General features: G+C 39.1%; 1 protein-coding gene across 5 annotated transcripts; it reads right to left on the bottom strand.

The window, feature by feature from the left end:
- Window positions 1-14,735: 14,735 nt before the first annotated feature.
- Window positions 14,736-50,806, bottom strand: DSC2 (desmocollin 2). Of its 5 annotated transcripts, none has more exons than XM_081561167.1 (17): window positions 50,231-50,806; window positions 40,660-40,744; window positions 39,298-39,497; window positions 38,090-38,200; window positions 36,541-36,696; window positions 35,144-35,288; window positions 33,780-33,946; window positions 29,593-29,727; window positions 28,819-29,004; window positions 26,831-27,081; window positions 26,338-26,471; window positions 22,110-22,337; window positions 19,119-19,355; window positions 18,615-18,742; window positions 16,712-17,002; window positions 16,129-16,174; window positions 14,736-16,041 (listed from the first exon to the last, which is right to left on the bottom strand). In XM_081561167.1, the coding sequence occupies exons 1-16, from the start codon at window positions 50,297-50,299 to the stop codon at window positions 16,139-16,141; spliced, it is 2,559 nt and encodes an 852-aa protein (XP_081417293.1). In that variant the 5' UTR covers window positions 50,300-50,806; the 3' UTR covers window positions 14,736-16,041; window positions 16,129-16,138. The 5 variants fall into 5 exon arrangements, with proteins under 5 accessions (XP_081417293.1, XP_081417292.1, XP_081417290.1 ...); XM_081561166.1 differs by having other exon boundaries at window positions 38,090-38,209; window positions 50,231-50,795; XM_081561164.1 differs by lacking the exon at window positions 16,129-16,174 and adding an exon at window positions 38,612-38,646 and having other exon boundaries at window positions 38,090-38,213; window positions 50,231-50,783.
- Window positions 50,807-69,408: the final 18,602 nt, after the last annotated feature.

Here is a 69,408-nt window from a genome sequence, read left to right as displayed (position 1 = left end):
CATAAGATAGCTATTGTATACTGTATAATTAAGCCGATTGTTAAACCTACTGATTATATGACAGCTACTCTGAGCTTTCATGCCTAGCTTCTACAAAATAAAAGTTATAGGGATTTATTCTAGAAATGCTGAAAGAAAGCATATGGGTGATATTATATGCCTGTATTATAAAATTCAGGTGCAATATGAATACTGAATAATTTCTATATGGAGTATTAGTAACTATCTTGGAATTTCCTGTTTTTCTAAGGCATATATCTGTCCATCATGTGTATATTAGCCTAGTCCCAATAAAAAGCAATGCATTTTTATAATTTAGAAATGAATCTTCATGGGCAGTTATGATTATAACATAACTATGACTTGAAGATAAACTGAAACTGCTTTTATTTTTCCTATGAAAATTATAATCGTAAATGAGATTATTGAAAATATATTTAAAATATGAGCTTTGGTTTGAGTATGGTTAGACCCATATGCCTTCTATAACAGCATTAATTTAAAATCATCACGAGACATTGTAAACCGTAAAGAGTTATTCTGAAATATCTTTATTTCAACACCCTACCCCAAATTGCAAAGTCAGTTGGAAGTCACTACTATAAAAGAATAATGTGCAAAAAATGGAAAAGAAATGTTAGTTTTCCTTGTTATCTTCTTAGTTTGAAGAGTGAGAGCAATAATTAAATAGATCAAAAATGGAAGGTGAGCTTACACTAACATAAAACGTCAGAGATCCAGGTGAACTGTCGAATTTTCAGTAGAAAGCAAATTTAAGATCATTAGGAAGAGTCCTCCATAGCTAGGATAACTCTCTAGCCACAGAAAGGATAATGACCCTAGGATCTGGGAGCTGACACCTGGCCCACTGAGAAGGCTGCCTTGCACAACTCCACATCCACAGGTGCTGGTTTCACACACCCACTCATCTCAGTGGTTTAAATAGGCAGTGACACCCCAAATGTGGGTCTCCTCACATATCCCTGTAAAACACAGCCAGAACAACTGTGTGATGGTTGGCACAAATTTGTAAGGGAAGAAATATTTCTGAAAAGCAGACATTAAAACTGAGTGAAAGTTTCACATTGAATAGCCCTGCTAGTGACACAAATGAGCTCTGCCTGAAACATTAGCTCTGAGGCATTTGTAGAATATTGTTTAGGATAAATAGTCACCGTGATAAACAGAATCCAAACAAATTGCTTATTGGAGCAACAGTGAGGAATACTGTACAAATATGTATTCAAGTGCCAAGAGCCTTCCCAGACTTAATTTTTAGAAATTAACTCCCCAGGATTAGCTCCCCTTAACGTGGGCTTCCCAAGTGGTTCAGTGGTAAAGAACCCATCTGCCAGTATAGGACACATAGGAGACGTGGGTTTGATCCCTGTGTCAGGAAGATCCTCTGGAGGAGGGCGTGGCAACCCACTCCAGTATTCTTGCCTGGAGAATCCCATGGACGGAGGAACCTGGAAGGCTATAGTCCATGGGGTCACAAAGAGTCGGACATGATTGAGCATGCAGGAATGCACCCCTTAATGTGTACACTTGCTGTTTTGGAGAAGGCTCCTCCCTGGTGCTTGGGAGCTGGAGAGTTGGATTGTCTCATCCTTGCTGCCCCTTGCCTCCAAGGGTAATAAGCTCTGCCACTGCCATGCCAGCTTCGAGGAGAGGACTCTGCTTTCTTGTTACCACATTTCCCAAAGTGTGACTGAAGTCTTCCACTAAATTCCCAGAGCATCACTAAGAAGAGCTTGATTTTGGCGGTCTTTTAAAAAGACTACTGGAGACAGTTGAAGTCGAGAGTAAGCTATAATATTTCACTGCTGCTCAGGTCAAGAGCCATCCCAGGGTCTCTGTCTGCCTCCCTCCCTTCCTGTCTTCCCCATGGCAAGCCACTCCTCCAAGCTCTCCTTTCACCCCTATGAAAATGCTCCAGGAAGCAAAGAGAACCTCAAAACAAGACCACAATGAGCCCTGGCCTTCCAGGGAATAGCAGTTTACCCTTTCTCATCTTTCATGCTCTGTTCTTAATCCTGAGGACTAATCTCTACAGAGAGTGATTGACAGTAGGACTATCCATTTCTTCTCAGAGAAAACATTCCCCTCCACAGAGGTATGTATGGACTTTTGCTCTAACTTTGCATCAAACAAACATAGTTTGAACACTGGTACATCTTTCAAATTCAGAAATATTCCATTTAAGTAGCAACTTTGTCAATAGTTCAATCCAGATAAGGTGTGCCAGGTTCAGAAATGCTCCCTTTCAGAGTCTCTCCTTACTTAAGAAATGGTTCAAGCCACCGTGACAATGGTCTTACTCTTCCTCCATGGAAATCTTCAGAGGCCTTGACCAACAGCCTGTCTTCTGCGAACAGGCCTTTCAAGGAGAGAGGAGGAGTGGTCTCCTGATGACTTCACACCAGGCTGGAAGGAGTAGGAATTTCCACACAGACACAACTCCATTGTGTGAGTGATGACTTCTTACAGTAACTGGAGGAACCCAGTGTAACAAAGCCCTGTTACAGGGTGAACTAGGTTCCTCTCATCTTAGAACCTTCTCATAATCCTTTGCTTCATTCAGCGTGAAGATCTCCTCCCATTGGGTGAGGCTGTAGTTTCTCCTGTATGTTCTCATGATGCCAGGAGCTCATTGTGTGCTTCCGTTGTTCAGAGGGCGTTACTTGAGCTCGAAGGCTACAGGTGTGAACAGGCCACTTTCCAGATCCCATGTGTCATTCATCTGATTCATTGCCCCGTCAGCCTTCTTTCTTCCCAGAAGTTTAGGAGGACCATCCCTCAAAATCAGCTGGGGGAAGGGGCAGACCCCCAGCTCAGGAAGCTCACTCAGGGAGGGAGGAGCAGCTTTTCCCACCAATTCTCTATGGGCAGTCGATGATTTACTTCAGCAATTATTATTTATTGCTATTAATCATCTATTTTATTGATTATCCATTTTCTACTCTTTAATGTCATCTACTCAGGATTTATTCTTCTTGATTTTTTCTTTCTCTTTTCAGCCTGCTCAGTTTCCCAAGCCCTTCTGTGTCTAAATGAGCAGTAGCTTTCCACCAGTTAGCTACTTAGTGTTCACTGAACAGGCCAAAGCCAAGGTTCTTTTCTTGCATTGCTTTCAAGGATCATACTTGCATTTGCCTTTCAGTGTTATAATAAGCTACATATTTTCCTAATTGACAAGTACTAGCTTTAACTTGCAGGGCTTCCCAGATGGCTTAGTGGTAAAGAATTTGACTGCCAAGCAGCACACACAGGTTTGATTCTTGGCCCAGGAAGATCCCCTGGAGAAGAAAATGGCTGCCCACTCCCGTATTCTTGCCTGAGAAATCCCATGGACAGAGGAGCCTGGCAGGCTACAGTCCGTGGGGTCACAAAAGAGCTGAACACTGCTTATTGACTAAACGACAATATTCCCAAGATATCTGACACTAATGTCACCCGACACCAACTTTTCCTTTTCATTTGGCACACTGGCAATAAGGTTTTCTCTCTCCAGAGAGATACTGGAAAGTGATAAGCACACACATGCTCTTATGATATAATGTAAGATAAAGACATCTTATCTTCAGCCACATTCCTTTATCATAATATACAAAGTGTTCCCTGAGAACAGATGGTATGAGCCTCGCTCTACTAGTCTCTCTCAGCAATAGTTTTCCAAACTTTTTTATTCAAAGAAGCAGGAGATACTGTGTAATGGCAATTGGCCAGGAATATGACAGGCATTTTTTTTCCCCCAAGTTTGTCCATGGCCCTCTAGCTTATTCTTCCCCTAATCCTTTCTTTTAATTTTGAACAAGTGGAAGCAATGTTCTTTAGTTCACAGTAAACCTTTGTACTTGGCCATTGTTGAGGCAAAATCAAAGAGACCTTTTTGGCAACAACATAGTGTTAGTAAAATAAAGAAATTCCCTCTAAAAATAACAGGGATCCAAGTCAGCCTGATCTGGGTACTCTAATCCCATCTATTTAGAGATTGTAACTGAAGTTTTAAATTGCCTGGTAACTTGTTTGACCTAATTGTCCTGAGGTAGGTAGTTTTTAAGTCTCTGGCTTCCCCATCTTGTGAATGTGTAAATTTTTAGAAAAGATTTTTCCTTTTACATCTGAGTTACATAGGATAAAATTCATAGATCTTAAGCGTTCACTTCAGTAAGTTTTGACAAATATAAGTGCACAACTTTTGACCAGGTATCCTGTGCCTAGTCACTCAGTCGTGTCGACTCTGCGACCCCATGGACTGTAGCCTGCCAGGCTCCTCTGTCTATGGGGATTCTCCAAGGCAAGAAACTGGAGTGGGTTGCCATGCCCTCCTCTAGAGGATCTTCCCAAACCAGGAATAGAAACTTGACCGTGTAAATATGTGTGTGAATGCGTTATTAATACCATCATTTATGAATAAAGCTGCTGTGAACATGTGCAAGTCTTTTGGTAGGTATAGAGTTTCATTTCTTTCCTGTATGTTCCCAGTAGTAGATTACCTAGGGCAAAAGGCATCATGATGTTGCTAAATTTGTACATGCCAAAAGTCATGTACATGAACTTACAAACAAATCCAGCAGAGCCTCAAGTAGACTACCTACAAATTTAGGAACATCATCACCAGGATCAGTAGTTCTTGCAGTGGCTTCTCTTGTTTCTGAGCACGGGCTCACAAGCACAAGGACTCAGCAGTGGCAGCACATGGGCTCAGTAGTTGTGGCATGTGGGATCTTCTCTGACCAGGGATCAAACCTGTGTCCCCTGCAATGGCAGGCAGATTCTTTACTACTGGACCACAGGGGAAGTCGGAAATGTAGAGGCTCTTGACTCACTCTGAAATATGATGACAGATACAAAATCTAGGAAATAATGAGGCTGGTGTTGTAAGAATTCAGGTCTTTGGGTTTTCTTAAGATGCAAATTCCTAACCTCTTTTCATCTACAAGTAAATCATGTCCCCATTTTTTAGCCCTCTTTTTAGCACTTATATACTCTATTTAATCAGTACTTTACAAGAAAGACTTGGGTCTGCTTTTGTATACTTCATCAAGTTTTTTCATGGTGAGCATGGTGAAATATATTGTGGTTTCTGGTTCATTTATTACCTGGACTATTATTACCTATGTTTTTTAATTCTTATTTTCAAAGTCTCTCTCTGGATTGCAGTCACTTATGGAAGAAATCTATATCAAGGAAGTATTTCCTACACAGACTCTTTTAGGTCTAGGTGTTTCCCGTCTTTGGTGAAATATTCATGGCTAGAAAGGTTCTAATGGCTCCATTTTCCTATTTCAAGGCAAGAATATTTATTCTAACTCTTGGGGCTTGGTGATTTAAATGATTTCCAGTTTATTCAGTTTATTAAGACTTTGCTTGCAATTGACACAATTCTCACCATTTACTTTGATGCACGCAGCCATTGGGAAAAAGAAGAAAAAAGATCAGGTATTGTTTTGGTATTCATTCCATTTAGATAACCAAAGCTATCATGTAAGACTTTTTAACATCATAACACAGTAAACACAGGACAAAGATCGATGTTTCCATTGCACACTTCACACTAAGTACTGCAAGGCAGTATCAGGATATAACTTTCAAACCTGTGGTTTGAAAAATACCACAGGTCCCTTTGAAATACGTCTGCTCATTTCTACCTGGATGTTAGGGTTTTGTTTTTTTGTTTTAATATTTATATGTGCATTTGTTTATATTTGGCTACATCGAGTCTCAGTTGTGGCATGTGGGTTTAGTTGCCCTGTGGCATGTGGAATCTTAACCCCCTGACCAGGGATCAAACTGGCATCCCATGCATTGGAAGGCTGATTCAGAACCACTGAACCACACCAGGAAAGTCCTTTTTTTTTTTTCACATTTTGGGATTATTTTTCTTTTTTATTAATTATATTTATTTTTAATTGATTGATAATTGTTTTATGATATTGGTTTGATTTCTGTCATACATTGACATGAATTAGCCATAGCCAAAGCCAAAGATGTACAAAACTCTCTCCTTGGGTTTTGTATTTTAAAAAAATCTCTTAAAAAAATTAATAAATAAAAAAATCTCTTACTTTGGCTCATGGCTTGCCTACTTTTTTGCTTTTCCATTCCACAGTTTCAAGTGGGACAATAAAAATAAAAATGTTCTCAAGGCACAGGTAACTGACAGTGGTGAAGGCATGCTTCCTAAAACCATAAGCTTTCTGCCACTCCTCTTTTAGGAAGACCAAACAGCCCTGATACCCAAGCTAGTTTAAATATCCTGGGAAATGGGTGTTTTATACAGGTCATCTAGAGAGATTTACCGAGATGTGAGCTTGGAGATCTGAATGATAGAGGGGACCAGTAATCTGGAAGAAAATCATCCCAGTCTGAAAGAAAAGAGAGGGCAAAAGCCCTGGATATCAAGAACAAGCTTGTCTGTTCCAAGAACACAGAGACGCCAACAGGTGCTAGAGTGGAAAGAAGGCTGCTGGCACATAACATGGTAAAAAAGAAGCAACAAAGGAAAAAAAACCCAAACAACTCATAGGTCCTTTTAAAGAGTTTAGGTTTCATTTTAAATTTCATCTGCTCATAAAAATGTATAGAAACCTCTTGAAAAAAAAAGTATAGAAAGATTTTTGGGTAGTGGTGAGGGAGGGAGAGGGGCATGGTGTGATTTAGATATTTTATAAATCAATTACGGCTGCTGTAAAAAACTAGTGATGAAATTTAGATTTGTTATATAACTTGAAATTAGACCTCATAGGAGTCATCAATAGATTGAAGATGGGATGTGAGGGAAAGGGAAAATTCAAGAGTGTCAGACAAGGGCTTGGGACTAAGCAGCAGTATGAACACAATGAATAAATAAATGAAGGAATTGGGACAGAATTTGGCTTAAGATACAAAGGGTTTTATTTGGATGTGTAAAGTTTGAGGCAGGTGTGTGGAGCTGTCAGCCTAAGCAATTTGAAATTGGGTTCTAAAATGTTCTATGGGACTCAAAGTCTTCTGCAACAACATCATTCAGGTCTCTGTTACGTAGGTTTTTCTATGAAGGGGAACAGAAAAAATGAGGCAATAGCTAAAGAACAACTTGAGGTAAATAAGTTGTATTCACATGAAGAAGCAAATTGCAGAGTGGTTAAGAACATAGATTCTGGAGTCAGACTGCTTAGTCTGGTTCTATGGCATCCTAGTACCACTACCCTGAGTAGTCATTTAACATTTCTGTCTCACTTTTCTCATTCATAAAATGGAACTAATAATAGTTCCTAATTTGAATGAGCATAAAAATTATTAACATATGTAAAGTCTTTACAGTATAGCACATAAAAACTACTATATCCATGTTAACTATTACTTCCTTTAAGCATTTTTATTTACGATCCAGGAAAGAATATGACCCAGGAAATGATCCAGGCCAGAACAGATTATAGATAATGTAGGAGAGGTTTGGGCTTCCCCAGTGACTCAATAAGTAAAAAATCCGCTTGCAATGCAGGAGACACAGGAGACTAGGGTTCTATCCTTGGGTCAGGAAGATCCCCTGGAGGAGGAAATGGCAAGCCACTCCAGTATTCTTGCTGAGAAATCTCATGGATAAAGGAGCCTGGCAGGCTATAGTCTGTGGGGTCCCAAAGAGTCAGAAATGACTTAGCGACTAAGCACACACACACACTGGAGAGGTTTAATTTCTTGAACAAAGATCTTGAGGAAGCAAAAAGGCATGGGAGCCAGTGTATTATTGGAGAGGTTGCCTTAAAGGGAAGGAGAGAAATTCAACCATTATAAAGGATGGAGGTCAAATTACATGGTATAGTTGGAGTCTGATAGCGTTGGTGATGGAAAGATAAGGGAGTTCTCTTCTGTTTTTGTTTTGCCATTACAAGCAGATGTAAAGTTATTTGCCAAGTGAGGAAGGTCAATTGAGATTTATGCAGAGAGCGGGTGTAAAATAGCAAATTGACCAGACCAGTCTTTTGAATTATTGACTCTACTAGACAAGAAGTATTTTTAATGTTGTGAAAATGGTACACAGTTCATGCATGTAATCTGGAACTTAAATTTCATGAACAATACCTACCATGTGTGTAACACACACTGACCATTTCTGTTCATCGCCTTCTAATTCATGAATAATGCAGGTGATCATTCCTCAAGTTAACTGGCCGTGTTTCAATCAGTTGTCTGTGTCGCACTGTTTGAAAAACCCTGAACTTGGGTAACAGGGCAGAATTGTGAGAGTCAGCATGGTTAACTGTTTTTTTTTCTTGAGCCGTGTTCAAGTAAAATTCATGAAATAGTTGGCAAATGGGGTTTATTCAGTGATAGGGTTTTACTGAGTAATTACAAAGACGGAAAGGGAAAGTTGAGGTTATAATGGAATATAGTAATGAATAAGTAAACTGAAGTCGAGAAAGGTAAGAAATGGTGAGAACAAAAGAAGAATGAAAAAGTAGAAGGGTTTTGCAAGAGACTGAAAATTGCCAAAATGTTATTGGAAGAATTCCTAAAGGAATTCAGGCCCAAAAAAAGGCAAAAGAGAACTTCCTAAGTAATTGAGTTTCAGGCACATATCCAGACAACTATATAAATCAAGGCATCAGTCGAGTTCTTGGATGAACTTGTGCATTTTGTCTGTTAAAGACATTTTATCAGGGACACTTACCAGCTTCATGTTATCCTGGAACCAACACCAGACTAATCCAACTACCCTTCCTAGTCCTTGACGTACATTCCCCCACACCACAGATACTGCAATGCAATCTCTTTGACTTGGAGGACATTTGGAAATCAGTGATAAACCAAGACTGAATTACCACTTCACTCATATTTAGTTAACAGAATCATAGAAAATTATAACAAAGTGACTAGATATTTAATCTGGTCTAGTGTGTTAAGTCACTCAGTCGTGTTCAACTCTCTGCAACCACATGGACTGTAGCCTGCCAGTCTCCTATGTCCATGGGATTTCCCAGGCAAGAATATTGGAGTGAGTAAGCCATTCCCTTCTCCAGGGGATGTTCCTGACTCAGGGATAGAACCCAGGTCTCCTGCATTGCAGGCAGATTCTTAACCATCTGAGCTACCAAGGAAGTTAATCTAGTCTAACTTCTAATTTTACTTTAGAAATATACACTCAAAGAAGAAATTATGTGACTTAGCCAAAGATGCAGATGAGTTCCAAAAAGGTTGAGATAAAAATTCAGAGTTTGGACTCTTATTCCTTTTACTTAAAAATAAAATAAAATTTATGGAGATAATCTGTTAAAACGAAAAATGGTTGAAACTCATGGTGTTGCTTTTTCTCTTTCCAGCTTAAATGTAAAGATGCACTGGCAGGTTTTAAATTATTATTATTCTTGTAAGAAACAGCACCCAATTATAACCATAAAAAAATTGAACTGTATCTGCAAGTTAAATCCTGTTCTAGGAAACTATCCAAATTCTTTTATTGTGAACAGCTAATGAACCATATAAAGAGTTTTGGAAATAATTTTATTAATTAGAAGTTTTAAAATGATAGTTATACTCTAAAACATTTCTATATGCATCATGCAAAAAGAAGGAATTTAAATTACTGATGCTTATATGAAAATGTTGTGTACAGGAAATATTAGAAAATGACTTTTTCAGCAGTCTTCTGAAAGTCTTAACTTTGTGTCCATGGTAGGAGGAAGTGGTAAACCTTGGCTTAGTACAAATGAACGACTTGGTTCACAGTTGCACTCATGCAAATATTTGAAATAGTTCATTTGGCATGTCTAGAAAATTGATTACTTTTTCTTGGTCTAGCCAGCATATGAAAATTTAATAATAAAATTTGTGTGTTAAAGGATTTCACATGTGGCACAGTGGTAAAGAATCAGCCTGCAATGCAAGAGACTCGGGAGACAATGGTTGGATCCTTGGGTTGAGACGCTCCTCTGGAGGAGGAAATGGCAATACACTCCAGTATTCTTGCCTGGATAATCTCATGGACAGAGGAGCCTGGTGGGCTACAGTTCATGGGGTTGCAAATAATTGGACATAACTGAGTATACACACACACACACACACACACACACACTGTAAAAATTTTAGACCAAAAACATGAGTACACTCTATTATGAAATGATAAATTTTTTTTGCTTCAACTTAATCATTTACTGTGAATGTAGTATGTTCATTGTAGCCTTGATGTTGTAAGGCTAAGATTTAAAGTGTTTTTTTTTTTCTTTTTCTCAGAGGTCTATAAATCTCCAAAAGCCTAAAGTCCATGAACTGTTGTTATTTATTAATTTCCCCCGATTTTACAATAAAGACTCATTGTAAAATGGAAACACAGAAACATAATGAAGAAATATTTCATCTGCGATTACCACTCAATATTTTAGTATATTACATAGTTTTACATTTATGAATTTGGAATTATACTAATCTAGAGAATTGTTCTATTTTTTTATGAATACTATGTTTTATACCTTTTCTTATTTAAATAGCCTTCAAAACAAAATTTTGCTGTTGCCGTTTAGCTGCCGAGTCATTTCCAACTCTTTGGCGACCCCATGGACTATTGCCTACTATTCCATTATCATCATCACAACTACATTTATTAATACATTGATGAGTCAAGCGCTAAGAAAGAATCTTTACATGTATTGCATCATTTCTTCCTATTTTGTCCCCATGTTATACATAAGAATTCTTAGGCTCCCGTGACTTACCAAGGTTCCTCAGTTAGTGAAAACAAAGTCGGTATCTGGATTCATGTCTTTCAGACTAGAGTTAGGGTCCATGGTCACCACATTCATTATCCTCAATTATAGTACCTTGTATCACAATAAAGTATTACAAATCATTTATTTTCCCATTACGGGACACTGAGCTTATTTCCAATTATCCACGTATCTCACGCCACTGAGCTAAACATCCTTGCATGTGTGTAGAGTCTTTGCACCATCATCTCACTTTGCCAGGATAAATTCCTTTTACCTGATTTGACTGGTAATTTTGCACCCAAGTTCTGTAGGTTGACCCCATCACTCTTTCAACTCTAGCTTTCACAACATCTCATTCCCCATAGCTTCACCTCATGTCCTTGGTTCTTAGAAATTTTCCAGTTGGCCCACTTCCCACAGGAAACATTCTTTAAGCCAAAGTCTTAACTCTTCCTCAAGTTCCTGTCCTATTTCATAAGGCCCTCTGAAGCTCCTAGCCATCATGGTTATCCAGTGATCAGTGCCTGTCACCCTCCCCGTCACAGCTTCCACGTGACAGCATAACACTGCCAAGTATCTGCCACTTCACAGACAGAGTCACCTGTTGCACCTGGTGCTGACCTCCTTGTCCAATTTGTCTCTGGAGATTTGACAACCCTGGTTTGTTCTCGGAATATATACAACATAATTTGCATGTATTTTATTGGCTAGCAGCATTTATGTAGCAGACTTAGTTCATCGTTACTAAGTGTTTACTGAATACCTTCATCCCATGATCCTACCTTAAGACTTTGCCTCCCATTCCCCTCCATGTGGTTGGCAAGAATCACAGAGCACAAAATTCATTCAGAAATGGCTAATTAACTGAAATTATGGGATTTTACAAACTCACGTGTGTCAACTCTTTGGTACATTTCCAGCATTTTGCACAAAGCAGCTGATATGAAGAAGCAAACTTAAAATCATAAGCTTCCAAAGAATTACCTAAACCCAGTTACCCATCCCTCTCCATGGTTCTCAGACTTCAAAAGCTGTAAAAGTGACCTGGGAAATTTATTAAAAAGTGCAGCCTTCTATACTTCTCAAGAGCCTGTCAACCCTGTGATTCTGATTCAATACAGGATCTTTATTTTAACACCAAGGGTGATTCTGAAGCAAATGATCTATGAACCCACACTCTTTAAAAGATAGTGCAAGCAAATATTTCAGCAATTTGCTGAAATTTGCTACTCTTTGTCAACTGTGACAGAATCAGCAGTTTGCTCCGTCCTCATTCCTACATTCTAACATAACTAAGAGTAAGCAGGCAACCAGCAGAAACTCGACAGCTCTAACCTCTTAGCTTTGCACAGATTTTCTGCAGGAGCACAAAGGACAACTCCACCATGCCTTGTCCTGTGCCAGTGTCGACACTGAGCATAGCTGATTCAGCTTGCTCCTTCTGACATATGAGCAGTCTGTATTAGGAAGGCCTTCCGTGGCGGTACTGGGAAGACATTAAATGACTGTATGCAAAAAAATGAACAAATGAAATTGTGATTAAAATTCTCAGAAAGTTTGGCAGTTTGGGGCAACAAAAGGATGTGCCATGCAGGCAAAAAAGAGAAACAGAATTCTCGAGTTTCATGTAATTACAAGGATCAGGAAGGCCTGACTGGATGTGGTAACATACTGTTTGTCTTTACTCATAGACTAAAAAGTTACCAGAGTAACACAGGTCTCACAGAAGAATGGGAATGAGAGTTGTAGACCTACACAGATATCATGCAACCTCTTAGAGCTTTGTTATTCATGGAGGTAGAAAAAAATGATGGTTCTAGGTTGATAGAAGGAAGCGTTTTGTCCTCAGGACATTACTGCCTAAGGGGATGACCAGGGCAAAATCTGGGCTTGAGATTTCAATGAGGAGCCCAGGAAAAGGTTGGAGATGGAGATTAAAGGAAAGCTTGTTGTCAAAGTCAGATTTTCCACTAAAAAAAAAAAAACACATGGGAACCAAGATAAAGCCAGTATCAAACCGGGGGATCCCTAAAAGCAGAAAATGATTACACAGAGACCCCAAATGTAGACTGCACTGAACTAATGGCAATTCTCTGTAGAGCAGTATTTTATAAGGAAATCTCTAAGATTTTGCTTCCTTTTTTGCTTCCCACACCAGTGTATGGCTTATGAGGAATTTTATCTGCTTTTCGTTTAAGTCTGAAAATCGGATATGAGTTAGCTTCTTGACTACCAAGAATGAGCGACCTGGACACTATTACTAGCCGTGATGTTCTCAAAGACTATCACAGGTAAAACACTGATCAAGCTTCTGCGGAAAATAAATGGGAACATCGTGGCAAGATGTCAGCTAAAGAGAAAGTGGAGCCTGGATCTATGAGTATTCCCAACTATGGCGTCTTCCTCTCCTGTGATAATAGCAGCAGGTAACATACAGTGTCCAACTCTTTGCGACCCCATGGACTGTAACCTGCCAGGCTCCTCTGTCTATAGGGATTCTCCTGGCAAGAATACTGAAATGGGTTGCCATGCCCTCCTCGAGGGGATCTTCCCAACCCAGGGATCAAAACCCAGGTCTCTGGCATTGCAGGTGGATTCTTTACCATCTGAGCCACCAAGGAAGCCCAATACATATATTGAGGGCTAACTCAGTGCCAAGTCTTTTCATGAATTAACTCCTTTAATTCTGACAACTATGAAGCAGACCCTTCCAGTTCCTGGAGGAGGGGAGGGCCTGGCAACCCACTTCAGTGTTCTTACCTGGAGAATCCCACGGACAGAGGAGCCTGGCAAGCTACAGTCCATGGGGTCACAAAGAGTCAGATACAGCTTAGAGTGTCTTTTGGGTGGACCACTCTGAGTGACTTTCATGCTTAAAAACCATTTTTTATTCAAATAAAAAATGTCGCTCAGTCGTGTCCAACTCTTTGCGACTCTCTTTCTCACCCCAAGAGAACCCTAGAAAAGGAGTTCTATTTATTACCCCCCATTTTAGATGAAGAAAACCAGACATGGAGAAATTATGCAACTTAACCAACATTCCATAACATCACAGTCTTCAGAACAGTAAAATTAGATAAATGTGATGGTAAGAACCAAAGACCTCTCCAAATCAAACTCTAAAATTCTAAAATGTGAAGAACAGGATTCTAAAAGAGCCTCACTTCTTTAAGTAAGAAAAACACCATCGCATAAGCTCATATCAGACACATGATTAACAAACACAGATTTTTAAAACTACCTGATTTACTTTATCATAACTAGTTATGTACAAGAATTTTATAAAAAACATTGAGAAACTGTATTTTTGACTGAGCAGCAATGAAATTATTGAAAACATAAACAGATTATTCAATAAACCACCCAATTATTCAATAACTACCCAGTTAATTATTAAAAATAACTGGTATAAGCCAATCTTGTGAATTCAAAAGAGGCATATTAACAATTCTAAATGCTAGAAATACTTTTAAAATGTCCAATGGTTAGTATAGATAGAAAATTCATTGACTGAAATCAGCTGTGAAACCTAGCCTGGAATTTGGTTGGCTATTAAGTTTAATTTTGTCTCATCACTTCAAAATTTAAACAGCTTGGACCACTTCTACATTCATTAAAAACTTTAATCTTATAATGTTAAAAAAAAACAACTTTACAAACACATAGATGTAACTAGCCATCTCATCTAAAAAGCTATGTCATTCCTAGAGAGTTTTCAAGATCCCTGCATTTCAAAGCTTATTTCAAAAACCATCACTATTTTGCATTTATAAACTGGATCTTTGCAATAATTAACTATAAATATACTACTGGGCTTCTCAGGTGGTGCAATGGTAAAGAATCTGCCTGCCAATGCAAGAGACGCAGGAGACATGGGTTCAATCCCTGGGTCGGGAAGATCCCCTGGAGAAGGGAATGGCTACCCACTCCAGTATTCTTGCCTGGGAAATCCCAGGGACAGAGGAGCCTGGCATCTACAGTCCATGCAGTCACAAAGAGTCAGACACCACTGAGAAATTGAGAACCAAACAAATATACCATTATATACTAAATGTCCACATCCCAATTTTAATTACAGTATTCCTTTTGTTAACATAAAACACTGCATCTAGTAAAAGCATGATATATTTCTACAATTCAGTGGCAAAATTAAAGGGTCTTTGTAGAGAAGATAATGAAGCAAGCACCAAAATAGTTCAAACCATAAAATCAACATTACATTAACTTTAAGAAAAGCCAAGAATACAGGTGCTTATATAAAAGAGAAACACAGAACTTTATAAGAGAGGAAAGAGAGATGGCTTTTAAATATATTTAGATTCTCCAACCTAGATAAAAACTTTAAGAACACAAAGATGATAGAGACAGAGAGAGAGAGAAATAGAGAGAGAAGAGAATAAAGGGAGGAGAAAGAAGGTGAGAGACAGAGACGGAGGGGGCGGTGGAGAGCGGGGGTGAGGAGACCAAAGACCAAAACCTCACAGAAATAAAAATACACTCTTAAAGCATTTTTTAAAATGTAAATGTTTCAGAGAAGGTGAGTAACAGAGCAAGTGTAATTCAGTGCCACATTTCACAGAGTGCAAGGTAGAAACTAAACTCCACCAAAATGGAATTATAATAACAGTCAACACTTGCTTTATGAAGACAGGTCATGTTACAAGACTAAAGCGACATCAAGAATGCAGTATAAACACTTCAGAATGTTTAGGAGAACAGCAGTCTTTAAGTACCATACAAACGATTGATGAATTAGATAACTGAAGATTAAGTTAGAGCAAGGTCTCTACAATTTTCCATTTGGTTCTACTTCAAGTAGTCTATGATATACACGTGAATTCATTACATTGTATTGCACTATACATTAGCTGCTGTCATTGTACCCAAATGTAAACAATAATGCAGACTTTCTTGTCTATCTGCAGGTGTCCTTAGGTGGAAGATAAGTAATTAAACACTATGAAAAAGCCAGGAAATTTGTGTAGTTATTTACAGCATCCCTCAGTGAATGCGCATTTGGCTAAAGAGACCCCAACAAAATAAAGGGGAAAAGCCCCAAATATAGCATCTTCTATGTTTTAAAAAAAATCTTAGCTTATAAAAAAAAAAAAAAGATGATAAACCAATTGGCTTTTGTAGACCATTTAGAAGGCACTCATCTCTTCATGCATGTTTCCGCAAGTGTCCTAAATTTGGGTCCCAGATGATCCAAAAATTCAAGCCCATCTTCTTCTTGTCGTTCACTGCAACAGCCCACAGATCCAGCTGCTGATCCTCTTCCTTCGTAGTTATAGGTCAGGACATAGTCTTGAGCTTGCATATGGGTGTTATCCTGATCACACTGCCGGACCTTCTGCCAAGAGGAAGAACACAACATATTTTATTATTATTATTTTAAACACCAAGACTTACTAGCATAAAAATAATTGCTTTGATTTACCTTTCATTGTTTAATTTTTAACCAGAGTGTGTCCTCTAATGGATTCCTATGTATAAAAAATGCACATGATTGGTCTGTATCATAAATCACACCATCAATTAATTCACTACATAGCAGGTTTCTAAAAGTCACACATGTGGCAGCAAGTATGCAAGCGTTTGTCTTAAGGTATCATTGCTTTCCCTTTCCAGATTATGGCTAACGTGAAATGCATTCGTACAACTGAACCCGAATGCATGTGGCTCAAAGCTTTCCAGATAGGCAGAGTGACTGCAGGTTGGAGTAGCCTCAGATACCACTGTTGGTCTCTAAGACCTGATTTGTCTGATGGAAAATGGCAACACAAAGCCATGAGAAAAAGAATTTAAGTATCATCTCATTCTGTCAGAAAGAATTACCAACCAAACAAAATAGGAAGAAAAGTCAATACCCATTTAACCTCTGATTGCAATTCAATCAAAATTGAGGAAAATCAAATTTCTAATGAGTAGATTAATCATTAGGTGAAAAATCAAGATCATAATCATTTCATAATCATTTAGAAAGTTGAAAAGAAAGCAAAACTGATTTATGGGAAACTCACTTCACCGAGACGGGGCTGAGTGTAAGTGTGCCACTCGGAGTACGTGTATTTGCAGTTGTCGGTTGCTACTGGTCCTCCTCTACAGGAATCCAGCGTATGCTGTCCACCTTCCTTACACCGTTCCAGGGTGTGATGATGCCCGGTTTCCTGGCAGGACTCCATGGTCTGGTGCCCTCCTTTTACCATCTCGATGGTCTCTTGCCCTCCATTTTTCACTCTGGATCCCAGGGTGCCACAAACTCCCTGAGCGGAGCCACCCACGGCATGGGTTGTGAAGCCATTTGTGGAATACTGAAACAAAACAGTTGGCATTGGGGAAATACAGAGAAAAACAAAAATTGAGAAAAAGAGCAAATCATGCAGATAATGCCATGAACTTTGATGCTAAGCATTCCAAGGGCCGGAACTCAATCTGTCTTGGCAACCCGGAGTACCTAACTACCTTAATTCTACTACTAGGTAGCTTCCAATACAGGAAGCCAACTGCAAGATGTCAAGTGGTCTGAGCCTTGAGACAAGTCAGCAAACTTGATGTGTACTCCTTTTTTAATAAGCTTCTTAGACTACCATACAACTTCATTTGTGAAATCCTTCAAGCATCTCACATCTCAGGCTCAGGATTCCACACTATTGTCTCACACAGATTGACGCTGCTTAAATTCATTCCCTTCACCTGACTAGAACAGAAATAGAAATAATAATCGATAATTTTATTCAGTGACTAATTGAGTTCCCTTCAACAGAAACAAAATGAATAGAAATAACAAGTTGCCGTAAAAAGCAGCAATACTACATCCTTGTCATCTAATTAAATAAAAACAAATCAGCAGAGAAAGTAAGAACACCAAAGCTCTGGACACTAACTTTCCACATTATGTTTTTATAGGAAATTCTAAGTTTCATTTTTTCTAATACCTTCCTAGATGCCAACATCCTTTTGTTTTCTAGATCCTTCCTGCTCTAATCATCAATTACATTTTGGTAGGGAATTTATTTGTTCTTCATCCACATACTGGGGCTTCCCTCATAGCTCAGTTGGTAAAGAATCCACCTGCAATACAGGAGACTCCGGCTCAATTCCTGGGTCAGGAAGATCCGCTAGAGAAGGGATAGGCTACCCACTCCCGTATTCTGGCCTGGAGAATTCCATGGACCATACAGTCCATGAGGTCACGAAGAGTCGGACACGACTGAGCGACTTTCACTTCACTTCTTTCCTTCATCCACATACTAGGCTGGAACTCAAAACTGAAGCAGTGCAATCACCTGTTAGCATGATTGCTTCATATATTTGACCGCAGGCTTCTTTCTAACCCATAGTAGAGCCTGAAAGCCTCCATTAAAATTCTTCCCACGATGATCAAAGCCTGTAGTCATTTTATGGCTGCTGCCAGAAAAAAATTAAAACCATTATGCTGATGATTGGTGAATAACTAAATGAAACCCTTTTACAGCACAAACAGCAGCTTCAACATATAAAAAAGACAGGATTTAAAGTTGAACCCGTGACACACTTGAAATAGGAAAAAAAAAGAAAAAAAAGAATGATATGCCAAAGGATTTTTACTATTAAGTAACATTACATGGCCAAATTGAAATGCCATATATCACCACGGGATCAATGTCATTTGATCTGTCCCCTGTGACTGATGACATGTTATATATTGTAAGCTAACTGATTTCAAAAGAACTTTTCCCAGAAAAGATCACTATAGTTGGTTAGGCAAATTTATTGTTTGAATTTTTACTAATATTTTGGCTGAGCCATGTGGCAGGGGGGATCTTAAGTCCCTGACCAGAGACTGAACCAGCGTCACCTACAGTGGAAGTGCAGAGTCTTAACCATGGACCACTAGGGAAATCCCTATCGTCTGTACCTATTTTGAAAAGACAAACAATTTACCACTTTGTCATCGCCGGGAGCTTCAGTGTTTGACACAATGAGGTTCTGCTGAGTTAAATCATCAGGAAATACTTTTGGCTTTTTGGCTGCCCCAGTAGTAGCTCCACAGACCAAGGTGAATAAGACACCTGCAGGATGAGAGAGATGACTTCGGTTTATCATAAAAGACTATTATGAATTTATTATGACAAATACAAAAACAACTTTCCAGAAAACATAAATATTATTGCTTGAGTCAAAGCAGCATCCATTAGAAAAGCCTGCCTTAAATGGATATGCCACAAACAAGGACACACTCAGTGCTGTATTTGTGTTGAATTTTATGTCTGCACCAACCACAACAGCACTAATATGATACCTACATGCACTTTCAATATAAGAATTAAATATGTGTGTGTTAAATAGAAACGTAGCTATATACGAATGAGCAGCCATAGATAACAGTGTTGATTCTAAGAATGTATAATTTTAAAGGTTATCGCTTAAATTCGTGAAAGGACTTACAAAATAGCAATGCTATGCCCAACAATATTGCAAGGATGGCCCATTTTCCAAGTATCACTTTTCCATTGCCAGTCCTCAGACCTGAGCGGAAGTTGCAGTCATTTGGGGTAACACAATCACATAATATCACATCTAACTGAGTGACAAGTGACTGGCCAAGTCTATCTGTAACTCTGACAGGGACTGTATATCTTCCAAACTGGAGGTCATTCAGATAGGAGAGACGTGCTGCTGTATCTGAAAGGAAATAAAACCATGACTTATAGAATGTCATTGATTTCTTCTGAGCATAAATAACTAGTGACAGGATATTCATCATTATTTCCATACAGTGGATATTCCTGATGGGAATGGCACGAGTGCTACACGACTGTAAGTGTGCATGGACAAAGTCTTTCTGATCATATACAAGTTTGTCTATGCTGCCTCTTTGTATAAAGGTCTTTTGGCTTTTGTAATAATATATTTTATCTGTCCGTACACAAATCCTTCTTATCACAAATAATAGATTTGTTAACAGATTGACTTTTATCATATCTTTAAAAATTTTAATATGACCAAAATTTTAATTTTAATGTATCTTCTTTTACTCACGATTCATCAGAGAATTTCATAGTCTGAATTCCGGATGTTTCTCCTTACTTTATTTTCATATATTATGCCAAACCATGAACTTACTATCAAGGCATCAGTTATGATGCTGGAACTTTTTCTCATGTTCCTATAAGACACTGGGACCAACCTTATATTTTTTGCTTTCGATGTTTTTTTTTTAAGTCAAGAGTGGAAAATATCCAGATCAAAATCCAACAGTCTCGGAGACAGAGCCAAAAATATACTACTTTACATATAGATTACAAATGCCCATGCCCAAGAATAATCCTCCCCAGTTAGCTGGCCCAGTGTGACATTTTTATTATTTCATATTTGACGCTCTAAATGTAAACTTCAATACTTGGGTAAAAAAATAAATCATTGAATTGAGTCAATTTTAAAAGAAAGCATGGTTAACACAGTGTCCATGAATGTGTAAGAAATAATAATAAGACTAACAAAACCAAAATTTATGATTCAAAACATACCATGGCCTATTGCATTGTCTGTCTTGTTTACTCCCCCCTATAATTCCATTTTATACATGAATAAATGAATACCAAAGAAGAATAAATAGTATAATGAGACCTAAAGCCTTTTTAGGATACAGTCTTCTCAACTTAGTGTTTCCCATGCTTTTGGACTATTTCACAGCCCAGCAAAACTTTAAACTAATACAGTTTTGACCAACATAATCCTGTTAGTATTTCACTGTACTAAGCAGGAATCATTTTTAATTACCGCCTCTTTTAACATTATATAAAAAGATGTGATATTACGACACCAAAGAAATAGAGAGATCATCTAAATATAAGGCTGCTTTTCACATACACACTCATTGGTATGCTAAGTCGCTTCAGTCGTGTCCAACTTTTTGCGACTCCATGGACTATAGCTCTTCAAGCTCCTCTGTCCATGGGATTCTCCAGGCAAGAATACTGGAGTGGGTTGCCATTCCTTTTTCCAGGGGATCTTCCCCCAGGGATCAAACCCGCAGTTCTTATGTCTCCTGCATTGGCAGGCACACTCTTTACCACTAGTTCCACTTGAGACTCATTGGAATGCTATTAAAAACACTGAATATTTTGTCAGTTAGTTCACAGAGCTACTTATAATAGGAAATCAAGAAATATTCACTGAAAGCCTGGGGATGAAAACCATTCAAGGGCATTTTTAAGGCAACCCCCATTCAGTTTACAGTAGATGAAAGTTAGAGTGAGGGTCATGAAAGCGGGAGTGACAGGACATGGTGCACAGGTTGTGCAGTCAGGAGACACAGAATGTGCTGGAAAGTTAAGAGCTGATGTAGGGAGTGAGGGAATGGTGGCACGGAGAGAAGTTCCTTTTGCTTTTGCCATTCTTGTCACCATAGATTTTAACAAAGGTAAAGTTGGAAGTACACACTGGGACCAAGTTGGGGAAGAATCCCACATAAAAAACAGATGAGAAATGGTCAGAAGTCAATGCAGCACAGAGAAGGGATCGTACAGTGGACACTGTGATGCACTCCCAGATCCCCTGCAACCAGGGATGTACTGTCCCAGCTGCTTGGGAGGCTATCAGCACCACCAGGGGCTGGGCCTTCCTGCCAAAGGTCATGCCCCCTGGGCCAGCCCAACCCACTGACGGAGTCACGAAAGAGCACGGAACAGAATGGCCACTCAGGAATGGAGACGACGCAGGCGTTAGTCAAGGCTGTCCTTTGGCCTGAGCTGCAGCTTGAGTTCTCCGTTTGCTCCACTCTGCTTCCTTTCCGTTCATGTATACTGATGCCTCCTGCACTCCCCTGGTAGCTCAGACGCTAAAGCGTCTGCCTACAATGTGGAAGACCTGGGTTCAATCCCTGCGTCGGGAAGATCCTCTGGAGAAGGAAATGGCAACCCACTCCAGTATTCTTGCCTGGAAAATCCCATGGACAGAGGGGCGTGGTAGGCTACAGTCCAAGAGGTCGCAAAGAGTCGGACACGATTGAGTGACATCACTTTCACTCTCTTTCATACTGATGCCAAGGAAACACCTTGACAAACATTCAGCCCAGAAAGACTGTCTCAGCGTCTGCTTCCCTGGGAACACACCTGCAAAGAATAGGGATTCCCCCTGACCAAGGAAACCACTGTCATGCGACAAATCTGTGTGGGTGAAGGCACACAAGCCTGGCAGTGGTTCTATCAGATCTAGTCTGGTGGGGTCAGGGCGGGAGGGATAGCAGTGTAGCGTGAACAAGAATTCACGCAAACCATAGGGAATCTTGGCACAGGACTGACCAGAAACAGGCTCTTCCCACACCAACGCCAATAAACTCGTTCATTTGTTGGTGGTTACCATACAGTGAATTATTTTTCTATATTTAGACACTTTGATGCTGAAAACAACAGAGTAACATTTAGAAATACATACCATTAACCTTTGTCAGTCTCCACATTCTAAGTACCTCTGAATCAGGAACACCTTCCAAACTGAAGTCAAAGGGTGGGCCGTGTATAGGTTCATCAGGATCTACAGCAACAATCTCGGCCGATGACATGACAGTTTTACAGATTATCACCGTCCGCTGAAGTATGACTGGGCCGTTATCATTCACATCCTCAAGAATAATCCCCAGTACTCCATTACATGTTCTCCCATCTAGAAAATTGGATATGAAAATATAATTTCTTGATTTTTGAGTTTCTGTTAGGCAATTACACATTGAAAATTACACATTATTAGGCACTTGTGCCATAGAAATGACAGGAACAGGCACAGTCCTAGGTTACATCATTAAGGTATGTTAAAAGAAAGACATAATCCATTTCAAATATGTTGTACAGAAAATAACTGCTATTTAGATTTGTCGTCCATTCACTAAAAAGCTGCAATAGACATGGAATTTTTGTAGAGGTGAGTTTTGACAGATTTTTAAAAAGAGGGAGGAGGAGAGGACCAAAAAGGTCATTTCTGGTACAGTCAAAACACCAGGAGATTTAACAAGGTGGGAAAACACATACACAGACCTGTGTTCTGGACATAATGAAAGGGAAGGCATGTGGAAAGCACTTAAGGTTTGAGGGCAGGAAAAGTAAAAGGTAAAAGGCATAAGATATGCATTTGGAAGATTAGAACAAAATTAGTACACAGAAACGTTTAACACACAAAAGCCCCCAGAAGTGGAAAATCACTTGCAAACCTGAATAATAATTCTGAGGTAGCCTAAGGAATTCATCTATCAATACAGTCAATAAACTTACTGAGTAATTACTTTGTACAGAGCACTACAGTGGAAAATCTGGGACATCGCACCACTGAAAGAACTAGTAAAGGATGTAGCTCAGCAAGAAGAAAAGAGAACTAGAAGAGAAGAAATGAGACACAAGAAACAAGGCAACTATCTCTCACTCTGGACAACTTTAAAAAAAAGACAGAAAGGTAGCAGGAATATATGCAAACATGTATTTTATCTGCCTGAAAACCTTTTCTATTAGGACAGAATATTCTCTTCCCTCAGATTTTTCTGGTTCTCATGCTACACGGTGTTTTCTTGCTCTCTCTGAAAAGAAGGATTGCAGGACGTCTTAAATATTTCTTTCGATTTGTGTCCACACACAGAGTTGAAAGCACATGTCTTACTGACTGAATCTGATTAATTGCAATGGCTTTAAAAATTGACCTCTACAGTGTTTGCTGTTCTACCACCGTAATAAATGCTTGAATTTCCCTTTCATGAAATGTGTAGTTGTTCAATAAACTTTTTTTTGCACATTGTGATCAGTATTGGTATAGAATATTTCAACCAAAGATTTTAGACATCTAACTCAGTGTTTCACAGCTCTGTTCTTCATGTGTTAGTAATAAATAATATTCTTTTATTTATTGGAGTATATGCATGCAGTGCTCACCTTCTAATATTAATATAATTATATATGCGTGTGTGCATGCTAAGTCACTTCAGTTGTGTCCAACTCTTTGAAACACTATGGACTGTAGCTCCTCCGTCCGTGCAATTCTCCAGGCAAGAATACTGGAGTGAATTGCCATGCCCTTCTCCAGGGGATCTTCCCAACCCAGGGATCAAACCTGCATCTTTTTTTTTTTTAATTAATTAATTTATTTTAACTGGAGGATAATTACTTTACAATGTTGTAGTGGTTTTTGCCAAACATCAACATGAATCAGCCACAAGTGCACATGTGTTTCCCATCCAGAACCCTCCTTCCACCTCCCTTCCCATCCCATCCCCCAGGGTCATCCCAGTGCACCAGCCCTGAGCACCCTGTCTCATGCATCAAAGCTGGACCAGCGATCTGCTTCACATATGATAATATACATGTTTCAACGCCTAACCTCTCAAATCATCGCACCCTCGCCTTCTCCCACAGAGTCCAAAAGACTGTTCTTTACATCTGTGTCTCTTTTGTTGTCTCGCATATAGGGTCATCGTTAACCATCTTTCTAAATTCCATACATATGCGTTAGTATACTGTATTGCATCTCTTATGTCTCCTGCATTGGCAGGCAGGTTCTTTACCACTAGTGCCACTTGGGAAGTCCTAGTTCCCAATTCTATACAGGTAAATGCCAATTTCAAAAAAGTCTTGGAAGGTGAACTACCCACAGGTCCACAATTTATGTGCATGACGCTCTCCTGCTAAATGTTTTTACAAATCTGAAAGCACACTACTCCTCCCAAAAGTTTGAACCTTACAACAAGAGAAGAAACCTAAACTCAACTACACAGAGGAGGCACCTGGGTGAAACTGCCAAGTGAGGTTAGACCAAGAAGAGAAACTGAACTCAAAGCTTAAAAAAGACCTGCATTTAGAATAGGGGAAAGCAGTAAAACCACAACATACAGATATGAGAGGAATGTGTGGAAAAGTTGAGACACTGAAAACTTGAGGGAGAATTTTCAAAAGAGGAAACAAATGCTGATGGGAAGCCAGAGAGAGGAAGTTAGCATAAGCCCAGAGGTCAGTGCTCACAGGAGACAGCATTTCTCATATGGAAGCAGGTGGGGTGGGGAAGGTCCAAAGGGAATGAGTTGATATAGATCTTTTAAAAAGGTAAAGAACTAAAACAAATAGACAAAAAACATACTTTAGTACAATCTCAGCTTATATAAAAAGAAAATATGTGGAGTTACTTATCCCCAACCAGCTTCAAAAGAAATGAATGGAAAAGGCCTCATTATACATTTATTTTCAACCACAATGATGATTCAGTGCCTCTCATCTAGATGCCATGAAACATTTGTTCTCTCGCTTATTTTTATCTCCTCTGCAACAGAGGAAAATGTGGAATAAAATCATATCCAAAATCTCTCATTCCAGACTAATTTTTATCTCATCAATGAACAAACCATTTGCCAACTGCCATACAAAATGTAAAAATAATGGACTTGATATTCATATTATTTCTCTTCTTTTCACTTGCCTTTGACCAAAAAGCATGTCTTGACAAAGGGACAAAGGAAGCTGAGGTCTTTAAGGATAGTCTTTAATTGGATGAAGTTAAATTAACAATGATTTCAACTTTACCAAATCAATCAATGGATATGAGCCATTTCTCATTAATTTAGAAAAAGCTGAAGTACCTAAAATATCCTCCAAAATCACTTCTAAAATCTTATTTTGCAAGCTACAGTATAATAATTTATGTTTACTGTAATTAACATTTATTTTACAGAGGCACAAAGTTCAAATGTACGTTACAGTAAAAATTATATTTTATATTTTAAGAGGATCCCATTCCTGATCATTGTGCTCACATTCCCATTTTGCAGGGCTCATGCTGCTGCTGCTGCTAAGTCACTTCAGTCGTGTCCGACTCTGCGACCCCATGTACAGCAGCCCACCAGGTTCCCCTGTCCACGGGATTATCTAGGCAAGAATACTGGAGTGGGTTGCCATTTCCTTCTCTGTACAGGGCTCATAGAAAATGATTTTACATTTTACATGATTTTGTGGATTCACAGTATTTGTTTTTCTAATTTTATAGTATCAGAATACTAACCCCCAAGTATAATGTTAGTTTCCTGTAGGAAGATACAACGCTTTTAGGATTGTGTGTGCTAAATTGCTTCAGTTATGTCTGACTCTTTGCACACCATGGACTATAGCCTGCCAGGCCCCTCTGTCCATGGGATTCTCCAGGCAAGATACTGGAGTGGGTTGCCATGTCCTCCTCGAGGGGATCTTCCCAACCCGAGGACTGAACCAGAATCTCTTATGTCTCCGGCATTGACAGGCGGGTTCTCTAATACTACCAGCACCGGGGAAGCCCTTTTAGGACTATCTATGAGAAAATTAAATATATTATCTCTATAATGAATGTTACTGCTGAAGTATTTTTTTAAGAGATATGAATAAATTGAAGCTGATTTTACTAAAGATATTTTCTCCACTAAAATGAACAATTATTTAATTTTAATAAAGTACAGTCATATATTTTCTATGACTAAATTATTTTATACTTACATACAAAATTGAGGGTGCTACTGGAAAGCAAACTTGAGTTAATAAATGATAACAAACCTCTCAACACTTGTCATCTGGGGAGGAAAAAGCTTTGAATGTACATTGTTAATTTACAAATGGAGGATGTACATGATTGAGAGTCTACATAGCTGGCTTAAACACAAAGTCCTTACCTTTGTCTGAGGCAATGATTGAAATATTATATATACCACTTCTGGCCTCTCTATCAAGTCTTTTCAAAGTTGTGATGACTCCTGAGTTTTCATCCACAGTGACCCACCCTTCTGGATCACTTGATTTCATATACCTGTGAATAATGATGAGTTAAAATAGCAAAACAGATCAGAAGTCAAATTACAATCCTACTATCAAAATAAATTATACATTTTAAAAAGTGAAAGTCGCTCAGGCGTGTCTGACTCTTCGTGACCCCATGGACTATACAGTCCATGGGTTTCTCCAGGCCAGAATACTGGAGTGGGTAGCCTTTCCCTTCTCCAGGGGATCTTCCAACCTAGGGATAGAATCCAGGTCTTCCGCATTGCAGGCGGATTCTTTACCAGCTGAGCCACCAGGGAAGCCTAATGGACACAGAAACTTTTTTTTCTTTTCTAAGGAAAAAAAATATGGTCAATTTGACGTTCACTAAAATAGAATTACAAGTACCTTATGCCACTGCTACTTCTTGTTTCCGGGTCGTATGCTTTATAGCCAATGTTCTTTGTTCCCACTGGTACGTTTTCTTTAATTCGAACAGTTTGTACCCGAGGGTCACACTCAGGGCCCTCATCCTGATTTTGTACATTAACAGTGACTGTTGCCGTGTTCATGGTTGATCTTGAACTACCAATATATGGAGCTTCATTAACTGCACCAATTTGCAGGGTCACCTGCTGTTTTTCTTCATAATTCAGTGGCTGCAAAAGCAAGCAGGTTGAAAATCAGATCAAGATGCAGTATTTGGCCATGTGAACTAGTGTGCAACTAGTTAGCTTTGGGAATACGTACTAAGTGCTGGCTCAGGAAGAGTCATGAAAATACTAAACATATACCCACAAATGTGCTGATTCAGTATTTGGGTAGAGCCAGCCAGAAAAAAAAAATCCTTCAATTGCAAATTTAACACAATATCACAGGTCCTAATGGCAATTTCAGATAGTATTTAATGAATTATTATTATTTGATATATTACTTTGGGGACTCCATGCCCTAATCAACAGTAACTTACTATTCCATCAATTTGGGCACAGCTTATCCTATCCTCCTGAGATGAATACAAATATTTGCACCTCATTCAGCGTAGAAAAGTTGGGTCAAATTTTATAAGATGTTTTTAAGATAAGAGACAAGAAAATAGAAAGATTATGGCCTTTACACTTTCCTTTTCTACCTTTTTAACCCCAGTTGCTCCTTAAAAAATGGGTAGTACCAAAAAAAAAAAATGGGTAGTACCAAGTTTAATGGAAGGTGTTAATTTTATTTTGCCTGATTCATAGCTGTATTGAAAATGGGTGAAACCATTTCCCAGAAGACAGAATTTTTTTTCCTTCATTCTTTAATTGGAGGAAAATTGCTTTACAATGTTGTGTTGGTTTCTGCACTACAACAGCTAGAATCAGTCATAACTTCACATACATCCCCTCGCTCTTGAGCCTCCCTTTCCTCCCTCCATCCCACCCCTCAAGGTCATCAGAGTGCCAGGCTGGGCTCCCTGTGCTGTCAGGTCTTAGATTTCACAGAGATAAATTTCCTTTCTATAATGCCGAGGATTAGGGCAGGGTCGGATGAAGAAAGAAACAAGATTTAAGGGACAATCCCTTTGCTGTTTGAAGCAGAAATTAACCCACAGACTGCAGCTAATTTTCATCACAGTAAGAAAAACCAATCATTTTTAATCCATTCTCCTTGTGAATGTAGAAAAGGGAAACCACAGAGACCCAGGATAGAAGCACGTTCTAGTAAAAGAGGCAGCAGAAGCATAGGCTTCTATGGTTTTGTCCAAAGCCAGAGCTCAGATGACTTTATGGGTTAACTCCGCCACCTGAATTAGCAATGATGTCTCCTGAGATAATTAGAGATTATTAGAAAGAGGTTTTGGAAGTATTTACATCTTTGAATGGTTGAGGACTCCCATTCCAAACCAGGAAGTAAAGAACGTAATGTACACTGTATCCAAAAGAAGAGATCTATAAACAGCTTCCCTATGAGTCTGACCAAGAAAAACTCATTATTTGGGAAATTCAGTAATGAAGTAGCAGCTCCTTGACACAGTGATAGAAAGAATGGACTAGGAAAGCCTAGTAGTGTCCCACTGGTGCCAAAACTGTGCTAGCTTTTTAATTGTTAAGAGACACTGGTTAAAACAAAAAAAAAGAAAAAAAAAACGCAGAGATATTCGTTACAAAGTGGGTACTATATCATATTAATTGAACATACATATATATAATAATTCTAAACAATCATACCTTTACAAAATGTTCTCCAAAATGAGTACAGTCATCCCACTACATACATGAAGAACACAGTACTTACATTTACTTAACTGTCTATTTTAGATCTGCATTTACTAGAATTCCTTTCTTTTCATTAAGCTCTAGCATACTAATCTATCATATTATTAGCTGCAAATAACTAATTTGCTGATTTATTCTTACCTTAACCACACACAGAACTCCTTCATTGGTTTGGGAATCTGTTACAATTTTAAAATTTCCATCTTCATTACCCTTTAAAATGGTATAATTAGCCCTCCAGTTAGCAGTATTAATTAAATCCTTATCCTGAACAGCAACACGTAAGATTTCCACATCAATTCTATTCTCCTCCACCGATGCCACATACTAAAGTAACAAAAAATGACAAAAGAAGTTTAATTAGTAACTCTCACAAAAGCAGAACATCATGTAAAGTAAGCCTGGCTCTTCTAATTTCCAAAAATCATGTTTGGAAAGTGAAAGTGAAAGTTGCTCAGTCGTGTCGGACTCCCTGCAACCCCATGGACTACATATACCGTCATGGCCTGGAATTCTCCAGGCCAGAATATTGGAGTGGGTAGCCTTATCCCTTCTTCAGGGGATCTTCCCAACCCACGGATCGAACCCAGGCCTCCCGCATTACAGGTGGATTCTTTACCAGCTGAGCTGCAAGGAAAGCCTGAGAATACTGGAGTGGGTAGCCCATCCCTTCTCCACAGGATCTTCCCGACCCAGGAATCGAACTGGGGTCTCCTGCGTTGCAGGTGGATTCTTTACCAACTGAGCTACCAGGGAAGCCCAAAACTATGTTTACATGATTTAAATCCTAAGTCCAAACTACTGACATATGGCTGGGAATACTTCATTTGAAATCACGGGGCATGAAGGGAGATGTGTATATTTAGTAATTAACTCTGCCTTTTACATTTTCTTATATTAAAATCACACACTTACAGAAGAACGGGTGAATGTTGGCAAGTTGTCATTCACATCTTCAATATTAATGATGCAAGCTGCAGTTGTCTGCAAACCAAAATACTGACCATCCATATCTTGAACTTTAATTTTCAGCTGGTATTTATCAATTAGCTGAAAAGAAAGTAAGAATTTAATTACTGAGTGAAAGCAACATTATAAATGAAATCATAACTTATTCTATAATTTTCTTTGCATGGAAAATTTAAGAAGTACACTATTAGGCTTTATAGTTTTCATATACTGGCAGAGGAATAATTTCCTCATACTAACTTTCAATTAATTTATGAAAATATAGTAGTTTCTCAAATTTAAAGTGCTACTCATAGAATCAACTTGGTTTTTGTATTACCTAACAGAAAGAAAAGATATTGTCATAGCACACTTAAAACTGCCAATTAATCAAAATCTTTATCTCCTATTCAAAGTATATTCTTACATTCAAAAATACATTAACAGTGACTCTGCACCAGTCTTATAATAAAGCAATAACATATTCTCTTGTAAAAGTGGTGGATTTTAAATATTTACTTGACATTTATTAAAAGATCATTAAATTAGCATGAGAAGAAAGTTCTGGAGCTTTGTAAATTTTTTTTTTTCTCTTCATGGAAAATAGTGTCTGTTTTTTAAGGATTTTCCATTCTTCAGAGATTGCAGACTCATCACTAGTTTAAGAAAGTGTGTTTCCCCTCATAACGGTCTCATCTGTCACAAGTATTGAGATATGGAAGGATTAACGGCAACTCTAATAATAATGCCACCTACACTGAACATTAGGAAGCTTGGGTTCTATTCCCAAGTTCAAAAATAGCAAATGTAACCTTGGATAGTTGGAAAAGCCTTTTTCCTTAGTTTTCCTCTTCTATAAAATGATGATAATAACACCTTTGCTAAGTAATTGACCTTTTATCATAAGACAAAAAATATTTCAAATACTTCCTAACCTTCCACCTAGAATAGTTGCCCTTCTCTTAAAAAACCAAATTAAACGGGGTCTCATGCATTGCAGGCAGATTCTTTACCAACTGAGCTATCAGGGAAGCCCTTTCCTCCCTTTAGACTTCTTAAACTTTCTAGTCCTCATGCACTGGACTCAATATTACCTAAAATAAAACTATTAATAATATTGGCTCTCAATGGCTATGCTTTTTACACTCTTGATTTTTCCTGATTTACTCCTCTCTCATAATCAATCATATGTAGACATGAAACAATTAATGGTCTTATTTTATTCAAAAATTTTAAAAGCTCAGGCTAGTATACTTCTAGGAGGAAATATGGATTCTATTTGTAGCAAACTATGATTTATTGGGAATGATCAACTGGTAGATAACACGAAGACAGAAATGAAGGTTGGGACTTAAATATCAACCTATGATTATCTTCAGATGGAAGAAAAGTTCTGATGCTCAGAGAGATTAAAGGCCGGAAGGCCAACAGAAAAAAAATCAGAAACCTGGGATCAGACAGTGAGTCCAGAGCTCTCTTGGGTAAAAGAACTCCAAGACTTCTTCATTAGTCAAATGTTCTCAAGTGTTTTATCAGAAGAATCTATTTAAGACTCGACGACAAAAGAAAATTTGGTTTATAACCTGCTCTTCCTGAGCACACAAATTCCATGAAGAATCTCTATAATCTGTAGACCTGTGACAGCAATCCATTCACTTAGCAAATGATACTGCATTCTTCACTGGCATGTGTGTGTGCATGCTTGCTCAGTCGCTTCAGTCGTGTCTGACTCTTTGTGACCCTAGGGACCGTAGCCCACCAGGCTCCTCTGTCCATGAGACTCTCCAGGCAAGAATTCTGGAGTGGGTTGCCAGTTCCTACTCCAGGCAATCTTCCTGACCCAGGGATTGAACTCACTCTGCATTGCACGTGGATTCTTCAGCCCTGAGCCACCCAGGAAGCCCCTTCACTGGCACAGACTCGTTGTAAAAATACATAAATTATAAATAATAAAATTGAATTAAAAAATAGAAATTTTACTTAGGAATGTCCTCATAAATGCAGTAAAAATGATTAATTTTAACCACTGTTATTAAATCTCAACCTTCGGTCCACATGAAGAAATGGGAGGTATGTATAAAGCCCTTCTGCATAATATAATATGATGTTCTTCCAAGGAAAAGTACTTTCAGGATGGTTTGATTTAGAAGCTAAACTGTTTTTACATAAAAGACACCTAAGGTTATTCAGTTTGGTATGTGGAAGACATTTTGACATACATAAGGCAAATCTGTCACTTAAAGAAAAGGCTATCTGATGCAAATGATTGATTGGAGCTTTCAAGCAAAAATAAGGATTCTAGAAAACTTTTATGAACTATTGTGGTATTAATGGAGATGAGTAGGTAATTGTTTTAATATTGTTTAATTAAATGTGTCAATATTTGGAGGATCTGCATAAGTCAGTGAGCCACTATTTCCCATACTACTAATGCACGATGTTACAAAACCACACATGGTAAATAAACTAGTCACTTGTAGCACAAGACAATGGATTTTGATGTGACAAAGTATGAAAGTTCATAGACAAAGCTTCTTCAGTGTACATGGCAAAAAACATTTATGAAACTACCACCTGTCAAGTTTTGGTGTAGTATATCAAAGAAGACTATCCACAATGATCTGGAATTACTATTAAAATACTCCTCTCTTTTCTAACTTCAGGTCATCTTGGATTTTCTTTATATACCTTGATTAAAACTATATAACAGACTGAATGCAGGAGATATAAAAACTAATCACTCTTACATTAAGTCAGGTATTAAAGAGATATGGAAAATGTATAATAATGCTACTCCTCATTAAATTGTTTGTTTTGGAAAGATAATTATTTTTATAAAAATATTATTTATATTAACATGTAGTATCTTAAATGGGTAAGTAAATACATATCTTTTTAACTTTTATCAGTTTTAAACATTTTTGGATTAAACAGTAATAAATATAATCCACACAAACAAAAGCCTGGAATTGTCAATAAAATTTAAGACTGTAAAGGGCTCCTGAGACCAGAAAACTTGCAGACCACTTCCCTAATTCATGGGAGAGGAAACAAATTAATATGAGTTTTAGTAATCAAAGAGAAACCTGACAAACACACATTACTATATTTTAAAATTAAGAATTATAAATGTAGGAAGTGGGCCAGATAAGCTACTATAAAAGAATTCAGATAAATAAATGCTAACAGTTGAGTAACAGTTGAATAACAAAATGAGTAATTACTAAACTAGGATAGCTGCAGGGACAATGGATAGATGTGAATGTAAGATCGTTGTGGAGTTAATATCAACATGCTTTGGAAAGTAATTTGACTTGCAAGAGGAGACATCGAATACAATTTTGAGAACATAAGTCCAAGATGACAATAGAAAAATCATTAAAGGATAAAAATATTCTAATGTCATTTTAACTAAAAGCATGGTAATGAGAGTTATGTTCAGAAGGAAAGAAGAATTCTAGATGTACTGCATCTTAGGTAGCTGTGAAATGTTCAAATAAGGATTCCTGTCAGTCAACTGAAAATGTTGAATCAGAGATCAGCAACAGATAAACTTTCATTTAATCTATGTAAGGGGAAAATGTAGATGAGATTGCTAATGAAGTTGCACAAATAGAAAGAGAAGCAATGTTATCTGTAGATAAGAAAATTCCACAAATTCAAAGTTTTACTTTACAATTACAACATTTCTTGTTTTTTTCCAACTATAAATGTTTATATTAGGAAATTTGATTTTATAAATCATATATTTCAGGAGAAAATGAATTAGCAGTTCAAAATCAGCATGCTGCAAGGTTAATGACCTCCATCAACCTACCTAAAATAATTTTTGTTAGATTCACAATATGCCTTTCAAAAGCTTATCTGCAGGTGATATACAGCGAAACATAGGTACTACCAAAAGAGCCGACTCATTAGAAAAGACTCTGATGCTGAGAAAGATTGAGGGCAGGAGGAGAAGGAGACAACAGAGGATGAGATGGTTGGATGGCATCGCTGACTCAATGGACGTGAGTTTGAGCAAGCTCCAGGAGGTGGTGAAGGACAGGGAAGCCTGGCGTTGGCGTGCTGCACTCCATGATATCCCAAAGAGTCAAACACGACTAAGTGATTGAACAACAACAAATCAGGTTTTATTTGTTAATATTTGTTACCTCTCTGTCTAGCTGAGATGATGATGTGGTGATCACGCCTGTAGTTGGATGCATAGAAAAGAGGGTGGGTGATGCTGGAAACTGCTCAATGATGGAGTACCTCAGACGCGTGTGCAGTGTGTCAGGCTCATCCTCGTCTGTTGCACAAACCTGTCCCACGGTAGTACCTACATACACAAAAATCCTCTTTAATTTCCCAAACTTTTACAGTTTCAACTTTCACTTTAACTCCTCTCTATCTACCACAAAAAAGTTTTGCACGATGAATAATAGGAATAGCATTTGTACATTTTCAGGATTCCATACAAAGTATCACTTCCTTTTAAATATCCCAATATTCCAACATTTTGAAATTTGGTGACCATATCCACATTTACTATGTTTATTGTATAATTTTATAAATGTTGATAATATCTCCCCATGGCCTTTGTATTTCTTAACTAAAGAATTCCACTTATTCTTTAAGCTTTTTCTATTTATAAGCCTGCACTTAAATTGATCATATGGGTCAGTTTGCTCTGAAAATTCTTAGCTTACTTTGATCTTTCTAGAGGAAGACTAAAAATCTAATTCTAACTCCTAGTTGAAATGGTCCATATTTCAAGAGATTGAGAAAATATATTATTCTCTAATAATAACAATGTCCAGAATGCATATGTGTGTGCGCGCCAAGTCACATCAGTCATGTACAACTCTTTGCAACCCTATGGGCTGTAGCCCACCAGGTTCCACTGTCCACAGGATTCTCTAGGGAAGAATACTGGAGTGGGTTGCCATGCCCTTCTCCAGGGGATCTTCCAGATTCATGGATTGAACCCACATATCTTACATCTCCTGCCTTAGTAGGCAGGTTCTTTACCACTAGGGTCACCTGAGAAGCCCAACAATGCCCAGAATACAGTCTATCATTTAATCACTACAGATCTCTTCAAGGCTAAGACTTCCACTGCTCAATAACTTCTTTTCAGAAAAGAATATTCTAAAAATATTCTTAGAATATTTAGAAACTATGGTCTCTTAAAAATATTTCTTTTATCTCACACAGAAAGGCAAACTAACATTGAGTAACTCCTATTTTTCAGGCACTGTGCTTGGCATTCAAGGTATACTGCGCTTCATTTAACCTCGTATGTTAATGTCTCATGTTACAGATGAAGAAATCAAAGCTTGTAAAGATTAAGAAACTTGCCCAAGGTCACGGCACACAGCTAGCAAATGGCAGCGGAAAATGCCTCCCACAGCCACCTGTCGGGCAAGTCCCTTGTTCCTGGCAGTAGGCTGTGCTACCTCCCAGTGGCCAGAATGAAAGTCAACTAATGAACTGAAACACTAAGTTGCCGTACATTGCCAAGGTGGGTACTCACCAACTTTGCTGTTTTCAAAAACTTTAAAAATGTAACTTGTTTCTGTAAAAATTGGGTAGTTATCATTTTCATCCTCAATTCTGATGACTAGGGTCAATGGATATTCTGGAGTATATCCATCTGGAGTTGTTGCAAAGGCAACTAGCTGTGAAGAGAGTAACATTGAAAGAAAAAAGCGAAAATAAAATATGGTTCAAACTTGCTTATGCTTTGCCTTTCAATTGGAGACTGTTGAGCATCACAGTGTGGGTTTTACCATTTGTTACTACTTTTGCATGTGAGCATAATCTTAATGCCACAAGAGATAGTTAATTTCATGGTGTACTATAGCATTTTATAATATATTATATCTAATACAATAACATAGATAAATTTGTTTTCCTCACCATTGCTGTACTGTTGTTCACGAGTGTAATGGTTTTTATTATTATTTTCTTGAAAGGGTCCTGAGAACTATTTTGTTTTGCTTGAAAGTTTCAAGTGCATGTATTTTAAATACAATTTTCTGGATCTTTTATAACTGAATTCTTAGCATTCCAAACTCCCCAGGTGCAGTCAACTGAGATACTGTTTTATTTTCTAATTAGAATTTTAGTCATATTGATGGCTATATTTAGATAACTGTCTTCATAAGAATTTTTTAATTTAAAAAGGGGAGTCAGAAATGGACGAAGTGAATGGCCATAAATTGTGTCTAGAATGCACAATGCACAATTCTGATTATACAATATGAATTTAAATTCCATTTTATCTGCTAACAGCTGTCATAGAAAGAACAGACTATCACAGGTACTTGGAAGGCCATGTCATAGTAATTATAAAACTAAATAATTAATTCATCCCCCCCAAAATATAACTAAAGTTGAGTTAAGCAAAAATGACCAGCTCCTGTTGGAAAATCAACACAACATTAGGTTAAATTCTTACATGTTAACACTCATCCCACCATGGGAGTTTGCCTAGATGATGAAACGCTTAGGTATCTTAGTTAAGCATTGTCCACACTCCTTACTTGCTCACAAATTAATTTTCTCTCATTGCAAATGTTCCGAGGCTTAACGTCTGAACTTGACTTATCTCCCATGGCATCACTCTCAGTACAATAAAGAGGTTCACAGATCTTTTCTGCCAAATAAATAATTGCCTTCAAAGTGGTACTCTTTTTTCTTTTGAAAATAAAAATAGTAAAACTGTAATTCCCAGAACAATCTAATAAAACTGAAGGCAATTTATTTTATAAAATTCTTTTTGCTTCCAGGCAGCTATCAGGTCTGTACAACACTGTCAGAGCACAGAAGAAAAACTCAGGAAACAGAAAAGAATAATTGAATTGAGGAAGAGAGGCAAAATAGCCAAGCTTAATTTTACTAACACAATATGTAAACATTAGACTTTACCTCAAACGATGGATATGTTTCACGATCTATACGACGAGTACAAAACAGGTTTCCAGTATCTCTCTCTACATAAAATAAATTGAGGGGTTCTTTGTCAACTCCAGGCCCACTTATGGAATAGTAAATAGTGTAGTTTTGGGCTGTATCAGATTGAATCTAGAAAGTAGACAGTATATACATAAAAGACAAATTTGTATTTCAGCAAAACTTTCATCTACATATTTACGCAATCACACTGACATTTTTATTACAATAAGTAATTACCCTCCTTAACTTATTATTATGTATGAATAAAAGACAGCAATAGAATAAGGAAGCCTAATAATTGAGAAATTCAAGAGTAAGGCATGAGGAAAATAACGAAGTTAGTTTTCCAGAATAACTAACGAATACTTTCAAAGGCTACATGTACCTACATGGATCAAAGCATGTTGGACTTTTCTTGCCTTAGAAAACAAAGTATTCTGAGCATGAAAAGTTATCCTTTTGTCAATTTTTTTAACATCTGAAGTTTTATTATATATAACATAATATTTGAGACCCTGGATTTAAAGTATACTGTCTGCAGGGCAAACATTTGGAAAGTGGTTTCCTTAATTAGTTTTTATTTCTCAGCATTGTCTTTATCATAGGGGTTCACCAGGAGGATGAAAAAGAGTGAAAATGGAAATGACAGAATATCCTGGTGAATGTGCCACTTTGATATTTGACTCAAAGGAAAATTTTCTCTGGGATTTCCCCAGCAGTCCAACGGTTAAGACTTTGCCTTCTGATGCAGGGGGCACGTGTTTGATCCCTGATCAGGGAACTAAGATCCTACATCAAAAAAATTTTTTTCCGAAGTGTTTTCATCCTCTTAGTAGGATCTTGACTACCTATCAGGATGACTCACAATTATTTTCAAAAAATTTTTTTCTCAACTTTAAAATGCTCTTCTCTCAGTTGCACTGAATTTATTGGTGGGCTCTAAACAACATCTCTCCCTCACCAATTCAGGAATTGGTGGAAAAGAAACCTAAGAGCTAGACTGAATGGTAGTGACCACTGATAGTGGAGGAAGGCACAGAGATTTGCTGAGGTTTCCACTGAAATTTAAAAGAGAGAAAGGCTATGTGGACCCAGTGTGATTTAAACAGTGAACTTGGAAAGAAACCATGGAAAGGTGTACCATCTTTCCCTTTCGTGGCATTTGATTTTTTATCGACCATTTCATCTTTTATTATGGAAGATGTTTGGGGGTTTTCTAGACTACGTCCAGGCTCTGAGATACACTTGATGATATGAAAATCCATTGAAGAAGCATGTGTTTGAGAGTGCTAGATGGGCTTTACAGCTTTATAAATGGCTTTTGCATGACTACAACTGCAAAAAAGTATATGCAGGTATAGAGAGATGTATTTATACCATGTATTAAGCATACGATAGACACACTCATTCACTCATATATTCATATATACACATTTTTAAAAATAATTGCATACTCATTGTCCACATTTTTAAAAAAGATGGAAACCATAGACTCTCACAGTGAAAAGAAAGTAAATTGTACCTGTTGAAGAAAAAGTGGGAATGGACCCAAGGAATTCTCAGGCACTGAACAAGGAATAGGAGCCCATCTTCTCTTGGCACGTCTCAAAACTTTTTCCTGAGAATGCCTTTTCTTTAGTACCTCAATTGAGAAAACAACAACAACAAAAAATAATAAAGTCAACAGCTACTTTTTAAACTTGAAAACTGATAAATCTTTCTTCTCTCATTATCTCATGAGGATTAGCTGGGGAGGCGTAGGACCATGGTTGTGCTTGAAAACCAAACAAAATGTCAATACCAAAAAAAAATAAAAATGAAGAAAACCCTGCCCTAACTGTTATCTCAGCAATCCTCTTGAGAAAATAACTTGGTGGGAACATGGAAGAGAGAGATGGAATCGGAAGCCTAGAAGCAAAACTGGAAGAAAAAAAAATTTACTGTTGCCACATTGCCATGCAAAAACACAAGAGGAGAGATATGCAAAGAACGTTAAGTAGATAGATGCCCTTCTAAATTCAGCATAAGCATCTTCCACTCACCAGTAACTAGGAAGAGCCAGGGAACCAAAGGAGAGATCTGTGTCAGAAGGAGGAGAGAAACAGGTGACAACTCTCAAACGGCTGTCATGAGTAATGGCCAGGGGTTGAAGAGAGGTCATTTTGATCTTGGGTGTCACAAAGTCAAATGCGTGCATGAGATCCAAACCTTAACCTAAAATAGTCCTCCATTTTCTAAGAGTAAAAATTACGCTAAGATACATGAAACCTATCTCTGAAGGCCTCAGGTATCTGAGCATAGTTAACCACATGATGACCCTAGTACCGCTGCCCGAATAGGACATCATAGTAAGTTATTAACATGTCATACAAGTTCCAGAATCTTTAAAAGTTACATACTCCAAATTATATATGAATATCTTAAGCAATGATGTTTATTATTACTCCACAGTGACGATCAAGAAACACTGCTCCATGTCTAATCTCAAGTTCTCATTCCGTCCCATATGCCAACTTTTCCTTTTATGCCCCAAATAAAAGGAAATTATAACTAGGGATAACCTAGGTTGAACCACTCTTTTCCATTTCAACACTGTTAACCTGAGTCATGGTTTTCCTTCTTCTTCAAGCTAAACTAACCCCTATCTTTTCTGATTCACATGTCTCTGGTCATGTGAGTTACACCTGAAGAAAACAATTCGTTATACTTCATTTTTATACTTTGGCATACCTTTGTTTGATGCTCTAAAAGGACAAGTATTTCCTTCTCTTCTTGGGTCTCTGTGTTGGAAAGCAATATAGTAAAAGAGCTCTTCTCTGAGGACGAAAGAATGGCATGTGTTGTATAGACTGAACCATCTTCTAAGATTTGGAAACCAGGGTCACTTGAGTGAATGAGAGTTGCAGATTTAAAGCACTCCTTCAGGTTAACTGTAGAAAATGCAGAGAGCAGTCATTTGTGAGGAAAAACAAAGCAAGATATAGTTTTAACTGTAAGCTATGCATTTGAGGTGGGACAATCAAAGCTCTAATTACACTGACACTTTTAAATTCTGCATTTTTTAAAAGGACATACAAAACTACATAATTAATTAAGTCGTTCTTAATTAAACATATCTACCACGTCTGTTACCTACTTCACATTCTTTTAAAAAAAGAGACATTTGTTCTGAAATAAAGACGCAAACTTTGAATATTAAACTCACACCAAAGAAGTTTTTCTTTATTAACTGAAACTAGCCACAGAGCAACACATGAAAACACATAAAGTAAGTTAAATAGAACCTAGAAATTAAAACTGGAAGTTATTAAATTATTACTGAACTCTTTGCATCTGTTGTTAAATAGTCATCATATTCTGTTTCTACATTGATCTGATCTTGTGTTATACATTTCAGTTATATGAAAAAAATTAATTGATAAAAAAGCAATGAAAGTGTTAGTCGCTCAGTTGTGTCTGACTCTTTGCGATCCCATGGACTGTAGCCCTCCAGGCTCCTCTGTCCATGGAATTCCCCATGCAAGAATACTGGAGTGGGTTGCCATTTCCTCTTCCAGGGGATCATCCCCACCCAAGAAATCAAACCGGGATCTCCTGCATTGCAGGGGATTCTTTACCATCTTATTTTTACCACTTTTTGCCATCTGATTCTTCACCATCTTTACCATTCTTCCCCACTAGAGAAGCCCATTAAAAAAAAAAAAATGTAGAAATAAATGTCAGGAAGATGCCAAAATATTTTAGCATAAAAATCCAAAAACAACAACTTTAAACTCAAGAAATAGTTTCAATACTATTTCTCAATTTCAAAGCCATGTTTTGACACACACCATACCCTACATCTAATGTAAATATCAGTAATTACTTCACTAATCAAATTAAAACAATTTTATGTTATATAATCATGTCTTTCAATAAAGAACAATATTTCATTCATTGGATTGACACCATATGTATTAAAAAATATTGTATTACAGTGTACTGTATTAGTTTTAACTATTAGTTCCAATACAGTTACTCTTCTAAAGATTACACTAATTTTACAAGATCACAGCAAATTAGGATTTATTACATATTTTGGCAGTTTCTTACCTCTACCAATAAATTTTTCAGCATCTAGTTTAGAGGGAACATGTAGTGTCACTGTTTTGCAGGCATCACAGGCAAACGTTAAGATCTAAAAAAAATCAATATTATGCATGAAAAAGAGCCTTTTCATGTGAACACAGTTTGCACACATTTGTATAATTATAAATCTGTTTATAAAATTATCAAAATAAAATACCAAGCATATAATGGGATTAAGAATTCAGGAAAAAAAATTGCATAGAAGAGAAGAACAAAACCAATAGAGAGCCATGGTTCCCTCACAAGGCGTGTAAACCCGCAGGATTCCTTACCCTCTTGGGCTTTGTTTCCTAGTCTGAAAATGGAGTTAACAATAACTTCACTAACCTAGTAGGACACCCTTTTGTGGGAAAACGCTGGAAACTATTAGGATGGCAGCAGAGATATGTAAAAAGAACAAAATATATTAAAAACAAATTTAATGAGTCAGCAAATCATTTCGATTATCTGTCAACCACCTATGAGTTGTGGTACCAAATCAAAAATATCCTGAAGAAAAGCCCAACACTTTTAAAGACAATCTCTGACTCACTGCCATGGAGTGACTTAAAAATTATTTACATGTGACCCCATGCATACAAGCACATGACTTTGAAATATGAACTTATTTTGAACTTCTCATTAATGAGAATTAAGGTCAGTGTTAAAAATATTTCACTTAAAAAATGTAAATGATTTAGTTATTTATGGTGAACCAGTTACAACACAATACATATCTGAGCACACTGAAAATAAATTCTGTATAACAGATGCTTCTGAAAGATTGAGGGTTGTTTTTTTTTCTATATTTTTGCAAAGGTTTTTGACTGAAAGCAAAATAGCTAACCAGTATTTACATTGTTATTTAAAAATCTGTAAACATAAATTAAAATCGTCAAAATTGGGATGAAAATTTTTGTCTCCAAAACACATTAAAGTCCCTTTAATCATCCAATTTAAATTGTGTATGAAGGACTAAGCATGGCAGAGATTACATTTCATTTGGAACTGAGCAAGGACATAACCAAGAGACTATACTCAAATTGGAAATAAAAAGATGAGAATTCTCACTGGTTGCCTAGTCTAGAGCAAATAGGAGTAGGACGTATGAAGAGCCCAGCTCAAAGCAACAGAAAGCACACTCCCACTGATTCATTCAACCCACGTTTCTTGGTTGCTGCCTGGGTGCCAGGCAGTGTTCAAAGGCTACCACAGTGAACAAAGAGAACTCCTTGACTTCACTGAGATTATTTTATAATGAGAGACAAAAAGTCAATACACAAATGCACAAAGGTCACATAACACCACGAGTAAGTGTTACAAGAAAAGTAAAACAGGGAGAGAGGGTGATAAAGGAAAAGACCAGAATGAAACGAGGAAGCAAACCAAATCACTAACTAGGAGAGAGCCTTCCACGTGGAGCAAAAGCTGCACCAAAGGCCCTGAGAGGTGACTTCAGCTGGTGTGTCAAAGGACACAAAGGAGGCGGTGGCTGTAAACACAGGTTTCCCAGGTGGCTCCCTGCCTGCCAAGCAGGCAACATGGGTTGATCCCTGGGTCAGGAAGATCCCCTGGAAAAGGGAATGACTATCCTCTCCAGTATTCTTGCCTGACAAATCCCATGGGCAGAGAACTTGGCAGGCTACAGTCCCTGGGATCAGAGTCAGACCCAACTGAGCAAGTAAAACAACAAACATAACAGCAGTAAACACAGAGAGGGAAGAGCGACAGGACATGATATTGAAAAGACAGTCATGGGCATATTCGAAAGGGTCCGAAAGGACCTAACAGAAGCAGAAGATATTAAGAAGAGGTGGCAAGAATACACAGAAGAACTGTACAAAAAAGATCTTCGTGACCCAGATAATCACAAAGGTGTCATCACTCACCTAGAGCCAGACATCCTGGAATGTGAAGTCAACTGGGCCTTAGGAAGCATCACTACGAACAAAGCTAGTGGAGCTGATGGAATTCCGGTTGAGCTATTTCAAATTCTGGAAGATGACACTGTGAAAGTGCTGCACTCGATATGCCAGCAAATCTGGAAAACTCAGCAGTGGCCACAGGACTGGAAAAGGTCAGTTTTCATCCCAATCCCAAAGAAAGGCAATGCCAAAGAATGCTCAAACTACCACACAATTGCACTCATCTCACACACTAGCAAAGTAATGCTCAAAATTCTCCAAGCCAGGGTTCAACAATATGTGAACGGTGAACTTCCAGATGTTCACGCTGGTTTTAGAAAAGGCAGAGGAACCAGAGATCAAATTGCCAACATCCGCTGGATCATTGAAAAAGCAAGAAAGTTCCAGAAAAACACCTATTTCTGTTTTATTGACTATGCCAAAGCCTTTGATTGTGTGGATCACAATAAACTGTGGAAAATTCTTAAAGAGATGGGAATACCAGATCACCTGACATGCCTCTTGAGCAACCTGTATGCAGGTCAGGAAGCAACAGTTAGAACTGGACATGGAACAACAGACGAGTTCCAAATAGGAAAAGGAGTACGTCAAGGCTGTATATTGTCACCCTGCTTATTTAACTAATATGCAGAGTACATCATGAGAAACGCTGGGCTGGAGGAAGCACAAGCTGGAATCAAGATTGCTGGGAGAAATATCAATAACCTCAGATATGCAGATGACACCACCCTTATGGCAGAAAGTGAAGAACTAAAGAGCCTCTTGATGAAAGTGAAAGAGGAGAGTGAAAAAGTTGGCTTAAAGCTCAGCATTCAGAAAACTAAGACCATGGCATCTGGTCCCATCACTTCATGGCAAATAGATGGGGAAACAGTGGAAACAGTCAGAGATTTTATTTTGGGGGGCTCCAAAATCACTGCAGATGGTGATTGCAGTCATGAAATTAAAAGATGCTTACTCCTTGGAAGGAATGTTATGACCAAACTAGATAGCAAATTAAAAAGCAGAGACATTACTTTGCCAACAAAAGTCCATCTAGTCAAGGCTATAGTTTTTCCAGTAGTCATGTATGGATGTGAGAGTTGGACTGTGAAGAAAGCTGAGCACCAAAGAATTGATGCTTTAGAACTGTGGCATTGGAGAAGACTCTTGAGAGTCCCTTGGACTGCAAGGAGATCCAACCAGTCCATCCTAAAGGAGATCAGTCCTGGGTGTTAATTGGAAGGACTGATGTTGAAGCTGAAACTACAATACTTTGGCTACCTCATGCGAAGAGCTGACTCACTGGAAAAAATCCTGATTCTGGGAAGGATTGCGGGCAGGAGAAGAAGGGGACGACAGAGGATGAGATGGCTGGATGGCATCACCGACTCGATGGACATGAGTTTGGGTAAACTCCGGGAGCTGGTGATGGACAGGGAGCCCTGGTGTGCTGTGATTCATGGGGTCACAAAGAGTTGGACACGACTGAGCGACTGAACTGAACTGAAAAGACCACAGGAACGAGTACAGTTTTATTCTGAAGGCAAAGAGAAGCAACAGTAGGTTTAGAGACTATGGCATCACATTGTGAGCATTTACACAGTCTCATTCCGGTGGCCACGTGAAAACAGACTGAAAAGTGAAAGTGTTCGTCACTCAGTTGTGTCTAATTCTTTGCGACCCCATGGACTGTAGCCCACCAGGCTCCTCTGTCCATGAAATTCTCCAGGCAAGAATACTGGAGTGGGTTGCCATTTCCTCCTCCAGGGGATCATCCCCACCCAAGAATCAAAGCCTGATCTCCTGCATTGCAAGCAGATTCTTTACTATCTGATTTTTAGCATTCTTTGTGACCTGATTCTTCATTGTCTTTACCAGTAGCCAGGCTGCTCTCTCCATGGAATTCTCCAGGCAAGAATACTGGAGTGAGTAGCCATTCCCTTCTCCAGGGGACCTTCCCAACCCAGGGATCGAACCCAGGTCTCCTGCACTGCAGGCAGATTCTTTATCTTCTGAGCCCCCAGGGAACATACCATGGGGGACCAGAGTGGAAGCAAGGAGACCCACCGGAAGGAATCTAAGAGAGGAGGGGTGGTGACTTGGACTAAGGTAAAAATGATGGAAAAGGTGAGGATGGCCAAATTAAGACGGCATCTCAGATAACAGTGTCCTGGTCATCCATTCATTCATTCATTCAACAAGTATTTATTGAATGTCTAATATGTTCCAGACACAAGCAGCAAACAGGGTTCTCATGAAACATTCAAGTCAAGGGTAAGACATTTGCAATTTCAATAAAGGAGGATAAAAGCTATGACAGGGAAGTTCAGGGTGCTTTGGGAGAGCACTGGGAGCCAGCCCCTTCTAAGGCGCAGGTGAAGAGGGGAGACTTGATAGCCACATCTGAGGGAGGCAGAGCTTGTATGTTCCCAACACAGGAACTGCATGTGCAAAGACCCAGAGAGGCCACAGACCTAAAAATGCCATTTGCCATGGTTGATGTATATAGCACAAGAGGGAGAGGAATTGAAACTGAATTCAGAGAAGCAGGTGTGGGAGAGAATCTGAACAGCCTTAACACAGTACACACATAGATCTTTTTTTCCTAAAGATAATAAGAAACCAAAGATTTGTTTTAAGCAGATAAATGACATAAGCAGGCTTTCCAGGTAGCTCAGCTGTAAAGAATTTGCCTGCAAAGCAGGACCATGGGAGATGTGGGTTCAATCCCTGGGTCGGGAAGATCCCCTGCAGGAGGGAAAGGCAACACACTCCAGTATTCTTGCCTGGAGAATCTCATGGACAGAGGGGCCTGGTGGCTCCATAGGGTCCATAGGGTCGAACAGAGTTGGACAAGACTGAAGCAGCTTAGCGCACACACACACACACAAATGACATAAGCAACTTTCTACTGGAATAAGGTAACTCTGACCAGTGTGACAAATGAACTCAGGGAACAATTTTCTTTGCCAAGAAGGGACCTAGGGTGTTCAGTCAAATCCCCAGGCCAAAACTAAAAATGACAAATACATGTTTTTAAACCACCCTAAAACATCTTGCAAGGAAGTGCTAGGCAAAAACTGAGGATAAAGATGGAGCACAAGAGTAACCAGAAACAACTTCTAATTTGAAAAGATTAGATTCTGGATTTTTGGCCTCAAATTGAAGGGAGTAAAATCAAAGCATGGGCCTGCCTAAGACCTAAGAGAAGAGCCACTCATGTTAATCTGGATTCCCAAATGCAAAACCTTCATTGTAGGTATGAGCTAGAAGTGAACTAGCCTCGCATGAACTTGAGAGCCACACTCATATCATTAGGACGTCCTAGGAAACTCAAGCCACTAAATAAGTAGACCTAGCATGTGATCAGCACCATGGCTGCTGAAAACCATTTGGCCAAATTGAATAACCATTCTTAAACTTTTTCTTTTTAAAAAAGAGCCCCCAATAGGAATTGACAAGTGCTATTTCCATATGAGTTTTATTTTATATTATAATCATATCACCAATAGAAAAGCACTAGCATAGCCTCACTAAACTCAGAAACAAGATGGACTTCCCAAGGGTCATCACCTATAGTTAACATTACATTAAAGTATATTAGATATATGAATGAAAAGAAGGAGGTAAAAATAAAAATAACTATTTGCATTTGATATGCCTGTCTGGAAAACCCAAGCAAATTAACCATAAAACAGTAAGAGAATTTCAGTAAGGGTGCAGAAATAACTACTAAAATACACAAACCATTAGCCTTCATCCACATAGTCAGTTAAGCAATATATTGCAAAAAAAGAAATCATTTTCAAAAGTGGTAAAAGAAAAAAAGTTAGAATACCAAAAAGTAAACTTAAGCTTATCAGAGAAAAATCTGAAAATATTTCTGAAGGACACAAAAGAAGACTTGCACAAAAATAAATATATATCATTATTTTGGATAGAAAAAAAGATCAACAATGTTAAGTATATCAATTTACACAAAGTTAAATTATGAAGTTTATGACCTTAATAAATCCCAACAGTACTTTTTTTCCAGAAATAGACAAGCTAACTTAAAAGATCATAAGGAAACCCAGAGATTATCATAACGAGCGAACTAACTTAGGTCAGACAGAAGGAGAAAAAGTGTATGACATCCCTTATACACAGAATCGAAAAAGAAACGATACAAATGAACTTACTCAGAAAACAGAAATAGACTCACAGACTTAAGAAATAAACTTATGGTTGCATAAACCAGGTGGGAAGGATAGTTAGGGAGTCTAGGATGGACATGTACACACTGCTATATTTAAAATGGATAACCAGACTTCCCTGGTGGTACAGTAGGTAAGAATTTGCCTGCCAATGCAGGGGATACTGGTTCAATCCCTGATCGAGAAAATTCCACATGCCATGCTGCAACGACCGAAGCCCAGGCCTGGCAACAAGAGAAGCCACTGCAATGAGAAGCCCACTCACAACGAAGAGCAGCCCCTGCTCGCCACAACCAGCGTAAAAGCCCACCAGGCACAGCAGAAAGACCCAGTGCAGCCAAAAATAACTAATTTAAAAAACAAAAAAGAATTCAGGCTTAAAAAATAAATAAATAAAATGGATAACCAAGGACCTACTGAATAGCACAGGGAACTCGGTGGTAGCCTAGATGGGAGGGGAGTTGAGGGAAGAATGGATACAGATATATGTATCACTAAGTCCTTTCACTATTCACATGAAACTATCACAACATTGTTAGTCAGCTATATCCCAATACAAAAAAAAAACATTAAAAAAAAAATGAAGTGATAAGAGATATGTTTTTAAAGAGGTCGTAGGAAAAAATAAACAATTAAAAATAGAAAAATTATGAAAAAGAAAAGCAGTGAAAGGATATTAGCTTTAGCTGACAATGAAAGGTCTTAAGTCTCAGTAATGAAAACAATGCAGCATTTGGTATATCAATAGAAGGAAGTGCATACATATTGGAAAAGAAGAAGTAAAACAGTTTCTATTTGCATTTGTTACAATCCATACAGATCATAAAGGTTGTAATTTTTTGTTACACTCACCAACCATCTAAGAGTTTCTATTTCTCCACATTCTTGCCTATAGAGCCTGCTGTCAACTTTTGGATGCTTGCCAAATGAGAAATGACATTTCAATGTACTTTTAAATTCACCTTTCCCTATTATGAGTGAGGCTGAAATATTTTATGAGACATTTTTATTATTTTATGGTTTTTTATGTTAACGCTGGGCTTGATTTATAAGAAATCTTTATGTATTGGTAGATTAGCTTTTTAATAAAGGCTCCAATCACAAGAAGAAATTGCGTAAGGAATGATTTGAATTTAACAATGGAGATCCCTGATGATCTTAGAGAGAGAAACTTCATTAGGTTTTTAGGCAGAAAGTCACTCAGTCATGTCCGATTCTTTGCGACCCCATGTACTGTAGCCCACCAGGCTCCTCTGTTCATGAGGATTCTCCAGACAAGAATACTGGAGTAGGTTGCCACGCCTTCATTCAGGGAATCTTCTCCACCCAAGGATTAACCCCGGGTCTCCTGCATTTCAGGCAGATTCTTTACGTCTGAGCCACAGTGGAAGCACATGGAGGTGGAGGTGGAGTGTAAATGTGTGAGGTGAGGAAGGCGAGGAAGTTGGGAGCTGATTCATGGAATGGTGAAGGATTACTTGGGTGCATGGGGAGGAGGAAATTATGTCCCACAAGCCATTTTTATTCAGTAATGTTTTTCTTCTCTACATGTCTATCACACATGAGGCTCACAACCACAACAACCATTTGAGGCTGGCAGGGCTCTGCAGATGTGCACAGGAGCCTCAGAAGGGCTTAAGACACACCAACCCCACCAGTAAAAATGCAGCAGGATGAGGGGTGCAGCCAGAGTCACCCCACTTCTGGCCAATGCAGCTTTGAAGCTAAGAAAGGTCAAAGAAAAAGGATTATTCAATTTTAGTTTATTCCCTATATCTGCTTTTTCTAAAAAGGGTCTGAGAAGACACACAGAAACTTCTGTAAGTGTATCAGTGTTAGTTGCTCAGTCGGGTCCTACTCTTTGTGACCAGGTGGACTGTAGCCTGCCAGTCTCCTCTGCCCATGGAATTCTTCCGGCATGAATACTGGAGTGGGTCGCCATTCCCTTCTCCAGGGGATCTTTCCGACCCAGGGATCAAAGCTGGGTCTCCTGCATTGGAGGCAGATTCTTTACCATCTGAGCCGCCTGGGAATATTTATGGCCTGTGCATTTCATTACCTGAGCCTAATCATGCTTTTTTCCTTCAAGGGCAATGGTTCAGAAAGAAGTGCCCAAAAAAAGGGGGGTGGGGGGTTAACTTTACTAAGAATCTAATCAAAATCGAGACATTTTATGACCGTTATTTACATATTCCATTCTCTATTTCCTCGACAGCGAATTGTTAATTGCTGTGCACCTGGCCCTTTGTATGTTATTAACGTGCCCCAGGAAATGAGTTAAGGTTTGAAGTCCATAAGGAAAGCCATTCTAATGATAGCAACGACTACAATTTCCTTCATTGAAAATTTGAGGAATTCCGTGAAACAGGAGCGCGGTAGAGTAAGGGAAATTAACTTGATATTTCACGCCGCCAGTTCCACCAGTCCCAGAAGGAATTCCCCGACTGTCTGTTCTCCAGGTTCGTCCCCGTGTCCTTCAGGTTTGCCTGGAGCCCTAACGCCTGCGGCTCATCTTGAAAAGGACACTACGGGCTTAGCCCCCTTGCTCTGGGTCTCTGTGACTTTTTTCCTTCCACCGTACCCCGGGAGCTCCGTCTGGGGAACCCCTGGTCCCACACTCTCTCAAGGGCTGCTCCCCCGCTCTAGATTCCGTGCCTGCAGCCCTCTCCCCCAAAGAGGTCCCGGGCTTTTCTGCCCGGGGTTGGCGGGGTGAGAGTGGTGGCGATATCCTTTCTAAATAAGGCCACCCCCATTTTCTCTCAGAGCTTTGGGGAGGTGGGCTCGTAGCTATTGTGTTTCGTAAAGTGGAAAAAGAAACGAGCTGGAGGGCGGGGAGGGGCGGGTGGTGGGAGGAAGAATCCGGATGCCTCCGAGGCGACCATTTCCCCAAAGTTTCAAGGGAATGAAACCTCACGTGCGGACCAACAATGGAAACCTTAACGGAGGACAGACCATCTGGGAGCCGTCTACCATTTTCACGCGCAGAGGGTCCGGACCGCCCGGTCCCCGCTCTTCCCTCCCCTTCACCCACAGCCTAAGATCAATTCCCCAAAAGGCGCCTCGACCTCTCTTTCACCCCAAGATCGGCGCGTTTGGTCGCGTCCGCCCAGCGGCTCGCCTGGTCGGTGGCCGGAACCCGGCCCTGAGCCGGCCTGGACTGTCCTCCCCCGCGAAGTGCGCGGTCGGGCGACGCTCGGCGGCTTGTATCCAGGGGCCACGGATTTGCATGGGCGTTTGCGGCCGCCACCGGAGACACCCTCCTCCACGTCCCCTGCGGGATCGCAGCGCCCAGGTCGCCGTCCTCTGTCCGCCCTCCTCCACCCCAACCGACTGCACTTTTGCAGCGAGCCCCCGCCTGGCTCGCCACCCACAGATCTCTGCTCCCAAAGGTGCCCCTCTCTCCCACATCTGTCCGTGCGCCCTTCCGGGCCCGGTGTCCAGGCGGCCACTCACCGCGAGGGTCAGCAGGAGTTGCCAGCAGAGGGCCCCGCTAGGGGAGCCTGGGGCTCGGGCTGGCGCCATGGAAGGACTCCGGGGCAGGTCGCCGGCCGAGGCACCCGGAGGCCGGGAAGGGAGCGCGCGGCGGGGCGAAGGGCCGCGGCCGGGGCGCAGGAGTGCGAGGCCGAGGACCTGGCGCGCGGAGGAGCTGCTTTTCTTCTCGGTTTTTCTGAAGCTCCTGCCTCTCAGCCCAAGGGCTTTTCCTCTGAACGAGGGTGGGGTTTCCAGGCGCGTCCGAAAGACACTGATCAGCCCCTCCTAGATATTTTCTTAAGTCTTCATTTCTGGAAGAACGCAACAGGTGGGAACTCCCTCTCGCCGCCACCCTTTTACCTGCGCTAGGTGTTTCTCACCAGCGGACGCCACCTATATGCCCCATCTGCCGCCCCCCCCCCCACGCCCCAGTGTCCGCCTGGAGGCTTAACAGCTGGCCCTGCCCAGCAGAAGCCCTGACTGTACAAAGACTCACTCCCCGAGCGCGCCCGGCCGCGGGAGGGGGCGAGGACCCGGGCGCGCTCCCGGCCCGACTCCGCCCCGCACGCTGGTCAGTTGCAGACCCGCAGAGGCCGCCGGGGAGGGAGGTGGAGAGGTCGCACTTTGGTGTCACGGCTGCCTAAGACCCACCTAGTAGAGGGTTGGCCCAGGGAGACTGGGCTTCCCTGGTGGCTCAGATGGTAAAGAATCCGCCCGCAATGCGGGAGACTTGGGTTCGATCCCTGGGTTAGGGGGATCCCCTGGAGAAGGGCATGTATTCTTGCCTGGGGAACTCCCACGGACAGAGGAGCCTGGCCGGCTACAGTGCTTGGGGTCGCAAAGAGTAGAACATGCTTGAGCGAGTAAGCACCCAGGAGGACTGTTTTTCCTTTTGCTGGAGTTCATTTCCTGCGGACAACCGGGTGCAGTTCAGACGACTTTCATCTGTAGCACACCTTTCTTGGGATCTTGTTTGGTTGTTGGTTTGGAGGGAGGAGGATAGTCTTTTTTTTTTTAAATAAATGTCATGGTCAGTATAGCAACGATACAAGGAAATTACAATGATTAATTAAGAGAATCTAGGCATCAACAGTGAGTTAACTACAGAATCTCTCGAGATCCTAGACTGTGGCTAAATGTGGCCTCATGATTTTCACCAAGACTCTCCTTTGTCACAGTTAAAGCCAACCACTGACCTTCTTATCACTTATCTCCTAAGTTGGACTCCTGGACGTCTCACTGAGATTTCTTTCTTTCCCAACACCCAAACCAGCCTTCATGGTAAGAAAAGAAAATAGGATAAAATATATGTTTAGGTTTGAAGTATACTAAAACCAGGTGAATTATAGGAGTGCTTAACCTGGAAGATTAAAATATAAAAGCGGTATTCTTACAGCTCTTCAGAAAGCAATGACGGGGCATTCTGACTCATTATGCTGTACCTCTTTTCAATTACTGGCTTAAACCAGAGAAGTCTGACCACAAAGGAGAAACCTGTCCCATTTCATTTGGTTTGTCTGCACAGGAGTGTGTGGAGAAACCTGTTTGAAAAGCCAGCCATAACACTCAGATTTCAACTCTTGAAAATATGTGTGGTCCTAATACCATTATACACAGAGCCAAAATTATTATAATATTGTCTATATACTTAAATTCAAGAGTATTGTCAAACAGTATCTGTCTTACATTCTAAGTATTAGTCCCATGCTCTATTTTATTATTGAAGGACACATAATGAGCTGTTCTGTTGTCTCCATGTTTATAAAATTATCACTGAAACTTTGCTTGTAAAATCAGCCCGGGTCATCGGCATGAGACTCTGGTTGACATCCTTCTGTTTCCATATTTTTTAACCCTCTGGTTTTTCCAGCAGTGATTTCATTAACACTCTTCGTCCTGTTAATGATGATATCATGCCAGTTTCATGTTCGACAAATGTACTCAGGCTGTTATGATGGTCTTTGATAGTAGACCATTTCCTAATCCTTGCTTACCCTTTAACCTTAAACACGGAAGGGTGACTCATGATTTTCCACATTCCAGAAAAGGGAAGAAGGGCAATTTGAAAAGAATTTGCTGTAGATCTTTATTTTCGTCTTTCACACTAGATAACTGACTGAAGCTATTAAGATGGTAATTTGTTTGTTTCATCATGAACTTCTTAAACAAAGAAATGAAATATAAACTCTAAACAAAGGATCAGATTTATTTAATAGATTTAGATTAGACTATATGGCTTCTGAAATAGATGCTTGTATAATACAATCTTGAAATAGCAGGTATAATTTAAAGAGACAATGAAATGTGAGAGGAGGAATTTTTTTAAGAATGTCTTTTGGCTGCGAACATGATTTTGCTGATTTGAACTGATTTTCCATTGGGCTATAGTAAAGGATGCACCAGACCAACAGTCAGGACCAACTTCCTTTGTGTTTTGGGCTGCTCATGTAACGTCAGCCCTCAGCACTCTCATTCATTAAGGAAGATAATTAAAATAATACTGGATGCTGTTTATGGCAGCTTCCACATCTAAAATTAAACTATTTAGACTCCTTGTGGCTGATTTTTGAGAAAGTTGGCTGGAGATGGGTGTTCCTTTTCAAAGAGAAAGTCAGAACCAGAGTTGTTCTTAAAAAGGTGAACAAATAGCAACCCCAGACCCTTGGGACACATCGCTGCAACCAAGCTTCACAATTCTCTAATTTCAGAAAGTGGAAACTGAATATATAAATGGCAACAACAACAAAATACCACTTCCTCACTGATGTGCACACAGGGACAGCTCTCTTTGAGCTGCACGAGTCCACTGTTGGAGCCTCAACAGGAGGGTCCATGCGGACATGTGACGTTTAGGGTGCATCTATCTTGGCATGGCCAATGACACAGAATGGAACGCCAAAGCAAAGGAAACAGACCGCAGGGAGAAAACAAAAACAAGATTGAAGGACATTGTCTAGTTATTTACAGGTGAGAGTAGAGAGGAAAACATCTGATAGTCATGGTAAAAAGAGCACAATTAGACTATTTACCTCTCAGAGTTGTTACAGGATTAAATAAGGTTCATGATGTCATGCAGAATAAAACCTAGCACATTGTAAGAACTCCGTAAGTGTTGGTTAACATGGGTATCCCTCTTTACCCCACAGCCCCATACCTTTACAAGCCACCTCATCCCTATGACAGCTCCTTAGTTCCTACTTTTCCATTATCTCTCCTCAGGTCCTTGTTCAGGGCTGAATCCCAGTGTTAATGCACTCACCGCTCCCAAATCCTTCAGCCTCTTCCTGTTGACAAGACCCTCAGAGCTTGTCTGATTCAAAAGGACTAAATGATGCAACCCTAAGATGAGATGCTACAGCTTGTGATAGTTTCCTTCTTACTGAAAATTTGGGTCAATTGTTTTCCACATTTAACAAACATTTATTGAATGTCTACCATGTATTTCCATAGCCCTCTTGGCATGCAGTCCTAGTATTGTGGTTAATATATTCAGTAGAAATTCTGTTCATTTTTCCTATTTGTCCTCTACACTGTGAGCTTCTTAAGGGGAAGGACCATCCAAGTCCTTTTATGATAGGAGAAAAGTTGTTTTTTTCTTTCTAATGCCGCATTATCCAAGAAATAAATTTTGTTTAATGTTGTCCTTATTTCTTTGAAGTTTTCTTCCAAATTGTGCTAAGAGTATACTCTTCAATTTTGATTACCTTTCAAAATGTATTTTTAAAATAAATAAGGGATAGAGTGTGAAACAAACAATAAGTCAATTCTTATTATAAACTTGTTTCCCTGGTGGCTCATACGGTAAAGAATTCACCTGCAATGCGGGAGACCTGGGTTTGATCCCTGGGTTGGGAAGATTTCCTGGAGGGCATTCCAACCCACTCTAGTATTCTTGCCTGAGGAATCCCCATGGACAGAGGGTTGGCGGGCTATAGTCCAGGGGTTTGCAAAGAGTCAGGCATGACTGTGCAACTAAGCACAGCACAGCAATAAAAAGAAGCCAAAGAATGAACTCCCAGGCAGTTGTGGTGAACCTGACCATGTCTGCTCTTACCTTTAATAGATGCCATTGACATGTGCCACCGTGGAGTGCTATGAACAAATACATTCTTAGAACCACAGAATTTTGAATTATTTGCTTCACTAATTGACTACTTTGACAAGTATTATTCAGTATCTACTCTGTCTCAGGCACGCTCCCAACATTGAGATTGCTGTGGTACCTAAAACAGAAAGAGCCTGTGCTCCAGGCAAACACCTAAGGGAGCCCTCTTCATCTGCAATTCATCTCATGCTGATGCTTTTGTAAAAGAAAAGACTAATCTCAAGTGCAAAATGACCATAAACAGCATTCTATAAGGATGGAAAATCACCTCACACAAAAAATCATCTGTTGCAATGTTATTCTCTCAATTCGTCCTTCCCTCCCCTTCCACCACTGTGTCCACAAGTCTATCATCTGTGTCTGTCTCCACTGCTGCCCTGCAAAAGAGATAACCACTGGGAATCTGCTGTAGGATGCAGGGAGCTCAACCCAGTGCTCTGTGACAACCTAGAGCGGTGGAATGGGGTGGAAGGTGAGACGGGGGATAGAGGCAGGGGACATGTGTATACCTATGGTTGATTCACGTTGATGTGTGGTAGAAACTAACACAGTATGGTAAAGCAATTATCCTCCGATTAAATTTATTTTTTAAAAAATCATTTGTTAAATCTGCTCATGAATTGCAAACTGTTACCTTCTTCTGGGGGCCTCCCTGGTGGCTGCGGATGTAATGTAAGGAATCTGCCTGCCATTGCAGAAGACACGTGTTTGATCCCTGGTCAGGAAGATCCCTTGGAGAAGGAAAGGGCGACCCGCTCCAATATTCTTGCCTGGGAAATCCCATGGATGAAGAGATCTGGCGGGCTACAGTCCACGGGGTTGCAAAGAACCGGACATGGCTTAGCAACTAAACAACAACCTTCTTCTAAGTGGACCTAGAGACAGGAAACTCACTGTTTTGTGGGATCACTTCACCTAGAACGTATTTGCTCTCAGCTTCTCTGACAGCCACGTCTCCTGTTTTCTTCTTTCTCTGCTGGCCGTGTCTATCCATTCTCATTGCCTGGCTTCCTCTGCACAATCTGATCTCTAAATACTGCACACAAACACATCTGCATCTTTTCATATCTTTGGACTCAGGAGGCTCCTACCATCGCTGGGTGCTTTGTATCTGCTCTTGCCTCTGCCTGGAACTCTCTTCTGTCTCTCTCCTGTCTCTCCTCCCACTCATCCTATAAATAGCAACTCTTATTTCCTTCCCCACAAGGTCAAACCCTCTCTGATAGGGTCAAATCTGTCTTACCAAACAGCTGCCGCTGCTTTAGAACACCTGTCACAATTACAATGTTAAATTTGAGTCATTATTTGATTAATATTTGCAGGAGACACCAGAGATGTGGGTTCCATCCCAAGGTTGGGAAGATTCCCTGGAGAAGGAAATGGCAACCCACTCCAGTGTTCTTGCCTAGGAAATCCCATGGACAGAGGAGCCCAGTGGGCTACAGTCCATAGAGTCGCAAAGAGTTGGACACAATTGAGTGACTGAGTGCATGCACACATTCACCAAAGACTACATTTTCATGACTGCAGTTGACTTTTTTTGATTCTGCCCGTCTCACCAGCATTAATCATCATGAGTCCTGGCACATAATAGATGCCTAATAAACATTTATTGAATGAGTGAGTAAATGAATAAATGAATGAATGGTTCCTGACAGGCTCTTTGTTTTCCTAAGTTGAATGCTTATTGGCCTATTAAAATAAATCGTGTCTTGAGTCAAATTCAGCAGGGTGGGCATTCCTAATCTGATCTCAAACATTATGGACATGTATTGGTATATTTGTCGAAACGTAAGCTGGGCCAACCAAGAATTTCTAGCATGGTTTTTGCACAAAAACAGACAAATAGGCTAAAGATCTTTAAGTTAAAATTCAGAAAGACACCAGTGCAGAAACAGGAACTTATATATGGTGAAAGTGTGGACAGTACACACCACTGGGGAAAAAAAGAAAATTATTTAGTGGTTGTGTTAGGAAAACTGATTCATTACTAGAGAAAAACAAAAGTGATTCTCTACTTAACCTCAGTTAGAGATAAACTCATATCCAAGTTCAGGAGTTTCACTTTAAGGTCATGCTGCTGCAGCAGTATCTTAAGTAGGCTTTAGAACTGCCCAGTAGTCTTACTCTATGTCTAGTCCTCTCACTTCCTCACCCTCCTTGGCAGTATTTTCGTACTTCCTTACTTCTGCTCAAGCTTCCCAAACACCCTCCTTCACCCTCAGTTTCTGTTACTGACTTAGCTTTCTATTTCACAGAGAAAATAGAAATTATTGAGGAAAACTATCAAGCTTCCCCACACTGACCCAGCTGTCTGCATCTGTGCCATATACATGGCCTTTTCTTCTGTATGTGGAGGAACTGCCTCTGCTCATGGCTAAGGTCACCTTTTCCACTTGGGATTCCATTCCCATCTCCTCCCACCTACTCAAGAATATTGCTCTAGCAATTCTTCTCCTTCTTTCCTATGTCTTCAATTTATTCCATCTCTATCTCCCCTGGGCTTCCCAGGTGGCACTAGTGGTGAAAGAACCCGCCTGCCATGCAGGAGACCCAAGAGATGCGGGTTCGATCCCTGGGTCAGGAAGATCCCCTGGAGGAAGGCATGGCAACCCACTCCAGGATTTTTGCCTGGAGAATCCCATGAACAGAGAAGCCTGGTGGGCTATAGTCCATAGCATCACAAAGAATCAGACACAATTGAAGCGACTTAGCAAGCACTATGTCCCACAAGTGTATATATATATAAACAAAATGAACTTCTAGTTACAACATTGTTTTGTAATTACAAGCATAGAAATGTAATTGTCATAAAGACAATTCTATGTAACTCCTTCCAAAAAAACTGATAGGAGGGATTAATTTACTAAACTGAGGTTAAATGTTTTTCATCTGATCAGTTTTGGGAAAGCCAGCTTAAAAATATGGAGATATACACAGGTAGATAGATAAACAGAGCTATATATATAAAAATAGATATTTGGGATGTAGGACAATAGGGAAAGCTGGTCAACAGGTGCAAGCCTTCAATACAAGATGAATAAGCTCTGCAGATGTACAGCGTGATGACTATAGTTAATAAATTACGATTGTTGTTCAGTCACTCAGTTGTGTCCAGCTCTGTGATACACACAAATAAAAAAATTAAAGTATGTGAGTTGATGAATGTGTTAACTTGATTCCAATAATCATGTCATAAAGTATACAGATATGAAATCATCACACTGTACACTTTAAGCATACCAATTTGGTCAATTGTACCTCAATAAAACTGAAACAAAAACAATCCAATCATTCTCCAAACATTTACCTGGCCAGCTACCATGTTAGTATTTTTAGCCTACCCCCACATGGAGCTCAGTCCCAGCAGAGTGGGTTTTCTAGGAGACATAGTCACTAATCTAAAAATTGTTTTTAATTTTGAAAAGCTGTTCAAGTATTTCAAATCTTTTCTATTGCTAGGGCTCTGGGCGGGCCATCTCAAAACATGCCTCCATGGCATAGTGATTATTTTGAGTTAAAGTTATTTAAGAAATGGCCAATGCAAGAAGGACACTCTAACCCTCCTCTCTGTCTCCCTGAAAGTGGGAAATAAATCTCTCCATGCCCTCCTGAATCTGGAGGTAAAAGGTCATCCTTATCACGGAGACAAGGAATTTGGGCCGAGAAATCCGTATAAACAAACCTTTTACTTCTTTAATTGGCTACCCCAAGCCCAAGCTCTGTTTAGATTCTTTACCAATTAAGCACCAAAACCTAAGCTGCTTTGTCCTGTCAATTCCTCGCAGATTTCTTGTTTCTTTGTCTAAAAAGTATAAAAGTTGCCTGCTTTCCACCACTCTTTAGATTCATTTCTATGACACTTCTGTGCTTGCAAATTACAATATGTTTATTTTTCTCCCATTAATCTGTTTCCTGTAGATTTTATTATTAGTCTGGGCACAAGAACTCAAGAGGGTAGAGGGGAAATTTCCTCCCCCTGACACTAACTAGCCTTTTCAGGGATATTCTGAATACACAGCTGCTGCTGCTGCTGCTAAGTCGCTTCAGTCGTGTCCGACTCTGTGTGACCCCATAGATAGCAGCCCACCAGGCTCTGCCATCACTGGGATTCTCCAGGCAAGAACGCTGGAGTGGGTTGCCATTTCCTTCTCCAATCAATACACAGCAATCGCCTTTAAACTGTTTTCTTAGGGACTTTCCTGGTGGTCCAGGGGTTAAGAATCTGCCTTGCAGTGCAGGATTCGATTCCTGGTTGTAGAACTAAGATCCCACGTGCTGAGGAGCAACTGCGCCCTTGCTCCACAACTGGAGAGTCCTTGGGCCACAAGGAAAGATCCCATATGAAGCAACGAAGCTCCCATGAGCAGGAACCAAGACTTGACACAGTCAAATAAATACATTTTTAAAAAAATATTTTCTTCCCGTGGCTAACCTTCTGAGTGCCCTTTATACAGTTTGCTGCTGGTTCCTGAAAATTTTAATGTACTTTTTTTCTACTTCTTCCTTTCTCAGCCTCAGCAATAACAATCATCACCACATAAATAAAATGAGCCTCCTCCTCACTCTCTGAAGTCTTTTTTTTTCCATCTCTTTTCTTTCATTTTTTGATAAAAGATTTATCCAGATATAATCCACATCCTTTCTCACATTGATTTTATTTCACCCAATAGTAATCCTCACTGACATGTCATTGACAACTTGATTTTCATAACAAAACCCTCTAGCTTAGAGTAGGGGTGAGGAGTAGGGGGTTTGGGGGTCAGAGAATGAAAGAGGTATAAGGGGAATGCCTAGTCAGTCCTCACTGAGCAGAGGAAAGAAAAGATGCTTTGAATATTCATGCAGGAAGAAGTATTTATACCATTTGTTAACTAGATAGAAAGCTAAATGTTAATAAAAAGTGCTCCCTGTCCTAAGTGAGCATCCAGTGTTTGGGGAAGGATTACATGGGTATTAAGTAACAAAGAATGGGTGGTGGGGGTGCAGAGCATCAAGTCTGTTCATTGAACAGGAAGTACCTTCCTGAGACTCCGGTAAATACCTCAAGTTCAGAATATTCCAAACAGCAGCCACTATCTTTCCATAACAAAACAGCTTTGCTTCTCTCCTTGTGGTTAATGATTTCATGATCCTCCCACTTACTCAAGAAAGTAACTAGGGCCTCATCCTCACACCCTCACATACTATCAGTCTCCAGATTCATTGCTGTGTTTAACCCCTCATCTCTTATCTGGACCATCTTCACTGGTCCTCCAGCTCTACAACCCCTCCAGCCCACCCCCCGCACCCCGCCCCCAGTTGGTTTTCAAACTGTGGTTTTTGGAGCTCAAGTAGACCTTGGTTTTTGCTTGTTTCATTTTGCTTTGGGTCACTTGCTTTTGTCTTTGCTTGGTTTTGGAATCCTTACTTTCGTTCCACCTCGAATGTCTTCTACCACTTTATTCAGGGAACTTTCTCTACTTGCCCACGGCAGGGAAGCATTGTGAGTTTTCTGTGTGCTCACTAGCTTTGATAGTGTGTCTCTGTAATTCGCTCTCTGGCCAAAGTGTTGTAATTATTCAGTTTATTAATCTGCCTCCTTTGGATGCATTCATGTGCTATTCTTTTTATGCTCTGCTAATTGCAGAATTCTGGGTTTGATATTTGTTTGGACAAAGAGGCGATGGTGTTGTTACTAACAAGGTTAGGGATGGCAGGAAAGTGTTAGTGCATGTAGGAGTTAAATCATCTGCTTTTGAAGGTACTGAATTTGAGATTTCTGGGAGCCATCAGACCAGAAAAAGCAGTGAAATGAAGTGAAAGTCACTCAGTTGTCTACGACTCTTTGCTACCTCAGGAATTGTAGCCCTCCAGGCTCCTTTGTCCGTGGAATTCTCCAGGCAAGAATACTGGAGTGGGTAGCCATTCCCTTCTTTAGGGAATCTTCCCAACCCAGGGTTTGAACCTGGGTCTTCTGCATTGGCAGGTGGATTCTTTTACCATCTGAGTCACCAGGAAGCCTGGAATAAGCAGTATGGATATGGAATTCAAGAGAGACATCTGCTTCGGAAATGCAAATTTGCTTACTATCGGGATATGAAGAGTTAAGAGCAACTCCAAATGGAAGCCATCTATTTAACCCATTGATTCTGGTGTGGAGAGAATGGCTCTGATGTGAGGAAGATTATGTGTCTTCCTCTTTACCACAGAAATATCCCAGGTGAAGATCAAAATTTACATTATAGAAGGTTGTATGCAAAATATTAATATTTAACACAGATTCATAGGAAGCATATTTTCTTTCAGGATTGATAAGCTAAAAATGCTTTTCCCACTGTATTATGGACCCAAGAGGGCCATTTCAGGAACAATGCTCACAGGGTCATCTTTGCTCAGACTTGGATTTAAATCTTTGCTCTACAGAAGCCTAGCAGTCTGATCTTAAGTGAGTTAACCTCTCCCAGCCTCAGTTTTCTTATTGGTCAAAGGAAGAGTAAACATCTGAACTTGGAAATGTGTTAATAATTTTTTTCAATGAGATAACACTTGTATATGTATCCTATAATGCTTTCACATAGTAGCAGCTCAATAAATGTCTTCAACAAATATTTATTGAGTTCCTTCCACGTTTCAGGCACTGTTCTAGACACAAAGATCTCTGCCCTCATAGAGCTTCCACTCAAATGTGAGGATGGGAGTGAAGACAATAACAACAAACATAATGAAGAAGCAAATTACATTGTACAGCAAATGGCAACATAATCCATTTTATATTGAAAAGTCATGGAGTGCAAGCAGTCATAACCTTTAATGTCTGCAGGGTCCAGGAAAGTAATTAAAATAAACATATTAGGTTGGTTGAAAAAAGCAGTCATTTTTTATTATTCTGCTTTTGAGAAGATAAAAGCACAGAAAATATGTTTCTTTTCTTCACTACATCTACCTTCAGAGAACAATAGTACAAGTGTCGTGATAAATGGCAGTTGACAGCCTTCTTATCGGAGACAGAAATGGCAAGGCTCAGGGGGCACTGGTACTGGCAGGGGCCCTCAAGAAGTCACTTGTCACTTCTAAGCAATGGGTGGCCTTTGGGAATAAGGACTCAGTGTTGCCACACCTGCCAAGTTTTCAAGGGAAGTCACAAATTTGCACGTGGAGTGAAATGTCCTGATTTTTTAACAGAGCAGTTTACTCGTAATATTTTCAACTGTGAAAGCTTCTCTTCTCCTCCCCTCAATTCTTGCCCACCCCCAACAAAATTTGCAGGTCACATCTGGCTTAAGGATGTAAACAGGTTTTAATCTCTGAAAAAACTGAGGTTTTATTTATGTGACTTTTAAAACTTTTGCTTTGCAATATTTTTTAAAACTTGACAAAGTGAAAGAGCATGACCCTTCAGCCTAACTACTCTGCAGGCCCTTAACTATTATATAAGGGAGAAATATTTTGCTAAGAATCTTACTTGCCTAAAAAAAAGTGAAAGCATTAGTCGCTCAGTCGTGTCCCACTTTTTGCGACCCCATGGACTGTAGCCCACCAGACTCCTCTGTCCAAGGGGTTCTCTAGGCAAGAATACTGGAGTGGGTTGCCATGCCCTCCTCCAGGGGATCTTCCCAACCCTGGGATCGACTCCAGGTATCCTGCATTGCAAGTAGATTCTTCACTGTCTAAGCTACCAGGGAAGCCCCTTATTTGCCTGGAGCAGGATAATACTGGTTAAGAATAAGAAACCATAGGCTTCCCTGGTAGTCCAATGGTTAGGGCTCCATGTTTCCACTGCAGGGGTTGCAGGTTCTGTCCCACGTGCAGTGCAGCACAGCCAGAAAAATTAAAATTATATTTTTAAGAAAAGACTAAGAAGCCATATTTTTCCATTGTATTCACCCACAGATTACCTCCTATCATTACTAAACATCTTCCTTCGTTACAGTGCCCTGACTTTGGTCAGCTGAAATACCACATTTCTCACTCTCTCTTGCAGATAGGGATAAACAAGTGACTAAGTTCTACAAAGTGTATGTAAGCAGAATTTGTTGGAGGAAGTCTCTGGAAATGCTCCCTAAAAAGAAAGTCTTCCTCCTTCCTTGTTTTTCTCATCCAGACTCAGCTGTGATGGCTGGCATTGCATTAACCATTTTGTGATTGTGAAGCAATTTGTACAGAGGATGGTTGAGCAGAAAAAGGGAAGGCTCCTGGAACACAGATGACATTAAGAAGCCTTCGTACAAGTTCAAGACTCTCTAAACTTGTTTTACATTAGTGAAAATCAACTTTTACCTGTTGATTTTCTTAAACCACTCTATAAGTAATTGATTAAGAGATAATTAGGAGGTAGAGTGAACTGGCTGTAATTCTAAATGGGAAACTGGGCTGGGGGTAGGAGTCAAGGGTGATGCCCATGGTTCTGGTTTGGACTACTGGGAGACACTATGCCCTGAGCTGGCAGGATCAGATGGTGCATGACTTAAATATAAATAAATAAATAAACCATTTTATCTCTGTCATCAAGTAGTCTAATGCAAGTCCTAACTAATTCACTGAGGTCATTTTAAAAATATCTTTTCATATAGTCTCTAATATGAAAGAATAGAATTCCATCTAAGTCAATCAGCATATGGAATCACCATTTGTCATACAGCAAAACCATAAAGTTGTCTTCTTTGTCACCTGCTGAAACCTCCTCAACTTGCTGTGTTTGTTAAACTCACCTTTACTCATTGTGAAGTCTAGTTGAGTTGGCATAAGAAGCATTTTAGATTGTGATGTAATTCATTGGATTAATTAATAGGAAAATAAATTGTGTTTATTTTTATTTATCTGTATAGTAATTGGGGCTTCCCAGGTGACACTAATGGTGAAGAACCCACTTGCCAATGCAAGAGACATAAGAGATGCGGGTTCAATCCTTGGGTCAAGAAGATCCCCTGGAGGAAAGTATGGCAACCCACTCCAGTATTCTTGCCTGGCGAATCCTCTGGACAGAAGAGCCTGGTGGGCTACAGTCTATGGGGTCACAAAGAGTTGGATATGACTGAAGCAACTTAGCATACACCTATAGTAATTAACTGAAAAACAATGCCTTGGGATATTAGAATGCAACTAAACATTGAAACCCTCAGACTTAAGGGAGCACATCCATTTGATCACACAATTTACAAGGAGAGAGACTGAAGCAGTAGAAATAGTATGCTAAATCTTTAAAAGTGTGTTTTAAAATTAGGGAAGATATTTTCATTAAAGATTTTAACTTAATGCACCAATTAAATATTAAATGTCATGTATATATACTATAAACATACACACAAGCAAACAAATAAAAACCCTTGTCAAGCACAGGTGTAAGGAAGAACACAATGATGGCTAAAACATCATCCTTGCATTGAAGAACATCTGTTTAGTTGATAAAATCAACAGTAAAATTCTTTTTATAGTTGAGAAGTTGAAGTAAATGAGATTTGATGACTTGTTAAAGAACATACACCAGATTAATAGAAGAATCCAGATCCTTTACTGCTAGAAACATGGCTCTGACAAAGTCAAGCTTCTGACTTTAGAAAGAGTTAAAAAAAAAAAAAAAAGAGTATGTTCAAATGACCCAGAAAAGGTACACCTTCTGGACTTCCAACTTCCCAGGTAAAGCTCAGTGGTAAAGAATCCACCTGCCAAGCAGGAGATATAGGTATGATCCCTGGGTCAGGAAGATCCCCTGGAGAAGGAAATGGCAACCCACTCCAGTATTCTTGCCTGGGAAATCCCACTGATAGAGGAATCTGGCGAGCTACAGTTCATGGAGTCACAAAAGAGTCAGACACAATAAAGCAACAAAGCAACAACAAATAATTAATACTTTATTTTGTCTCAGGACTGTTCAGAGAACACTGAACTATCTTCAAAATCAACCATTTTTGACATCTTAGCCTAAAGAAAATGAATTCCCAATGCAGATTAATTTTAATTTTATTGAATCATGACTTAAGTAAAACAATTATTTCTATCCAACCTCTATTCTCCCTACATCAGATTAGACTAGCTACTTTTAACAGAAAATCTAAAATTGCATTGCTTAAACGCAGAAAGCTTTATTCACTCAAGTGGACAAGTCTAGAGGCATGAAGTCCAGGCTCCACAAAGCCACTAGGGATCTGGGCTCCTTCGGTCTTTGTGCTCTACCACTCTCAGCAAGCGGCTCATGGTTTCCAATTTGCAGCATCATAAGATGGCTGCTCGAGCACCAGGTATCACATCTGTGTTCCAGAAATCATGAAATGCAATTGAGGGAAACAAGCACAAAAACTAAAGACATCTTCCAGCTAAATCAGCTCCTTTAAAACACCTACTCAAAAATTTCAGACACAACAATTCACTTACTTCTCACTGACCAGAATTTGGTTCGAGGGATTGGGACATAATGGTCTCACTGACCAGAATTTAGTTCGAGGGATTGGGACATAATGGTCTCCTATAGCCATCTCAAATGAAATTAAGCTCTACCTGTAAGAGACAGGTCGGTTAGGGGATAGTTGGTAGACAATCAGAGGTGTCCCCCAGTGGACTCTCATGAACTATCAAGGGATATATGTTTGTCAGGGTCAAATGTCTCCTTAATATTTAACTTTACTTTCTCTAAGATTTTTTTTGATGTGGACCATTTTTGAAGACTTTATTGAATTTGTTACGATGTTACTTCTGTTGTTTAGGTTCTGGTGCTTTGGCTGTGAGGCATGTAGATCTTAGCTGCCTAATCAAGGGTTGAACCCACACTCCCTGCATTGGGGAGTGAAGTCTTAACCACTGGACCACCAGAGAAGCCCATAATATTTAGCTTTAAATATGTTTAATATTAGAACATCAATACCAAACTAACATTTAACTTTTAATAAAAAAGTGAAAAAGTGAAGTCGCTCAGTCGTGTCTGACTCTTTGTGACCCCGTGGGCTGTAGCCTACCAGGCTCCTCCACCCATGGGATTCTCCAGGCAAGAATACTGGAGTGGGTTTCCATTTCCTTCTCCAGGGGATCTTCCCGACCCAGGGATCGAACTCAGGTCTCTCACATTGCAAGCAGACGCTTTAACCTCTGAGCCACCAGGGAAGATTAATTTTTAATAAGTATTTGTCATATTTGCTGTTGTTTAGTAGGTAAGTCATATCTGACTCTTTGCAACCCAATGGACTGTATCCCTCTAGGCTCCTTGGTCCATGGGACTTCCCAGGCACTAACACTGGAGTGGGTTGCCATTTCCTTCTCCAAAAGATCTTCCCAATCCAAGGATCAAACCCATGTTGCCTAAACATTGGCAGATGGATTCCTTACCTCTGAGCCACCAGAGAAATCCATTTGTTATATATTTAATATTAATTAATCATGTATAAATATTAAATTATTCAAATGAAAATAACTCTGAAAACTTGTTTTCATTTTCTTCTGCTTGATTTTCCAGTTTGAAACTAAAAGAAATAATAATGAAAGAATATGTTTACTCAGTAAAATACAACTGGTTCTGACAGCTTCCTAGCCACACCTATGATACTCAAAGCCAGCTACACCCAGAAAAATAGAAGGTTAAAATGTACATGGTGATGAACTGGCTTAGTAAGAAAAGAATATGTCAAGATATCTATTTGCTAAAATGATCTCAGGGTATGGCATGCATTGCTTAAACTATCCAGGTTATTCAAGTTGGTTTTTAAACATAATTTGGTAAACTTGTTGCCTAGACATGATCAGAAATAATGTCAAAGTCTACCATTGTATATTCTCCAACATATGGCACCATAAGGTACAAAATTCACAGAGAGTCAATTAACCAAGTACAGAATAACACAGAGTGGGGTGGGGGGGGGTCTGCTGTGTGGGTGGTCAGAAGACAGAAGACAGTTGGTCTTCAACTGGGGTCAGGAGGTGAGTCAGGACAAATTTCCCTGCCCTTTGGCAGCCATAGACCTGCTGTCTGAGACTATCTGTGTACTCACTTTAATTGGCTAATCGTGTTGTTCATCTATGAGTTTTTTCAGGTTTCAATCAAGGGATCATCCACACAGTGCATGTTAAAATTTCATGTACAGAGGGATTTCCGGGAGGATCTTGCTGAAGTGCAGATTCTGATTCAGTAGGTCTGGGGTGGGGCCTGAATCCACTTTCTTCACCTGCTCTCAGGTGCTGTGAACAGCACTGCGTAGCAAAGACTAGTACTGAGGTGAACTTGTACACTGCAAACACCTGGAGGGCCTCCCCTGAGAGTTTTTATTTAGTGACTCTGAGGAGGAACCCAAGAGTTAGCATTTCTGGCACATTCCCCGGCAATGCTGATGCTGCCAGTTCAGGAATCACACTTCAAGAACCACCGGTTTAAAATTTCATTATGGATCTCCAAGAGGTGAGAAATATGGTGCATGTAGAACAGTAATCTGTCCCTCTTGTGGAATGCCTAGTATGGACAAAAGGTCTTTGTGAAGCTGGATTTTAAACTTTGTGTAAATGAATCATATAAATGTCATTCACTCTTAATTTCTAAGTTTTCTACATATTTTAAGAAAGACAAAATCAAAACAAGAAAATTCTTTCATTTCCACATTGGATTGGAGGGTTCCTTTTCGTTTTTCTTGGACTATACCTGGCAGAAAATAATTCTATTTGAATTTTTGGTTATGAACTCTAGGTAAAAACTCAGGTATCTCAAAGGAAGCATTGAAGTTTCTTTTTAATAATAATTCCATGTTTTAGCATTTAATGGTCCCTAAATATGAACAAATAAAAACACTCCACGATTATAGGTATTCACTGTTGCACTCTGACAACTAAACTTTAAACATTTTGAAATCTCACGTATTCTCAGGCCAAATACAGAGGACGGTCACACTTATTTTTTAATTGTTTTTTCTCTAATGTTATATATGTAATAAACATATATAAACATAAATAAACATCTAATCTACAGATTGATTTTATAGAAAGCATTTTATTCCTATTGTTTAAAACACTTACTTTAAGAAGTAAAGATTTTAAAATAATTTGATCTACCTGCATGAAATGCATATTATAAATATACTTGGCACATAACATTTCTTAAACAATTATTCTATTTATATAGCAGAAAGTGGTTATCAGTTCATTTGTAGTGGCCAGGATTTGAGATCAAGTGTGGTTTTTACTTCTCATGCAACCCTATCCTTTCAAAGAATTTTTTTAAAACTATGCTTGCTGAAATTTACTAGGCCCTATGTATGAAGTATGCAAAGGTCTATCCATTCTTAGTAATGCTTTCTGCTGCTATAAATAGTCCTCTTTTCTTTAATCTAACCATGTAGTAAGACAAATGCAATGTCTGGCCAAAAGAAAAATGTTCCTTCAGATTTATTAGAAAAGCAGATAAAAGAGACCAAAAATATGCAGCAATATACAGTTTGTTTCATTAATCTAATTGAGGAATTTCAAGTAGTACAGGACTTGTATAACTAACACACAGCAAAAAAAAGTTAGCTTTTCCTCTCTATGATAATGAAAGTCCTCAACTCTAGAACAACTATTGTGAATATTTTCCAAATAACAGCATATTCCATTCTCTAAAAGTAAACATATGCATAGATATCAAGTTTTACAAAATATTTTTTAAAAACCTAGGAGGAATTAAAAGCTCAATAAAGTTAAGGAAGTATTTAACAAAAGCTCATTTATAACAATTATGTCAATTTTCTTCTATCTTGGAGTTTCCATCAAATTTTTCACATGAAATAGTTTGAGATCTTGATAAGATAAAAAAGTTTTAATTGTATGTTTTCCATAACTATAGATTTCATTATTGAATGATTAACTTACCAACAATTAAGTGAAAATTAAGGTACATGAAATAATTCCTAATATACAATATTCTATTAACTAAATTCATAAACAGTCCAGCAGAGTTTCATAAATTTCATTAATCATACAATTAACATTTAATTTTGAGTGTAAATAGAGAATGACTGTGAAATTCCTAAATAAATCAAAAGACATCATAGTTTTTCTATGAGATAAATTTTAATGATATTTTGAAACATCTTAAAATAGTCAAAATTCCTTAATACGAATTCATTCCCTACACTTTCTAATAATTCTGGTCATAGTTGTGAAGTATCTTCTCTTGTTGATTTGAGAAATCAGCCTTTATTTAGCCTTTATTTGTATTTTATGTTCAGATACAAATCTTCTCTTTCATACTTAAATTTAAGAAATACGAAGACGAAGACATAAACAAACATGCAAGCTAATGTTCAACTAATGATTTTTTAATTGCTCAGCAAACATTCTGCACCTATGTTCAAAAATATAACTTAGAACATTATTATGATATATTTCCAAAATTTTAATATTATAAAATTTCAAAACTACCATCATTGTCAGAATAACATGTACATCAGATAACAGATGTTTAGAAGCTGCATTACTCTCCAAAATTATTTTTCTGACAATGGTCATAAAAATAATACATAGAGGACACCTTTTAAAATAAAAATTTTACTTACTAAAGCTACTTATTTATTCTGCTCTACTAATTTAATTTCATTTCAAGAAACATCTTTACTTAGATCCTGTGACTAACAAGAAGGGGAATAATTCACAATATTTAAGAAAATTAGTCACTCATTTTTTTTGAAGGTTAAGTAGCTAAAAGATGAAAAAAATTTTTTTGTCTGAATGAAAAATTTCCTTGTGATATATACTGTTAATGTTTTATGAATCTATAGCATTTGGCACAAAAAACTATTAAAATATTATTCAAATATATGGTTTTTTCTAAATTAATAAAATAGAATATCTTATTAAAATGCTATGTATTCAAAATAGCTCATTAACTCATGTTTTCATTCGTTTATCCAGCATCACTCAACAAATGTTTGGTAAGAATTGAGTTAACACATTTCAGTTTTTTAACATATATATGCCAGACACTTTTTCTTATTTAACATTTTCTGAAAGTGATTACCAATGTAGCCTGAGTATCCATTACAGTATGGATAGTTATTCAGTGTTTAGCATATTCAAAGGGCTGTCAGGGTTGTAAGCCTAATGCCTACTGGTCTAGTTACTCAAATGC

Source organism: Giraffa tippelskirchi, chromosome 14 (assembly GCF_054371585.1).
Source record: "Giraffa tippelskirchi isolate mGirTip1 chromosome 14, T2T-mGirTip1v1.2.pri, whole genome shotgun sequence".
Lineage (NCBI taxonomy): Eukaryota > Metazoa > Chordata > Mammalia > Artiodactyla > Giraffidae > Giraffa > Giraffa tippelskirchi.
Note: the sequence above shows the minus strand (reverse complement) of the source record. Positions and strands in the feature narration are given on the sequence as shown.

Coding starts and splice junctions, on each gene's coding strand:
- DSC2 (XM_081561164.1), bottom strand. CDS start 50,299: ATGGCGCCAGCCCGAGCCCCAGGCTCCCCTAGCGGGGCCCTCTGCTGG. Junction 36,697..38,089: donor TCCCACTTTTTCTTCAACAG/GTACAATTTACT, acceptor TCTACTTTCTAG/ATTCAATCTGATACAGCCCA. Junction 19,356..22,109: donor GAGACTGACAAAGGTTAATG/GTATGTATTTCT, acceptor ATTTCCTTTCAG/ATACAGCAGCACGTCTCTCC.